This window comes from Candoia aspera, chromosome 1 (genome assembly GCF_035149785.1).
Source record: "Candoia aspera isolate rCanAsp1 chromosome 1, rCanAsp1.hap2, whole genome shotgun sequence".
Lineage (NCBI taxonomy): Eukaryota > Metazoa > Chordata > Lepidosauria > Squamata > Boidae > Candoia > Candoia aspera.
The window spans coordinates 64893478-64965566 of NC_086153.1; the positions used below are offsets into that span (position 1 = coordinate 64893478).

At 39.4% G+C, this 72089-nt stretch overlaps 1 protein-coding gene across 2 annotated transcripts; it reads right to left on the minus strand.

The window, feature by feature from the left end:
* Positions 1 to 12301: 12301 nt before the first annotated feature.
* Positions 12302 to 50160, minus strand: CDC42EP3 (CDC42 effector protein 3). Of its 2 annotated transcripts, none has more exons than XM_063305591.1 (2): positions 49561 to 50160; positions 12302 to 14589 (listed from the first exon to the last, which is right to left on the minus strand). In XM_063305591.1, the coding sequence occupies exon 2, from the start codon at positions 14273 to 14275 to the stop codon at positions 13505 to 13507; it is 771 nt and encodes a 256-aa protein (XP_063161661.1). In that variant the 5' UTR covers positions 14276 to 14589; positions 49561 to 50160; the 3' UTR covers positions 12302 to 13504. The 2 variants fall into 2 exon arrangements, with proteins under 2 accessions (XP_063161661.1, XP_063161653.1); XM_063305583.1 differs by having other exon boundaries at positions 49260 to 50160.
* Positions 50161 to 72089: the final 21929 nt, after the last annotated feature.

Sequence of the window (72089 nt, forward strand, 5' to 3'; positions counted from 1 at the left end):
CATGATTGAAACCAACTGGAAGTGGCTGTTCAGGTGTTAGGCTTGAGACTTTCTTGCTGTACTTGGAAATGCCAAGAGCTGAACCTGCAACCTTCTGCATGTGCTATCCCAACCAGATTAGTCCTTCCTGATATGGGCAAAAATCAACCAGAACTACAGCATGCAACACTTTCCAAAATTAAAATACCAATGATGCTACCATTTCATATTGTGGAATGAGATAAGCAAGTTATTTACCTACAAGGACCCTTGGATTGCCCCCTAAGGTCCTTCAGTGCAGTGAGATAAACCAGTAACCCCAAAGGAGAGGGCTTTTTCAGCAGCAGTGCCCATCTATGGAACAAATGCCTGAGAGAGTCACCTGGCACCCGTATGATGATCTTTGGGGCACTAGATAAAATTACAAACTCATTTTTCCAGGCATTTTAAGAACCAGATTTTGCATTTACAGTGTCTATTGTCATGCTTTCATTATTGTGACTTTATGCTGCATGTATAACTGCTGACCTGATTTTTATCTATTTGTTGTGCTGTTCTTTGGGGATGTTTTTATACTATTTATATACTGCCTTGTTTTATACAGTTTATATTTTGACATGTATACCATGGATTGGAAGATTTTTGCTGGATTATATAAAAGCACAATGAATAAAACAGAGATACAGTTTTGCCATTCCTACAATGTTTATTTCTTAGGAAGATTGCCATTGCTGTTTAACAAAAGTGACTCGTGTTTGTGTTATGCCATATTCTTTAATTTTCCCACTATCTGCTCAGCTCACAACCAGCAGTGACAACTAGCATTTCATCTAGCATTCTTCCACCATGAATACCTGCCAGATCTGTAGCAACAGCAGCTCTCTCAGGATTTCCAGCCATCACAGAAAGTTGGTCTAAAAAGCCCCATATTCAGGGATGCTGCCTTCTACTATCACTCATCTCATTTCATGAGTTAGCTTAGCATTTCTGTTCCCACTTGAGAAGCACAACTAGGGTACTAAAGAGTCTTCAGGCACCTCCCCACAGTATTCTGTGCCAGTTCAAGATCTGTGGCAGACGTCACACAATGCCGGCAGTGTTCAACTGCTGAGCTGATTTCCTTCCAAGTTTGGGGCAATATAGTTGAAATTGTAGCAAAGTGAGTGCCTTGTAGAGAATAATTGGCAATGCTGAGTTTGTTGGTGGTATGGTGTCCCCATTGGCAGGAACTCTTGCACCCTGCTTCTCGGCTCCTGAACTTAAGGCAAACATTATGTTCTCCAGCCCACCATACAGCTTCAGTTTGGAATGTCTCTCAAGGGAGTTTCCATTTCAAGGCCATTTTTCAAACACACACACACACCTCACACAAACCTATACACGCACAATAACCAAGCACAACACTGATGCTTTGCAGCCAGCTGGTCCCCTGCCAAAGAGCAAAGGAAAACAGATAGAACTCATGTCAATTTCATTCCTGTTTGCTTTGCCTGGATTGCTGCGCTCAGGGATCTGCAAACAGTTACAACAGCCCTGATCAATCCTGATTGTGTTTCTCCATTCCTGACGCCACAGCAACAAGTAACCATGGTTAGGGCCAATGTGAAAAGTGGCTAGTTGCAAAAACGCCAACTTACTAGGCTTTTGGCTTGAAGTTTGCAGTGGCTTTTACAGAGAAAAGGAATGAGGTCTCTGCTGCCAGGTAGTTCTTCTCGTAGCTGTTTTGCTAGACAGATGCATACCATATGTCCTGGAAATGTCTGTGGGTGCACACATGAGACTAGCAAGTTATTTTCTATGTGCTTTGTGTGGAGTAAGGGTGAGGGCATTGTGGTTATTTCAGAATTTTTGACAGTTCAGAGAGGAGGGCATTGACCAAATGCTCATTTTTGTACTTTTCTATTGGCCATCTGGAGGGAGCATTGACCAGTTCTTGGTGTTCTCGGCTGATAATCAAGGATTGGCTTAATTTGCTCATCAAAGATTGAGAACAGCCTTGGGAACTAGTGATAGCTGTGCTCTTTGCCAACCCAGTCTTTTGGACAGCAGCAGAATAGATGAAGCAAGTTTAAGGGTTCTCCAGTCATGGTTGCAAACAGTGTCAGATGCAGCAACTTACCCTATTAACTGTCTGACAGGCCAAAGAATGGAAACATAGCTTGTAACAGTTGGAAGGGAAGAATACTAGACTCCACCTTTCCTGTATAATCTCAACTCAGGTATAGAGGAGTATAGAGATAGCCTTGAAGAAGGAATTCAGTGACTGATGTAAATATCCACTAATCCCAGATAGATAGGAAGGGGTAAGGAAAAAAACTAAAGATTGCCCAAACTCAATTCGCTTTAGTAGAAGAGGTGAGAGAAAGACACTGTCAGGCTTTCAGGATTCTGTTATTATACCCTATAACAATAAAGTAGATTTCAGTAGTTCATGTGGTGTCTGTTTCCTGACTTAGTCTACCTCAAAGGCTGACATCAGGGGCTCCTGGGTTGGTATGTGTTTGAACAAGCTCAGAGTAATGCACACTCCTCCTTTCCTAGCTAAAGCTCATGCTAAGTGAGAGCCTAAATAGAACCCTCCCATGAACATTCATGAGCACCAAGATTCATTCCAAAACAGCATGCCTTCCCCCAAGAAAGTTTCAAAGAGAGTGAAACTGAGGTTTCCTCAAACTTTAGATTTTCTAATTCTCGTGGTGGTTGAAGACCTCTGGATCAGATGGGAAAGACTGCCCAGATCCTGCCTAACCAGGCAATGTATTTCATGGTGGTCTGGAGGCACCTGTTCACACTTAATTGAATTGCCCTAAATTTGACCTTCCCCGACATCTGCTTTTGTGTGACAGCCAAGTCAAGTAAGACAGCGCTTCAGATAGACCAGTGCCTGGCACCTGTTATTTTATTATTGATCACAGAGATTGCGTCAGTGTTCACTTCCTTGTACTCACTGCTGTCCAAACATGGAAAGATGATCTGCTCTTCTCCAACCCCTCCATCCCCTGCAGCAGATTATCCGAGAAAAGAAACAAAGGAAGGAATATGCATACTTTGGAAAACTCACAAATGTTTAGCCATAGTTTAAGAAAATAGTCACTTTCTCCAAGCTCAACATGCTCACCTTGTCTGATGGGATTTAAAAGCAAAATTAGCTCTGAAAAAGGTTATTGTGGAGATGCTGGCCATGATCCAAAACATCCTTATCCCAAGCAAGAGAGTCTGCACTCAGGGTGTGTGCATCCTTTCCAATTCAGCAGCCTCCTCATTTCCTGACTTCCAAACTGGGTTTATATTCAGGGGGATTTATAGGGTAAAAAAGGGAAGAAATGAGGGGAGACCAGAGGTTATAGCCCAGAGCTGTTTGATCTATAGCGTGACTGTAGTCACTCTGGGGGGCTGTTGAAAAGTAGGATGGTTGTCTTAAAATGAATCAAATCAAGTAAATAAGTTGCTTTACAGTAAAGTTAAATAGTCAAAAGGTGGGATATTTAAAGAATGATATTGGGGCTCGTGGCTGCCTAAAATACGTTTACTTGCAGGTGTCCAGGGGAGAGTCAAAAAAGTCAAGAAGGCAGCTGCAACCTCACACTCAAAGTTCTGCCTCCTTTTTATGTGTCACGTGTAATGGCACATCCACCTGCCCCTTAATAATAATAGCATGTGAGCATTAATAGAACACATTTTTTTTCAGTATTTACTAACTGCTTCCCATCATGGATAGATTCTGAGCTGTAGTTCCAACACATCTGGAAGGCACAAAGTGTATCCACTTACCAAGGAGTAAACTTCATTGAACTCCATGTCTATATTCATACAACACATTTGACCAGTTCAGCTGCAAAACATGAGCCTACGACAGGCCAGTGGAAAACTAACCCCCCTCGTCACATCATGCTTTGATAATTTTGCTGTGTGAACTGAAGCAAGCTTAGTGCAAAACGTGCAGACTCTGCAATCATGCAGGACAAATGCTAGGAAGAACGACCGCTGAACAACATGCTAAAATGTGTTGCATTGTTAACCTTGGCCTGTTTTATTTTTTCTTTTAGATTTGAGGAGATGGGCTAAACCTGTTGCCCAAACTCATCCTGTTTGGCTACTTTATCATTCAATGCTCTGTGATATATTTTTTTAAAAAGTTATTCCAATAGCAAAGTTAAACATGTGTGAATGCAGCTATTTGGATTTACTAACCAAGACTTAGGTAGGATTGCATTATAAGGATGGATCCAGATGGATGTCTGAAAAATCCCATGCAGCTCTTCTATTTTCTCTTCATTCAAGAGGAAAAAAGAGGGAAGAATGGTTGGTAGACCTTCCCAGCCATAAAGTGCTATGAATGAAATAGGGTTTAATAAATGCCTTAGTTAAAAGCATCCTAAAAATGAGATGTGAGTTGGCCTTTCATGTATGTTTGTAACAGTGAAACACCTCTAAATTATGGTGGGAAAATTTAGGTGCAGCTGGGATTGGAGAGATGGTCTTCAAGACAGAAGCTACATGAATGGCCATGTACATGCAACTGTAGTTCTATGAACTGTACATGCAGTGGTACACAAAGCAGTTGTAAGTTACATTTCCAGAGTACTTCAGCTGTGCAACTTCTGTGTACATAACTCTCAGATTTATCAGAGCTTGTGGACTGTCTGGTTACTTTGGATGGGCCCCAGGCTGTTTAGATAAGTGAGGATACACTACACACAAATTTGATTCATGAATGAGAAAAGCACTATTCATTTCAGCAGAGCTCTGCAGCTAGTTTTAAACAACCGTCTCCCTGGACCCCATGCCGGCAGTTCCTTCCAGTGTTCACAGCTGCAGACCATTTCACAAACGTTTGGGTTTGATCTGTATTAGGGTTGTTGACTGTTGATAGCCCCAGTGGCACCACTGCAACAAAAGTGCTTCTCTTTAAAATTTGTGGTGGAGGAGCAATTACATGAGAATTACCCTTGATATTAAAGCAAATTACACTTCTAAAAGAACATATTTATTGATTTATTTAGATCAATTTTTTTACCCTGCTCTTTAGCCCCCAAAGCTTGCAGAATGACCAACAAAGATCAATAATAAAACAATTCTGGCACTGAGGCTTTCAGCTGAAAAGATATGGACACTACACATGTAGGGTCTCTGGTCCTTCATGATCAAGATTCTCAATCAGGCTGTAGGGGAGTTTATTGGTATAAACCAGTGTTTCTCAACCCTGGCAAGTTTAAGATGTGTGGACTTTGACTCCCAGAATGCCAGCTGGGGAATTCTGGAAGTTGATGTCCACATATCTTAAACTTGCCAAGGCTGAGAAACACTGGTATAAACCATGTTTTCTTTTGTGCACATTTCTTTGGGATTAAATCTCAATAAATTCACTTCTTTGTTCTTTCAAATAAGATGGGCATCCCGGAAATGTCTACTTCTCCCCATAAGCTTTCCTGAAGTGCAGCACAGAGAATGAGGTCTACAAGATTTTGGAACAATGTTGGAATTTAATGCAATGGTAATATCCCTGTACAACTTAGTTTGGAAACTAAACTAGCCTTTCTCAACCTGGTGCCCTTCAGATATGTTAGACTATAAGTATGGGTAGGCTGGGGTTGAAGAGAGAATTTTAGACCAAGAGATCTGGAGGGCACCATGTAGGGAAGAATGGTTTAAGTCTTTTTCCTAATGAATTCCTTGGCTTGTCATTCCTAGTCTTCCTTAAGAAGAGATAAGTTTGCAGTCCAAAGTGATCATTCATCATCTTGTCTCAAGGGATTTGCTACAAAGCCTGTGGCCATAAAATGATGGAAAGTGGTGTCATGAATATTGTCCAATTAACTGTCTAATGAAAACCATGCACCCTTCTCTACCTTTGTGTGTCAGCAAAACTAAAGTCAGCATAACTGCATGTAGCATAATCATTTTTGTTTTCTTCTGGAGGGTTTATGCAATGAAACAAAGGATTGCTTCCTATTTAAGTAATTTTCACCTTAGAATAAAAAGTCATCTGATTATTACAGCTTACTCTTCACTACATATTCACTGAAATTGATAATTTTTTTGCACAGCCCAGTTCAGCTGGGAATCAATGTGAGAGTTTCTGTGATAAATCTTATGATCCTTAAGTATATTAATATTTATATTAGTACATTTATATTCATATATAATTTCTATGTCATATATTTATATATGAATAATATCATTATTCATCAATCATGTGAGTAAATGCATATTTATTAACTAGCTTACCAAAGTTTAATATAAAATGGCCTGTACAAAGTCATGGGCCTTAAGCTGGTAGGTAAAACACATTTTGGTTTTGATTGTTTCATATTTTGACATGCAAGACTTACAATTTGTCCCACAACTGTGTTATATCAAGGATCCTGAAGTGTTTTTAATCAGGGGTAGGCAAGGAAAGCCAGTATTAAATTATTAAAGTTGAAAGAAAAGCCAGTCGCACTGAAAAAAAGGATAATGAATAGTATGAAAAGATCTTTTGCAGTACTTTTCAGCACCAGCTCTTTGTCTCCTTCTCTTTATCCACACTTTACATATGAGCTCAGCTTGCTTGGGCACCTCCCTTCTCAGCAGAGTTCTGTTCTCAAGGTACTAAAAACCAGTATTCAGTTTTAGAAAAGGTATTGAACCTCTATCAGTTAACTTAAGGGCCTTTCTCATGGTCAGTTAATACTATCCACCTGTTAATATGTTTTCTACTACAGATTAAGGTTACTATGGTAACTAATCATTTTGGCTGGGTGAAGAGGTTGAATTTAATTGTCCTCTTTTCGGATGTTAATTTTTGCACCTGGGGAGAAGAACTTGCCTGGACTTGTTTTAGTTTCAGTTTCCCTTCTGTGTAGGCTTGCAGAGAATACGCAGCTGAGAGAAATCTCTCCTCTCAGCAAACAGCCTTTAAATATGTTTGTTTTCTGTAAATAACATTTTTATAGAAATGCCTGGTGTGTGACTTTTCTGATCTCTCCTGGGCCAAATGCTTTCCTAGCACTCTGCCAACACCACCAGGTCTTGAGCCAGCAGAAAACTACTAGCATAAAATCTGTTGTTCCCACCAGTGACCTTTATCTGTCACAGATGCAAGTACATTATATTACAAACACTTACAGTGAACAAGACACATTAAGGACAGGGTTGGGTGGACTTCCCCAGCTTTGTTTCCCTGCCCTCCCACCAAATAGCAACAGTCAGCTCGAAAACATCTACTAATCACTCTCTTACATGTGAGGTGCAACTGTGCTTGGGGAGGGAGACGAGTTTTGACAGATGACTAGACTGGCTGGTTTAATAATCTTTCAAAACTTGTTCTGGTTTTGCAGCATTTTTTGTTGATGCATTCAGAGGAAGTTCCATTATCAGATAATTGGGCTCCTTTTAAATATAGGCTTAACACTGCTCCAGAAAAGGACCAAAATCATGTTCAAAAGCAGTCAAAAAAATATCTGACAGGCACAGGTAGGGCTCACCATGAAGGAGAAGGGAGAGAATCTGCACTTTTTCTCCTGCTTCATCATGCAACTGCTGCCTCTGCTCAGCTGCTCTTTAGGCTAATCCTGGATTCCAACCTGGCAGGGAGGAATCAAAGGGAGACCTGAGTTTGGGAGAATAATGCCCAGGGACTGGATGGGAGGGGTATGCCTGCACCAATCTAAAATGGCCAATGGAAGCCATGCTGATCTCACCCCAAGGGTCACCTGACTGGGTAACCAAGAGAATGGCTGGTGCAGTGCATCTGATTGTATCCAAAGGAAAAGCCTGTGTTGGAATAAGGAAAAAACACTAACAGTGGTAGAACTTGTGAGGGTTCTTTGTTTTCCAGGGACTGGACATACCACAGCAGAGTAAATCTATACACAATGCTTTATTGCAACACATACCTTCCCCAACAACAGGCTAGTACTATGGGTGAACTCTACCCATCTAGGACTTGCAAGGTGCTGTTGCCACATACATACGTCTTTAATACTCAGTCCTTTATACACAGTTCAAACAAAAATCTTGAAGTCTGTAAAATGGCATACAACTTTTGCCTTTTCCAAAAGTTCTTTCACTAGTTTGGTTGAGGTGCTGTATCAGTGTGGTTGCTCCATTTCTAGTTACTACTGAGCTCCCAGCCAAGCTCCAGGCAGGACTCCCACCAGGATATGCTGCTCACCGCAACCTGTGGTCATGGCAGTTGAACGACGGTCCTCTTGCCTGCTTATAATAGCAACCTTCAGACGTTGCCTCCGCTTCCTTGTCTGTATGCGGTTTGCTTATCAGCTTGCCTCCTACACACACACTTCCCATTGTCTTAGTATTTGTTTTTGTAAGATAAGAGCCTGGGTGGGGTGAGGCTGCCTCTGGATGTCCTCATGTCCTTGAAATTGCTAGGGTGTGACTTAATTATCACAGGCAGCTGGAATGCTGGTTTGGATGCTTGTTAGTAACACTGTAGGTTAGTGAATGAATATATGAGGGAAATGGGTTGAGAAGTGTTTCTACTTGGCTGCAGCTACCTTTCCCAACTTCACTCCCTCACAGAGCTAAAGATGATTTAAGGCTGCCTCAAGTATGGGTTGGAGATCAGGTGAAGGAAATGTCATGAGGATATAGCAGCAGCAGCAAGTTGATAAAGGATGTCTGTACCACAGTACAAATATACTGTGGTACAAATACTGAAAATACTGACTGTCCCTCACTTCTTTAAACATTATATCATCTGCAAAAAATCCAAACCACCATATTATATTTTTAAAGAAATTATATTTACATTATTTATATAAGAATATAAAACAGATGCTTTAACTAAAATCACTTCCCAAATATCACATATAGCCTTATCTATAATGTCTCTTGATCCAATTAGAGTTAAAATGGGAACTATAAGTGGAAAGAGAAAGAGAAAGACATGAAAGTGAGGCAAGAATTGAAAAGAACACAGAGAACTGTGACAGACTGTGCTAGCTAGCAGCAGTGTTATTTATTTTTTGAGTGCAAGTTCTAAAAGATCCTTATTCAAAGACCATTGGATCAATGCTTCTTTCACTAAGGAACAATTCATCTTAACTCCCATTGCAGTCCATAAACCTGTCATTTTGAGTATGTTGTTGTAACCTCCTGTTTTTGATGGAATGTGCAGAGGATCAAATTGAGGGCTGACCATTTTTAAGGCTGTGTCAAGGACAAAGATAATTTATTGCTTTACTTCTTGCCAGAATAGGGTAAGGACAGGACAAAACCGTAACATATCAATTAAAGGTACTCCAGGTGCAGTCCATCTCCAGCAAGATCTGTAAATCCAAGTTGATGATATCAGTCAAAGGTCCAGTGAACATGCAAGGCAATTATTTCAAATTATGCATAATCTAGGTCCAATGAGAATTAACTATTAGATCAACATAGAATTCCACTGCCATGAAGAATGTATAGTCCAGCTTCAGCCCTTTTTTACTTAAACTGTAGAAAGATTTATGCAGCACTCTGTATGGGCCTGGGTAAGCTTATTTATTAATTTCAAGATGGAGAAAGCATCAGGAATTTCCAATGCAACCAGAGCCTCAGGACCAAGTTTAGCCCTGAAGTTGAAATATTGCCAGAATGCTAAAGAAGGTAACTTAAATTCCAATTTAAAATTGACAGTTGTATTTCAGGCAATTGCTTCTGATTATATGTTTGGACAACATTTCTCCAAACTGGTGTGCTTCAATTGGTTGGGTACTACAACTCCCTGAATTCGCAATTAGCAGTTACAATTTCTTATACTGAAATAGTACAGTTCATATGATAGGTAAATATAACACTCTAGAACAGCCTTTCTCAACTTTTTGACTCTGGAGGAACTCCTGAAATCTTTTCCAGGCCTTGGGGAACCCCTGTACATTCAGGCTCAAATATAGGCCAGAAGTTACAAAATTATTACATTTGTTTCATGGGTAGGCCTGTATATAGCCATTAACAGTGTTCTTTAACCAAAAGTAAACAATGAAATTTACCACTTTAATGTGAAGTTGCCTGAATTTGAAATAATTTTTTTAAATAAATTGTGATCTCCCAGGGAACCCTGGTTGAAAAACTGCTCTGCAGAACTTGTGCTCTTGCTCATAATTTTATGATGTGACGGTTTGGCCTAATAAGGCAGTGTTTCTCAACCTTGGGAACTTTATGATGTGTAGACTTCAACTCCCAGAATTCTCCAGCCAGCATATGTATTAGAAAAGAAGCCACATCAGTGACTAAATGGCTTGATGTGAAAGGAACAATATTAATATGGTCTAACTGCGGGTGGGAGATGACATCTCAAATTGTGTTTGCGCTTGCATGGGAGAAGTCAGAAACCATTTTTAGTTTCTTCACTCTTATAGTCTCTTCTTTGTTCTATGGCTATCTTTTCTTGCTTTTCTATATTTTTTTACATTGTATGGTTATATATATGTTGAAACTGAATAATGTTCTCTCTCTCTCTCTCTATATATATATATAAATAAAAAGAAAGCTTGCCTTTGTCATATATTTCAGAACGGCCTCTCTCCTTTCTTTTGCATGCTGTCTCCCAAGCGGTCTACTGCTGTGCAAATAGCCAGGTTCTCACAAAGTCAGCTTTCTGATTGGATGAGTTCAGGCAGAAGCAGTTGCTATTTAAACAAAAAGTCTTCCCTGTCCAGCAAAGTAGCAAGGGGAATAATCAAAGAACACAAAATACAGAAAGGTATTATCTTAATTGCAAGATCACCTGATACATTTCCCTTGTGGGAGATTCCTTTCCAAAAAATAGCACTTTCTTAAAGGTAATGTAAGAGATTGCCTCATACTTGCAAGTTTTGTGCAGCCAAAAATATCAGTGCAGGTCAGCGCAGGTCCTGGAAAATTGTATTTTCTGATTCCACTACAGCTACTCTAAGTAAAGAATATCTGGTCCTGCCAAAGATGAAACCATTCCCACAGACCCCCCCACCCCCGCAACACTTCTAGTATGTATTTGCTGACTTGACAGAAAGGCAGAAAGTTCACACTTATTGACTTCATCTGGGCTTTCAGATTGTTTGGGCTTTGCTTTCTTCTCCTTGGAAATCAGATCCATTGTCTGTGTTCATACAACATGCTTAACCTGGTTAAAGTCATAATTGCTATACAGTAATATAATATACTACCTTTTGTTACTTTCAAAATCTGTTTTTCTGCAGCTTGGCTTTCTGGGTGAACCTGTTGGCTATATTCATGCAAAACACTTAACCTCATACTTAATTAACTCATTTTCTGGGTTTACACAGTAAACTAACCAAATGGATTTGATTCACTCAGGATCCTAAGACACAAAAAAGTCAAGTCCAACCAAACTTAGCATGTGGAGTATAGGGTCCTGCTATATCTTTTAACTGATCCAGCTAAATATATTGTGTGAATGTAGCCACTAAATAGAAGAAAACATATCTAGATATACACCAGATGCAATGTATCTTTTTAAAGTGATGTTCTGTCCTTTAATATCATCAGATTGTGAAAGGAGCCTGTTGTGAGATTTAGAAGCTTGATAATGTTCCAGGTCAAACAAGGGGTGTTATTTTTAGGCTGGGAATTATGGGGAGTCAAAGCTAATCACATCTGCAGGGCACTAGGTTCTGGAAAGTTACAATTATATAATGTAAAAGCTCCACTATTGTTCTTTATTTGATGCCCAGTATCATTGCATTCATCTATCACATGCATCAGAAATCTCATTAGGTAGAATTCCTTAATTGCTCCAACTTTGGCAAAAACGTAATGGCTAACACTGCAGATGTTACACAAGTGTTATAGGAAAATGGGCCACTCCATCTTTGTTAAAGCAGCATGAAAATCTAGCTTTGTGAAGATAAGTAATTAAGGCAGATAACTTTATAGCAGGTTTTTAAGAAATAAAATATATTCTTACTTAATACCTTAAATGAGAAAAAAATTACAAGTATGTGAGCATTAGGTCTTAGAAGAGATATCTCATGCAGTTCAACAGAGGAATCAGATTTATGCATCCACTTCTACATATATACAGATCTGTGTACTGTATAGTTGATATACCAGGATGACACAAGAACTCCATACGCTAATTGAAACACTCAAGGGAGTGGGGAGATCTGAACTGCAATAAAAAAAATGCAGGTTCTGTTTTATTTTAATTATAACACTAGTATATGCAGCTTATGACACAGAGATAACATACTTAACCTGGTTCAAGTCATAGCAGTTGTTGTACAGCAATACTACTACTACTAATAGCTAGAAATATGTAATGGGAACATGTTAAATGATATTCAGTCACATTTTGAAATAATCCACTCCTTCACAACATACAAAGCAGTCACAAACATGATTTTACACATTTATTCTTTGCTGTATTGCACAAAATATCTATGCAATTCAGGGACATCACAATATTCCCTGAACACCAGTTGCTCTAGCACAACCTCTTCTGAGCCTTGTAACTAGTCGGTGCTACCTTCTAAAATGTAAAAGAATCCATCACAAAATCTTAAACACTTGTCAATATTAATAACTGAAAGAACAAGGTTAAAAGATCAAAATATGGATTTTATGCAAATGCGCACAAATATACAGTTTATACTCAGATTCTCAAAAAAAAAAACACAGTTCTCTGGTGCAATCACAAGTATTTCTGTTTGTAGAAGTTGTTAAAAGTGTAATGTGCACAGAAATAGATTTCAGCTCATAAAATAATGCAGCTTTTACTTCAGTTTATTTTTTCAGATTGTCTAGAACTGAAAATATATTGGCATAAGAGCTTGCACAGGAAGTGCCCTTAACTGCGGTGGCACCAGTGTGTATTGGCTACACATAATTCTCTTAACAGTTGAACAGAAAAAGCCATTCCCATTTCAGCTTAGAACTATGCATTAACACTAAACAATAACAGTGCAGCCAGAATGAAAAACATTGCTAATAACAACAACAACAGTAATAGTAGTACTAGTAAAAAGGGTATCATCATTCTGGGGAGATACAAATAATTTTGAACTAATTATTATTACTTTACTTCATAAATCTTCTGCATCGCATACCTGGGATCTTTCAGAATCAAACACTTTCTGATTTGCAGAGTCAGTTCAAATATTACATTGATATCTCTTGTTTTACAGAAATATTTTAATACAGCTGAAAATTGTGTCATTAAAATATGTACTCATTTGAAGACATTTGCCATGCTAAAAAATATGTAAAAAAATAGTTTAAAGTCATTTGTTTTTAGAAAACATGTCAATTGCAAAAAGAACCAATGTTTATATACACACAAAAGGCACAATCCATCCAGGGTTAAGCATATTTCTTTTCCATGCATTCTCAATAGGTGAGGTTTAAATATTCGCTTCATTTTCTCAGTGAAATCAGCAGAGGTTTGACACCCTTTCATTAATGAGCAAAGACCTCTGTAAGACTATTGCCAAAACAGTGTGCATTGATTGCAACTTTACTTGCTTAACTTTGGATGGATGGTGTCTACACATTTCAAATGTACTTATATGAATAAAACTGAGATGGCAGAAAGCAGCAAGTTCTATGATTTGTTTTTGTCCATTACACTGAGTACTTCATCCAAAAGTGAGGGCCCAAGGTCAAGCTGCAAAGAAAGGAGCGGTTCTGCCAGGTCTGAAAAAGGGTCGTCTGATTTAGGCTGCATCTTGGTTTGATCACATGAAAGATGGGGGCTGTCAAGGAACTCCTCTGTTTGCCATTTGGCATATTGTTCTGAATGACTGGATGAATGGCTATCTGTTCCATTAGTATAATATGATGCTGGGGCTTTCTGCTTCCATGTGATGTCATCTTTGTATATTTTCCCATTCTCCAAGTGTTTGCTCTTCTCCTGCAACTTTTCTTCCATTACAGGCTCACAACTATGCCTGGGATTCCTCAGTGGCCCCAACGAGTCCCGCTTTGAATTAAATGTCACCGGTGACAACAAGGGCAACATAAGGGCTTGAGAACCACCGATGGCAGGAAGCGATATGGCATTTTTAAGGACGGGAGAAGGGGTTTCAATAAACACTGAGTCAGAAGTGCTATTTGCCCTTAGGAACTCATTGCGTCCTTCATATTGGCTGGCTGCTGTTTCTCCCTCGTTCCCAGGTAGAAGCTCATAATTTCCTTTCAAAAAAGAAATGTCTCCAAACACATCATGTTGTCCTTCTTTCCCAATGTGAATTGTGTGACGGAAGTCACCCAAAGGTGGGCTGATCATATCAGGAGACAAAATGTCCCTCAGCTTGAATTTCTTTCCTTTCTTGTTGTTGTCAGCTTTCAAGTAGATGGGTGTCTTGGCTGGCATCTTTGGGCAATATATGGGAAGAGAAGACTTTGTCTTTGTTAAAAAAAAAAAAAAGTGGGGGGGAGGAAAGATTCAAAGTACTCTAGATGTCCAAATTATTTTCCTCCAGCAACCCTTTTGTCTCCAGCCAACCCTTTTGTGTACAGCATGAAGCTATGTCACATTTTTGACTGCAGCATCATTCATAAAAACATTCATAAAACCACCACTGATTTTGTCTCACAGACAAAATTTTGGAAGCTGGGTTGCTTTTATGTATGTTTCTTCAAGGTGGCTGAGGCTGCTGGAATGCTCCGTTGTTTTCTCTCAGAACTCTGTAAAAGAAAAAAATATAGCTTAGTATCAACTTATTCTCTATAATGCATTTAACCTCATATTCCAGAAACAATGAATAGTACTTTTAGTAGTTCTAGCGTGATTAGCTCTGTGAAGTAGCTTTTCTTCATTAAGCAAGATTAAAAAAAATAATCTAACTAAGAGCAAACTAGCCTTTTTTTCTGACGTGGCTCCTTGGACACAGTCGCCAAACACAACTCTCTTAATAAATTCACTATTTTGATTTCTCATTTTTCTTGTTCAATCAGGAATTCTTACTTTCAGTACAAAGCTCACACCTGAGGACATTCCATTTTTAAACCTCTATGCCAAAAAGGACCTTCAATTTTGCTAGTCTTTGAAACTCAGAGTTGGAATACATTTGTATTTGTAGTTTTAAAGGTCAAAGCCAAAATTGCTTTAACAAATGCTTACAAATCTTTTGACTTATCCAGGTGATTAGTTCAAATACTGGTCTCACTTCCCATTTGGTCTCACTTACTGTAGTTGTATAATCTGGCAAATTCTGTTTCAGATAATAGCATATTTTATGCCTAGGGTTTAATAGGTTGGGTATGTGTGTGGTGTGTTTGTGGTGTGTGTGTAAACAGACCAACATACATATGCATAAACCTCAGTTTGCAAGTGGAAATCATATACAAAAGTTGTAATCATAATCTTGGCATTAAAACTGTAGTTTCAAACCTTGTTGCCATTTTCTGTTCCTGTACAAATCTGCTTTTAGCAAGCTGGCTTCCAGTTTTAGGGCAAAAGAGTTTATCAAAATGAAACCATGATTAAATTATCAATTAAGAGCCACCCGTTGAAATCTAGCCTTGTTACAGTAACCAGTTAGAATACTCACTTGCTCAGCAAATGTATAGATTTTAAACTGTGAAAGTAGGTTTCGATCAAGGATTCAAATTAACTTTCCCATTCTGAATTTCACGTATTTCATAAGGAGGGACACACACTAAGTAATAGTTACACTAATTAATACAAAAGTAAAAGTGACTTTCCCCTAATAAATAGAAAGGTAAAAGGAGACATTTTTTTTAAAAAAATTGAAGTAAAAATTACTAGAAATATACAAAAATGTATTCAAATTATATAATGATGGGAAAAAATACTATCAAGTGAAATCAGCTGACTGTTCTAAACCAGAAGACCTTAAACTCTGCAATACCACAACCCTCCAGAATGATAAAAGAACCACCCAAAGTCACTGGGAGTTGGGTGGCATATAAATTTAAATAATAATAATAATAACAACAACAACAACAACAACAACAACAATTTTGTATGATTCCAATGAATAAACTGAATGATTTCACTGGAGCTCAGGCTGTCAAGAAATATGCACACCACTTACTTTGAATAATTAATTTTTAATCTAGGTATCACTAGAATTCTCAGTATGGCAACTCTCCGCTGGGGCTTGTGCAGACAGACCCAGACATGAAGCCCTGAGCAAGTCTGGACAAAGCACTCAGTCGACTTGTGCAAGGCTCATCATGTTTAAGAAAACCAGTGACCTCCCTCTAAATTTCTGATGGGCCCCTGAAGGAATCAACCCACAGTTTGAGAACCCTGTCCTAGATCATTGCAATAAAAGTTGATTCTTCAAAATTCTCAGTTAGAATGTTGCCATTAACCAAATATAAAGAACTCATTTTAAAATATTAAGAGCATAATGAAGAAAAATATGCTGAAGCTAAGAGTAATATACCATGGGGATGAGGACAGATGAAGCTTTGCAGGACCGAGCAAAGCCAACTGCCTACAAGAAGGAACTGTATTGTGAAAACCAAGGCAGAAGAAAATATTCCCAACATTTAAATGAGGAAAAGATCCAAGTGGCTTTCACAACAAGCTATTATGATAACCAGAGAGAGAAGATGAAAGGCTTGGGCAATGAGATGGAAGCATGCACAATGACTGAATACAGACTTTTAACTTCAAGCAAGAAAGGACAAGGAAAGATATGTAAATCAAGAATGTCAATAAACAGAGGAATATAACCAGAAAAGGGAAATGAGAACTCTTTTAAGAGAAATCACAGGAAAATATAGGTAAAGTAGGAATGCTTTCAAGAGTAATTATGATCTGATAGAGCAAATGAGATTAAAGAAAAGGAGAAGTTGGAGCTCAAGAATAGATAAATTTGTACATGTACTGAAGATGCAAATAGGAGATTAGGGAGGAATGCATCAAAAAACTTAGATAAGATCATGGAGGATAAGGTTATTTCTGTAACAGCAAAGACTGGAACAGTTAAGCAATGGTCTTTCTAGTGCTAATATGAGGCTCTGAAAGATGGACATGAGAAAAACAAGAGAAGGAACACAGATGTCTTTAAATTATGGATTTGGAGTCAGATTCTGAAAATAACAAACTGTAAGAAGAATCAACCAATCAATCATGCAAAGGACCCTCAAGATACTTTTTTTTTTAAAAGAAAGATTAAGATTGTTTGGGCTGGTTTGTTAAGATTTGGTATGTGCCTGCATGCTTCATGTTCTCAGATCTGATTATAATATTATTACTGCAGTTAGAAAGCGCTAAAGGCTTTTTTCCGTACACCGGCAGCCAACCAGCAAGCATCATCAAAAAACAATACTTTATACCTCCTACAAGTGCAAATTTAGCATCTTTCTGTTATTAAAGAAACCACCTGATCATGCAATTCTTAAAAGACCATCCTTTTTTTTTTTCAGGCTTGCACAGAAGCCTAGAAAAAGTCAGCCTTCTTTACCGAACAGGAGAGGTGCTGAACCCACATACAGTCTGAAGAACTTCTGAATCATTTTTGAAGTGTGTACAGCCCTACAAAATATTTTTTTGAGCTTTATTTTGTTAGAACTTGGAACACTCAAGATGTTTCAAGTTTTGTTGAACACAGCCAACCATTTTGAGCAGTGCTCTTTGTTCCAGGATTGAAACAAAAGTGTTTCAACATTTTAGTGCTTCTTATCTCAGGTTTTCCAGAAAACAAATAGTTGATCAAAAATACCTAAATCATATTCTCATTTAAGGGACAACAGTTTAGTATCAAAATCATGTCCTTATTCTAATAATTTTGATTTTGATAAATCATATATAGGTTAAAGAAATAGACATCTGCAGTTTCTGGAGAGATTTGCAATATAAATCATTATAATAAAATGCATAAATGTGTTTAGAAGCAGTAAACCTGTATTATCCTGGTTCTACCTGTAAATGCTCCAAATCTGAATCTAACAGCTTAAAAGCATAACATAAGCCACAAGATATCTCCTGTTCTCCTGAAGGTGCCTCTCTGTGCCCTCAGAATCAGTGATTGGAAAAAGTACGTGTGTATTTAATAAGTTTTAATTTATTGAATAAACAGTTTATGACAGACTGTCTTATGAGAAAAGCTCACCTTTTGTTACCTTTATAATGTCGTGGAAGCTTCTCTGCCATGTAGTCCAAATATGTCAGACTGGAGAGTGTATCAATAAATAAAATGTATGAATTATAAATAACCTAGTTTATACTGGGATTTTCTCTTGCAAGAGTCCACCTGTATGAATTGTGAGCAGCTATTCAACCTACTGTGGGAAATTTACAGGTTTGTTGATGGATTTAAGATAAACATGAGCAGAAATTGATATAAATGTTATGAAGCTGGAATGATGAGAGCTGAATTCTTTCAGTGGACTTGTGAGTTTTTCATTTACCCATTACAAATCAGATAAGCCTGGTGTTGTAGAGTTTCCTTGCCCAATAGCAATAGTTATTCCTCAAATGTTATACTTATGAGATCAGTGTAAATGTTTGTGTAACAGTTGCCAAGGAAAGGAAACTAGTACTGTAAAACTATTGTGGAAAATCTATTTGTATATAAATCTCAGAAACTTGGGCAATAATGGCTGGTGTAGATAGCATGAAGCCCATTTTGTATCTTCAAAAAAAGATCAACAACAGAAGAAATAAAAAGACAGTAGATTCAAAATATTGTTTATGTCTGCTCAGAGAAAACTAAAAGTTGGTTAATGTTGATTAACATAACAATTTATCAAAATTGACTTCTAGTCTTACTGCTATGAAAGCTATTCAGCTGAGTTATATTTCTACAGATTTTGATGGAAAATGCAATTGTCAGCTGCAGTCAGATTGTATGAAGTTTTGTTTTTGTATGAAAACCATGAAGCTACTTATTCATCTTAATATTCTATGCTAACATTTCTATAATGAGAAGAAACAAAATAGGAGAAAATAGACTTCCTTGTTTAGTAACCCAATTTATTTTTTTAAAAGCATCTGCTCTATTAGTCTTGTCTAGTGCTTATGCCAATGTTTATGTAAAGTTTCATTTAGCAATAAAATTATGTCTGAATTTCCAGTCATAACATTTTAAGAAGCTTTTCTGAAGAAACAACACAATATACATATAACACAATATACACAAACAATTATTTTTTAGTCATTGTTATTGCTGACTCTTACACATGTTGGAAAATTTCTGTGGGTAATTTCCAGTTTACTTTGCCCCCAGCACACTCCCAGTCAATCCCCACATCCAGATCAGAGCACGCACATGTTATTCAGTATGGTTAGCAAAAATATAGCTTGATGTGTATTTATTAAACCTCAGCAAACACCAAATACTGTATGGTTAACTGGGCAAAAGGCAGAATAGCTAGATACCAAAAAGAACAGAACTTTTGAGAGCCACTGGAAACAATACTGTGGGAATTAGCATCAACAATCCCAAATGGAGTGGCCTTTGGTAATTCCAGTTTAAGCCCTTTTATGTACATAACAGCAGCAGAATAGAGATGGGAAGTAGAGCAGCAGGTATTCCTCCTCTATTATGCCCCATTAAAAAATACGATTTGGTGGTGGGTGGGGATGATGTATCCAACAATAGGTTGTATGGATGAATTTCAGAAGGGCTGATTCAACATCCTCATGGTTGGGTGCCACTTAGCAACTCTACTTATCCATGCTAGTCTTTTATATAGTTAAACGTTTATACCCTAAATATCCCAAGTAAATAGTTTCTTCTGATTTCCACACTTCTAATGAGCACTGCCACAAAGCTCACTCTTTTTTGCCCAACTGTGAAAAGAGTTGCCCAGATCACAAACTTCTATGCAAAGACAGTGCATCCATAAAAATATAAGGCATTTGACTCTCTTTTCCATGAATGATAACTTTTCACATAGGCAGATGGGGGTGGGGGGAAGAAACAGTTTTTATAAGGAGCAGTCAAAATAGAACGAAAGATATGCCAGCTTTCAGATTTTCCAAAGCTCTTCATCAGGTTATATACAAACTAAGGAAAAAGAACAAAAATGTTTTGTAAAAATAGGTACACTGACTGAGCTTTGAGGTCTGACATCTAATCAGTCTGGAGTGTATAAGTATTCATTAGTGGTAGGTGTGTTGTTGGAGGTGTCAGTCACACCTAGGATTCAAAGGGAGACAATAGTAGCTAATCTCCTTACTTCCCACCCTCTGCTCATTCTGAAAACACAATGGCTGTGGCTCTGGGTGAAATAGATAAGCTCCTAGCCTAACAGAAAGCAGAAATAAACTTTATACTAGATAATTTCCACATGTACGCTTTCAAAAAGGGATGCTTATGGAGATTTTATCATGATTTATCATTTGGGAAGGGCAGGTCAAAAAAGCAGAATTCCAGTTCAAGCATGATTAGAAATATAATCAGGAAATATCTAGTGACCTTGAATGAGTTCAAATATCCAGGACCAGATGGACTGCACTTAGGTTATGGATGGCTGAAAGTCTGGCAGAATCTTTATGTATTATCTTTGAGAAATTTTGCAGAATAGGAGAAAAAGCAGATGATTTGGAAAAGGGCAAATGTTCGTATCTTGAAAAGGGAGGGAAAGGAGAATCTGGGGAACTACTGGATTTGTCCAGGGCCAATCTTATCAGATTAAACCTTGATTTTTTAAATATTTCCAATAGAGATTATGGAAATGCTCTGGACATGCTATTTCTTGATTTTTGACAAAGTACATGTCAGCCCTCCAAGGTAGACCAAACTTGGAAATCAAAGACACACAAGCTAATACTACTTTTATTATAAGGCTATAGTAACACAATTTTGCAAATCTAAATGCGCTTCCCCCTCTCTCCCTTTATCTTCTTGCGCTAGGAAGGGTCTTGTCTGAGATGCTTTCTCAAACTACATTCTGCTATGGACTCAGATTTCTTTTATCTGACCGTTGCTTTGTTTCAGCTCTTCCCCTTCTTCCTCAAGGTTATTCCTTCTGCCCATTACAGTACCCTATGGCTTTGTGTTCAATGCTATTGAAATACAGGGGCTGGATAGCATGTCCATACTATTTGCCAACAGTTTCTCATCAGACTGGAATATAATATTAACTGCAGGACTGAAATAGTTCAAGAACTTATTAACGATTTGGACAAACAGGTGGAGGAAATGCTTATCATATTTGCAGATGACACAAATGTAGGTGGGATAGCTAATGCTCTAGAACAGGGTTTCTTAAACTTTTTTCTCTCAGGACCTCTTCCCACTTATAAAAAGTATGGAGGGACCCATAAGAGCTTTTGTTTGTATGAATTAAATTTATCAATATTCACCATAAAAATTAAAATTGAAACAATTGCTGCTGCTACCACTTCTTATGATTATTTGAAGGGATTTTCATATTGTATTATTTTTCAACATAGGCTGGCAAATAATTTTGATTTTGTGGACCCCTGAGAGTCTTGGGGGACCCCCAGTGGTCCTGGGAACACACTTTAAAAAACACTGCTCTAGAAAAATGTTTCTCAACCTTGGCAAGTTTAAGGTACGTGGACTTCAATGCTTGCTAGGGAATTCTGGGAGTTGAAGCTCACATATCTTAAAGTTACCAAGGCTGAGAAACACTGTTCTAGAAGACAGAAAATTCAAAATTATATTGATAACTTAAAGAAGTGGGCTGGAATGCAATGTTCTTTTCTGAAGAAAAAAGAAATTAAATGCATAGGTACTGTATATGCTAGCATAACTGACTAGATAGACATTGTGGGAGAAGAGCCAGGGTCTACAGTAGCCAAAAATCAGGAGGAGTTTGGTAGCACTTTTTCAGACTCACACATTTTATTAAAAGCTCTATGAAAGCTTACATTTTTTAAAAAACAATGTGTAAGTCTGAAAACTATCAGACTCGTCCTAATTTCAGGCTAAAGAATTTTGGAACTGTATTTGATCACAAGTTGAATATGAATCAGGATATGACCTGGATGACCCCTTCCTCCCGAAGTAAAATAAATTATACACAATCAACAGAAGTATAATGCTAATTATGAGACTTAATAATATATTATGTCCTGTTCTGGACACTACACTTTAAGAAACTGAAACAAGCAGAGAGAGGGCCAATGAGAATGATAAACAGACTAGAAACTAATTCTAGTAAAGATGACTATGGTCAGTGATTTAAAAAAGACGTGACAGTACTCATCAAATATCTGTGGGTATGGTGGGGCCATAGAGAAAATGGCCACATTCTGTTTTATATCTTCTCAGAGTAAAGAACACATAATAATGGTATTAAATTTCAGGAATGCTAAGAAAATCTTCCTACCAGTAAGTGAAATTCCATAATGGAATTGCTGATTTTAACTATATTGATTTTCATTTGATTTTCCTTGTACTGCCTTTTCTTCCTGACATTTGTTTTATTGCTGTAAGCTACTGACAGCTTCTATACGCAGAACAGATGGGGCAGAAAACAAACAAAATAAATATCCTAGAGTAAAGAGGTGATGCATTCCCTTTTGCCTGAAGTATTGAAGCACAGGTTGGGTTTGCCAAAGATGCTGCAGCTGAGACCGCCCCCCCCCCCAATGAAGTGGGGGACTGGACTCTGTAGCCCAAACGGCCCCTTCCAACTACAATCAAGCAACAGGAAGGTTTAGTGGGTAAAAAAGTAAATGCATTACACTTTAGTCAAATGAAGCTCAGTCTTTTAAGTTTGCTTCATTGTCACTTTTTACAGTTATGTTTACTGTCGCTGAACAATTCCTCAATGATGTAATTAGAACTGTTTTATTTTCTACTGACATTTTCCTATCACTATGTGAAAGGCAAGTCCTAAGTGGCAGTGACATTCTACAGCCTTATGTCTAGCTTTTACCTTTGGCTAGGGTGAGACACAAAGAATGGCTAGAATCACTTCTAGAATCCTCCTCCTCCTTTAATTTTCCTTGAGGTCATCTGAGCATTGTGCATGGTAAGCTGTTACCTTGGATTCTGCCTATTATAATAGAAAAAGATTGACTACATGCCATGTAGGATTGTGCATGGCTTTAGTTAGGAGAATCCAAGGAATTGACAAGGCTCATAAATCTACAAGGCAACATTCATTCTGTATTTAATTGTTTTTTAATACAGTCCAAACATCTGTTAATCTTTGGGATCAACATGGGAATCTCCAGCTGTTATTCTGAAGTCCTATCCTCTGTGGTTGTCCTTTTTAAGTCAATTTTAAAATGAGTTATATTAGGAGTTGTATTTATTTGAACATTAGTTTCTCAATAATAGCCAGTGATTTGCTGTTAGAGGAAATAAATCAATTCTGTGTATAAACAGGGTAGGCTCCTATCTGTGAAATTGGTGAATGTTAGCAAAATTTATAGTGCTGATTTATGTACTGTTATTTGTATGAAAAGCAGCGTAAGAGCTGAGGAGCTCTTAAATATCAATACTCTTCTTAAAAATATGGATCACAAACACTTTTATTTACAATCACATCACATCACACTGAATTCAATAGAATATATTTTCAAGTAAGTGGGCTTAGAATTTATTGCAAATAAACCTACAAAAGTTTTTTTCTCTCTCTCCCCCTCTCTTTCCACACAATCACAACCCACCATACTGACTACCAAAATTATACCTTCCTATCAACTTTTCTCCAAGTGATACAATTACTGTGGTAGAATAATATTATTAGTTGCAATAGAGAATCAAGTGAGTGGTTATTTACAAGTCAGAGTTTAGCCAGTTATTCACCTTGGCATTTGATGATCTATGTTTGTTGTATCACTAAACATTTTAAGTCATGTTTATTGATCACGTCACATCATTACGTTTGTTTCCATATTTATTATTTATATTGTTTTGACATACATTGCCTGGATATTTGTATAAGACCTATTACCTGGAAATATTTAGAAAATCAATACACAAACACACCTCCGAATTTACATGTCCTTTAATTATGTATTTCATACATGAGAACAAGTATTGGGATGACTTTAAAAAATTAATTTAATCTTTAAAATGGTAAACTGGTGTCTATGTTAAGAGAATTATTTTAAAATACAAGAGCCATACTGATCCAACTGATCTAAAAACATGGCATTAGCCTTATTAATGTTGCTGTGCCCAGGGAAGAGCTTTCCCCATGATTGTCAATATTGACAATATTGACTTCCACTGCCCATCATGGCTTTGGTCAATCAAAGCTTTCACATACTGTTTTTTTTAACAAGATAGAGAAGGTATAGACCTTCAAGAAGGTGCCAGTCTTGCTATCTATGTGTAATATGTGGCAGTCCTGATCCAGTTCTACCTCAAACAGGCTTACCAGTCTGATGTAGAAATGTGCTAAATACAAAAGCTATGCTAAGGTTGGAGCCTTCTAGGAGGGAGTGTTCTTTTGTTTTTGGTTTTTTAAACATATCTTTCCTTTTCAAAGAGGATTAATCATGCCTGGAGGACATGCAGAAATATGCAAGGGTCTGACTGTCTGATCTGATGCTCCCTCTACAGAGGGAATTATGAAGGAGGGGAGCCTGCAGCAAAGAGGAAATTACAAAAGGTGGGGAAGGGGATTTACAAGTCCCAAGAAGGCTGAGAGAGGGAAGAGAAGATGAACTGTGGTTGTTACCTCAGTGCAGCTTCATGGCAGACAGGGTGCCAAAAGAAACTGACAGCCTGCTCATGTTTTGCAAGCCGCGGCATTTTAAGAGAAGGTGATTTAAAGCAGGGAACTGCCTCTTCCGCTTTTCCCCTGACTAGTAAATAAGAGACGAGGTCTTCAAAATCAAACTTTCTGAAATCAGGCAAGTAAGCAAACCCATACTTCCCATTAAAATATAGTTTTAAATGTTACTGGAGGATTGCTTATTTTATAAAATTGCTTTTCTTTATTTTATAAAGTTATAAGACACTATCATTGTATTATTTGCTTTATAGATTAAATTTTAATTATTAAAAGTGGTCTATTTTGTGCCCAGCCCTAACCCCAGTTACATCATTTGTTTTATTCATTGCACAAATTTGTGTTATTTTAAGGAGTCTTGATATTGCAGTTTGAGAACTCCATCCTCATGTATGTGAATAACTTTTCTTTTTCTTACCAAAAGACCTTGATTCCTTCTGAGAATGATAACACCAAGTTTTATTCCCCTGACTTTTCCTGCAGGCAGAGAAATCTGTTAGGAGAGCTGTGGAAGAATTAAAATGAGGTATGTCTCAAAGATCTGCCTTGAGCTCCTGAACAAAAGGTGAATAGAAATCTAAAACAAACACACAAATAAATGCTCTCTCCTAAAACACAGCACTGTAAAAGAATAAATTTAAGCTAACTTAGAACTCTAATTTCTAGCATAATTTTAACTATTTGTCCTCAAGATTATTTTTTAGAGGTTAAATAGGACATTTATTACGGTTTGGCTGGTAATGCAAATTTGGCTGGAATGCTACAACCACACGGGATTGTAAACTGCTCAGAGTTACCCCCTGAGTAAGATGGGTGGTGATTAAATTGGAAGTATAAATAAAATTAAAAAAAATAAATAAGTCCCCCTCGGTCAGTGCTGTCATAACTTTGAACAAGAGGTTGCTGAATGAGGACTACCTGTAAAGACAAAATGTAATGACAAATGCTAAAATCATCTAACAATTAAAAGCTTAGCCAAAGATAAGCTTCTTTACAATTTTCCTAAACACAGAAAGTAAAGGGATCAATGAAACATGTGTTATGCCTGGGAGCAATACAGCAGAAAGATGGGCCAGAAAAAAGGGCATCTTCTAAACATCAGATCTTAACAGCCAAATAAGGACCTAACAGAAAAGGTGTCCCTTCATTAGTCAGGCCCTAAGCTGTTTAGGGCTTTAACACTCAGTACAAACAACTTAAATTGTCTCTGGTAAGTGATTAACAACCTCTACGAGCATCATATGATCGGAGGAAGTGGGGCAAGGGGAGGCAAATGACAAAATGAGCATTGTGGCATTGTGACACAAGCTCTGCCTCTTTTATATGTGCACTGTGACACTGCATGCATATACGTAAGGGTGGGGCTGGCATTGTGACATCACAGCTCTTGTTTTGTCATTCTGAAAAAATGCTTGGATTCTGCAGATGCCTCTACATATGACCCCTATGTTTGTACTGATTGGCAGCTTAGCTACTGCATTTTTTTTACCAACTGCAACTTCTGGACACCTTTGAAGGGTAACCCCATATAGTGCGTGTCATAGTGAAAGCAGGCCATAGTCAAGGTGTAGATAACTAATCTACAGCTCAGTCTTACCAGCTCAGAAACAGTTGTAGCTGGTGCACTTGGCACAATTGTGCAAAAGTACTCCTTGCCATAGCTGCTACAGCTGTGAATCTAGTGAAAGCTGAGGATCGGTAAATACTCCCAGGCTGCAAACCTGCTCCTTCAGGGGAAGGCAACCCCATCTAAAACAGGATGAACTTTAATCCCTAAATGTCATTTCCCTTTTTTTAAATAAGAATTTTATTAAGTTTGAAACAAAGATAAATACTACAAAAAGCAAAAAAAAAAGTACAAAAAGAAAAAAACTAAGAGTGTGAAACACAAGAAAAAAGAATTTTAAAGATTATATAAAGAGGTAACTTAACGACTTTCAGCAACAAGAATATACAGCAATTTCCATAATCAATCCCTGACTCTATATCAAACCAAGATCACATTATTTCTATAAATCATTCCATTCGCACATTATAAAAATCACCAAACACAATTGCTTCTTCCCCTATCTATCTATCTATCTATCTATCTATCTATCTATCTCTCCAAATCAACTCCCCCCCAAAACATTTATTTATTTCCTTCCTACCACTATTCTATGTATTTCTGCCCACTATAATAAAAATCAAATTATTACAACATTTAAATTGTCTACTTTTATAATCAATACTATAACGATCTTAACCTTATTAAACCTAAAACCAAGCAATTATTATTATATCTTATAAATCTTAAGAAACAAACCTTAAAAGCAATCCAGAAATCTTAATCCAAATCATTAAGGAAAAATGGAAACATACAAACCTTAATATCAATCCAAATAAACATTCTTAATTTTTTACCCCACCTCAAAATATACCAAAACATTTGCATATCTCCGTATCACACACAAGGAAATTTTCATACAGAAATCAAACAGCCCAACTGCCCCCCTTAGAAACTCTGATTTCTTCTCAGCAAAAACCTCCCACCGAACAGAGCCTCTTCTTTCCCATAACATTCCCTCTGAAAAACAACTCACTTTGTAATTTGCAAGTCAGACTGTCTGTTTAACCCCTTCAACACCAGAATGTACTCATTGCCTGGCATTTCAACAAAAGCTTCAATCTGTCAGTAGAAACATCTCTATCTTCGTTAAAATCCCCATCTTCTTCCATGACGTCCTCAGCTAGATGACACATTTTGAAGCTGATACTTTCTGCAATGTCCCAAATATCTTGCAAAATAGCTTGACAGGTATCATAAAAGATCTGTTTAAACTCACAGTGAAGCTCACAATGGAATTTTGAGAATGTCTCCTTGAGATCCTCCAAATTTCAGACAGTAGATTATGGCACCCCCTAGTTATTTGACTAGCGAGAGTAGGAGCTAATGCATTAATGGGAAATCTCTGAAAGTTGTTGACATAAGAGAAAGTATGCTAACAAGAAGCTCCAGGGAAAGTGAACTGAGAGCTGAAGATTCAAAACAGCAGATTCAACATGTAGGAAAATATTAAATCCTTCAAATTCAATACAAAAATAATAACAGGGAGACAATTATTTATTCTCTATCCTCCTCAATATCCAAATGGGAAAACAAGCCAAAGCTTAAACTTTTTTTTTTGAAAATTAATCCCAAAAATAATGATAAGCACCAAGAGATATAGTTTCTCCTTGCTGCAGAAAGTCTCTCTTGGGATACATCACTTAAAATATATATATATAAATTGGGTGATTTAGAAATGGGGTGGCTTGACCTAATGTCCCTTTAAGGCTACAGCATGGCTTGGAGTGATAACGTCCTGGCCTTCCGGTGGCTCTTACCTGATCAGCGTGAATGCTGTTTGCAATTCTCGGGCTACAAGTTGCCGTTCCAAAGGGCAGATGGGATGATTCCCAGCATTTTCTTTGTCCGTGAAAACATTCTTGGGCTTCGAGAATAAACCTGCCCATGCCACCCCCAAAAAACCTGCCACTGTCAGTTCTGCCCGCAGAGCTCGCAGACACAGCTGTTCAGGTGGCCATGTCCCCCACCGGACATGTCATTTCCTGTTCACCAATAGCTTCTCTGTCTTGTCTGGATTTAATCAATCCACTGACAATGAATATATTGCCATTGCTTTTTAAGCATTTATTTATTTTTATCAAATTTGTCACCTCCCATCTCCTCCCACCAGGGGGACTCTGGGCAGTTTATAACAATAATCAATAAAACAATAAATATACAATAAAATTGAAAAGTGAAAGGTCCCCTGTGCAACCAAGTCATGTCTGACCCTTTGGGAGGACGCTGCTTTTGTGACATTTTCTTCAAATAAAATTACCATATACAATATCTAAAAACAGTTACAAGTAAACAATATAGATAAAAATCCAAATGGCAGAAATAACTCAGTCCTTGTATGCAGCGAGCACTCCAGGGAACTAGCCATCCCCAAACATGATGACTCCCCTCCCCACCCCAAGCCAGGTGGCAGAGCCAGGTCTTCAAATTCCTCCAGAAGGCCAGGAGTGATGGGGCTAGCATCACCTCCCGGGGCAAGATGTTCCATAGGGTGGGAGCTACTGCAGAGAAGACCTGCCTCCTAGACCCCACCAGACAGAATTCTCTTACCAACGGGGTCCGCAACATGCCCTCTCTGCATGATCGGGTGAACGGATTGACGTAACAGGGAAGAGGCAGTCCCTCAGGTAGCCTGGCCCCATGCTGTGTAGGGCTTTAAAGGTGATAACCAACACCTTGAATTGGACCCGGAAGCAAACTGGTACCCAATGCAGCTTGCGGAGCAGAGATGTTACATGTGCCCTTCTAGGGGCACCAAAGATAGCCCGCACGGCTGCATTCTGGACCAGCTGTAGCTTCTGGATACTCTTCAAGGTAGCCCCATGTAGAGGGCATTGCAATAGTCTATATGGGAGATAACAAGGGTGTGAGTGAACATTCGAAGAGCCTCCCAATCCAGGAAGGAGTGTAACTGGTGCACAACAGGAACTTACGCAAAGGCCCTCCTGGCCACAGCTTTGAGCAGGAGCCGTGAGTCCAGGAAGAGCCCCAGATTCCACACTGGGTCTGTCTGGGGCAGTGCAACCCCATCCAGAACTAAAGAGGACAAAGTCCTGGATATGGAAGAGCCATTAACTCACAGCCACTCCGTCTTACCAGGGTTCAGCTGAAGCCTGTTGTTCCCCATCCAGACCCCTACAGCCCCCAGGCACCAAGAGGGGGTGGACACAGCATCACTTACCTCACCTGGGATGGAGATATACAATTGAGTATCATCAGCACATTGATGATACCTCATCGCATGGTGATGGATGATCTCACCCAGTGGTTTCATGTAGATATTAAAAAGGAGCGGCGAAAGAACCGAACCCTGTGGCACCTCACAAAGGAGGGGCCGAGGGTCAGACCTCTCGCTCCCTATCACCACCGCCCTGGAGGAAGGAGGCGAACCAGCGAAAAACCACGCTGCCCACCCCCAACTCCCTGAGCTGCCCCAAAAGGATACCATGGTCGATGGAATTGAAAGAGCCGCTGAGAGGTCAAGAAGAGCAAGGATGGATGCACTGCCACCATCTCACTCCCACCAGAGAACATCCATAAGTGTGACCAATGCCATTTCCATCCTATATCTGGGCATGAAACCTGACTGAAAGGGGTCTAGATAATCCGTTTCATCCAGAACCCTCTGGAGCTGCAATGCCACCATTTCTCAACCGCTTTCCCCAAAAAGGGGAGATGGGAGACTGGATGAAAATTGTCTAGTATGATAGGGTCCAGTGATGATTTCTTGAGGAGGGGTGTAGCAGCGCCTCTTTAAAGGCAGTTGGAAAGACCCCCTCCCACAAGGATGTATTAACCATGGCCTGGACCCCAACCACATGTCACTTCCCAAGCTGCTTTCACCAGCCAGAAGGGACATAGGTCTAGATGACAAGTGGTGGCATTCACAGTCTGGAGGATCCTGTCCACTTCCTCAGGTTCAACAGGATCGAACTGTTCCCAGATAACTAGGCAAGAACGCTCCCTTGGTATCTCCATGGACCATGCTTCATGCTTGGAGTCTAACTTGGAATGAATCTGAGCTATTTTATCCTGCAGATGCTCAGAAAACTCCTCTGCATGGCCCTGTAGGTGGGTCAATGGGCCCACCTTCCCAAGAAGGGAATGAGTGATTTTAAACAGGGCCATCAGGCAGCATTCTGCAGACATGATAAGAGCAGAGAAGTATTGATGCTTCGCTGCTCTTATCGCCACAAGGTAGGCTTTAATAGTGGCTCTAACCTGTGTTTGGTCGGATTCAGTCTTTGTCTTCCTCCAGTGGTGCTCTAGACATCTCTTAACCCCCTTCAGAACCCTCAGTTCCTCCGTAAACCACGGGGATTGTCGGGTTCGATGGGATAAGAGAGGTCGCACAGGTGCAATTCTGTCCAAGGCCCTGGCTGCCTCCCTATTCCAGGCAGCAGCCAGGACCTCCACTGGACCATGCAGCAGATCCTCGGGAATAACCCCCAGCTCCTTCTGAAACCCTGCCAGGTCCATCAGTCACCAGGAGTGGACCAATTGAATGGGTCCTGCCTCCCTGTGGAGGCGGATGTCACAAGAGAATCTCAGGGCCACCAGGGCATGATCTGACCATGACAATGGGGACAGCTGTAATGCTTCCCTCAGGTCACATTGCCACTGCTCTGACAAGAAAACCAAATCCGGGGTGAGGCCACTGTCTTGAGTTGGGTCCTGAACAATCTGGAGCAGGCCCATGGCTGCCATGGTAGCCATGAACTCCCGAGCTGCCTCTGAGGCCCGCCCCAGGGACAGCAGATTGAATTCCCCCAGAACCATAAGTCTGGGGAACTCCACTGCCAACCCCGAGATGGTCTCCAGCAGCTCAGGCAGGGAGGTTGCTACGCAGCAGAGAGGCTGGTACAGTAGCAACAATCCCAACTGTTCTTGGGAACCCAACTTGAAAAACAGGGTCTCACAACCAGCTACTTGCGGAGCAGTGCCCCTGAAGGCCACTAGAGACTCGCGGATGACAAGAGTCTTTTGTACCCTTCTAAAGTACAAAAGCACACATTTTTTCTAAAAATAATACGCAGTTGGTAATGTTTAGTAACAATATTTTATTTATTATGTTTATTTTCTTCCAAGAAACTCAGGCATACATGAATTTCTTTTCCCATTTTCTTCCGTAGAGTATTTGATCTTCCCCAAAGCCTAATGCAACGCATTAGACTAAAAAAGAGTAACTGGTCCCAGCGGACTTTTGTGAATGAGTAATTGCTCATAATAATGTACAGTATTTGGCTTAAAACCATTGCTTGAATTATATGGAACAAGATGATAATTTTGAGCACTGTCTTAAAGAATTGCTTCTTTCCCTCAAAAATATCACATTGTTACATCTTTGAAAGACTGAAATTTGCCTCTTTAAAGATGAAATACTCATTAAAACTTGTAAAACATTTTAAAACTGTGTTGGATATCTTTAACCACTGGACTTTATCTTATCCTATTGACCTAGGCTGGTAAAAAGAGACACAAATGGAGCAGACATTTTAATTATACATATTTATGTTTTTAGTATCAATTAATGGGAATATGTTCCCATGAACATAGGGGCTATTTCCATTCATGGAAGGTTCTGAGATCCATTAAAACATCTAATGGGAGAAAAGAAATGATCTGCAACCATTTTTTCTTTTCTATTATTCCCTTCCACATAGAAGTCAACCAAAGGAGTACAAGCAAGGATGCGCTGGAGGGGGCTCAGGGAAGGAGACCTTTATTACATTTTTGCTAGTTGGAGCTGTAACTGACGAAGTAACCAAATAAAATAGAGTGAAAATGGTTATTCAGACACTGACAAATATTTGTTTTGGAAAAAACAAATCAGTTGGTTGAAAGACATATTTTAATGTCATGCTTTTGCAAATCAGATTATTTTATAAGGACAGTTATGAAATAAGCTTTCAAAAACCTTTGGGATAGCCTAAAGTAGTACTAGTAAAGCTTTTCTAAACCCGGTGGCCACCATATATGTTGGATTACATTTCCTAACATCCCCAGCCAATATGGCCATTTGGGGGGACCACAGTCCTCCAAATGTGTGCAATTTCAAGTTTGAAGTATCAGTATTTACAGTTCTTAGAAAATAAATGTCAGTCATCTATTCTACATCTTGGAAGACCAAGGTACTGATGTACCAAATTACCTCTCTGAGGTAGTGCTACCAGATCTGGTTTGCAAAAAATTCAGACACCACTAGATGGCAGCAAAAAAATAGTTTTCTGTATCACTTTACTGCCATCTCCTGACCACCAAGATTTTTGCATCCCAAATCTGGTAGCCACACTCTGAGGTGTTAATTCTGTCTTTTCAGTAACACATATCTGCTCCTGTCATGGGAAATATATAACGATTACTAAGATACACCATTTCACAAGTCTCCTAGATTTAAACAAATATGACTAGACAAACACATCACGTTAAGACATGGCTTGCTTAATCCTGATTTCTCGAACCCAAAGTGGCTGGGTTCATATAACATTCTAAACCAAAACAAGCCAAATATTTTATTCCTCATGCTGCTTTTCAGTCACACCATATAAAATTATTTTAACTTATAAAACAATACAGAGAAATTATGTTCAGCGAGGATTTATTCATTGTTAGTCTCCGATTGTGACGTATGAAGCAGTTTGCTCACATTGACTGGAATCCCAGGCAGACAGGTTGTTCACTTGACCTCCTCCAGGCGCACTTCAAATATGTGGGGGAGGCAATAGCAGAACTATGTTTCTTACCCCATCCCAAATCCTGTAAGCTCTGCCTTGTGTTTTGTGTAATATTTCCAAGTAGAGCCTTTATGCTTATAGCTGAAATCCCGATCATACATATCGCGCATATCACATGTGGTTAAAAAGATAAAATTACAAACTACTGATCTCAGTTCCCAAAAAGCGTTGCTGTTGCTGGGGAGAGAAGAGCCCTGTCTACTTTCCCCACTGTACAGCTAGTGGTGTTCACAAGAACCAACATTTAGTGATGGGTTTCGGGGGGTGGGTGGGTAGAGAGGATGAGATGTGTCTGTGAAACAGAATGAGTATAAAGGGGTACATGTGCATGGATGCACATGTGAGTGATACCCCCAACCTTGTAGCCTATTTAGCTATCAAAGCCAAAAATACATCCAAACCTTGTAAATTAAGTCAAGGCTTCCCAAACTGTGGGCCGTGACTGCTGGGAGATTATGAGCAAATTGGGGGGGGGGATTGCAGCTGCCAGAGCCAATAGTTGAATATGCTTCATCATTGCTCAGCTGTTGGCTCAGCTGTCCTTCCACCCACACAGAGGATACTGGGTGATTCTTGCCTCTTCCCCAGTTAAGCTGGGCTAAAAACAACATCAGCAACATCACCCAGAAAAGGTTAGCAGGGAGGCTAAGCCGGCCTCAGTCCAAGGATGAGATTGTATGTGCTTGTGTCCCACAAGCCCACGTTGTCATGCACTCACCCACACACACACACACCCATGTTGCTTGGATTTTCTGGTCATACAGTATCCCAGGGATATAATGGGCTGAGTGGCAAAAGCTAAATCTAAGAAGGGGGGTGGGGGTGGTTAACGAAGAGGCCCTCTGGGGTTTATGCATTTCTTTGCTATAGTAATTTCTCCACCTCTCATGCAACAGAATGCCAGAAAGGATGAGGATGAGGATGAGATGACACGCAGATTACTAACAAGACGATGAGGTTGTAAGAGCCAGGCTAAAAAGAAACAGAGATGGCACTGAAAAGTTTCCCTTTTCTGTCCCCCGCCCTCCCACCTTTTAACTGGGTTCTGCAGAGGGATCATTGGTGGAAACATCGAAGGGGGGTGAGGAAAGGTGTCTCCCCTGCCATAGTTTGTATGAACATTTGAAGAGAATGAGATTAATTTGCACTTTTGTTTTTTTCCTCCATCATCCCCATTGTACCATTATTATTTACTTATTATTTTATTAGTACTAATGCTATAATTGTTGTTGCTATTGTTAGCATACTTTCCAACATGGCACTGATGAAAACATTATGCATTTTAAACATTTGTCTAAACGCTTTAGCCCATCTCTGCTGGCCCACTCCAGGCCATTCATCCTTTGGCACAGCTCTCACATTACTGTCCCCAATGGACAGCCAAGTTGATTTTCTTCCAACTTCTCCATCCCTAAACAGAGAAACTTTTCATGTTGTTATCTCAGTTACTCCAGATGGGAGGAATGGCAGTCCTGACTTTGCCCTTTTTTTGCAGAATGGATTCTGTAAATACGCACCCAATTTTTGGGAAGGAATATCTCCAGTACTGGTTGCAGCTAGAGTTAGGGAAAATGGATGTTGCACAGGACTTTTCTCTGTGATCTTCCTTCCCCCATAAATTCTTCCCTTTGGGGAGGAATCACCTTAAATTTACTAGTGCTGTGCTGATTGCTGATGTCCTGTGTGGCATCTAGTATATTGGTAAATTATATTCATGAGGGAAGAGGGTTCCACACAAATTCAATTATTATTTCAGATGGTCAGGGCACCACACAATTTGAGAACCCCTTGGTTAAGTGAACAGAATAAAATCAGACATCATAAAACATTCCATTCCCACCAGAAGATTGTGGTTTAAGAACTGTACTACAGTTTTGAGTACAATTACTGTGAATAGGTGCCATGAACATAGTGAGATTAAGTTGTAAGCAAACATGCATTTGATTGGCCTGTATGTCAGTGTTAAAAGCTGATTAAACAAAAGATACCATGGCAAATGGGAATTTTCCCAGGCATTTTAATGAAGTGACAATGCAGACAAATGTGAGAAATACTTTTCAGGAACTTTTTTTTAGAAAGAAAGATGTTTTTCTTTTTCTAATCCCATACCATTTTCCTAGTAATTCACTTCATTTTTTTATATTCAGCGCAAACAGAGTAATATTTGATTTCTAATACTGACAATACTTGTTTTTCAGACAAACATTAAGGTACTTCCAATTAAGTAAATATTTGATCTTGAATATATCAGATCAGGCAATTAGATATAACTAGCTAATTTTGGTAGATTCCCAAATGCAAAAAGACTTTCCTTTAGTTTCAAGCCAAAATAAACTAGGAGGCAAAAAATACTGAATATTTTCAGGCACAGACACTGTCAATTGATGAAGCACCACACTGCTTTGTCATGTAATTCCCATAGCTAATATTTCAGGACTAGATTTATGCTATTTAACAGGGTCAGTTTACAATGGTAAACTAAGAAAAAGTTCCTCCCATCTTTTTTTGTTTTGTTTTTGTGTGCTTCTTTTGTTGTTGTTGTTGTTTATTCGTTTAATCGCTTCCGACTCTTCGTGACTTCGTGAACCAGCCCATGCCAGAGCGTCCTGTCGGTCGTCAACACACCCAGCTCCCCCAGGGACAAGTCCGTCACCTCTAGAATATCATCCATCCACCTTGCCCTTGGTCGGCCCCTCTTCCTTTTGCCTTCCACTCTCCCTAGCATCAACATCTTCTCCAGGCTGTCCTGTCTTCTCATTATGTGGCCAAAGTATTTCAGTTTTGCCTTTAATATCATTCCCTCAAGTGAGCAGTCTGGCTTTATTTCCTGGAGGATGGACTGGTTTGATCTTCTTGCAGTCCAAGGCACTCTCAAAATTTTCCTCCAACACCACAGTTCAAAAGCATCGATCTTCCTTCTCTCAGCCTTCCTTATGGTCCAGCTCTTGCAGCCATATGTTACTACTGAGAATACCATTGCTTTAACTATGCGGACCTTTGTTGTCAGTGTGATGTCTCTGCTCTTAACTATTTTATCGAGATTTGTCATTGCTCTTCTCCCAAGGATTAAGCTTCTTCTGATTTCCTGACTGCAGTCAGCATCTGCAGTAACCTTCACACCTAGAAATACAAAGTCTTTCACTGCTTCTACATTTTCTCCCTCTATTTGCCAGTTCTCAATCAAGCTGGTTGCCATAATCTTGGTTTTTTTGAGGTTTAGCTGCAAGCCAGCTTTTGCACTTTCTTCTTTCACCTTCATCATAAGGTTCCTCAGTTCCTCTTCACTTTCAGCCATCAAAGTGGTATCATCTGCATATCTGAGATTGTTAATGTTTCTTCCAGCGATTTTAACTCCAGCCTTGGATTCCTCAAGCCCAGCATGTCGCATGATGTGTTCTGCGTACAAGTTGAATAGGTAGGGTGAGAGTATACAGCCCTGCCGTACTCCTTTCCCAATCTTAAACCAGTCCGTTGTTCCGTGGTCTGTTCTTACTGTTGCTACTTGGTCGTTATACAGATTCTTCAGGAGGCATACAAGATGACTTGGTATCCCCATACCACTAAGAACTTGCCACAATTTGTTATGGTCCACACAGTCAAAGGCTTTAGAATAGTCAATAAAACAGAAATAGATGTTTTTCTGAAACTCCCTGGCTTTTTCTATTATCCATCGGATATTGGCAATTTGGTCTCTAGTTCCTCTGCCTTTTCTAAACCCAGCTTGTACATCTGGCAATTCTCGCTCCATGAATTGCTGAGGTCTACCTTGCAGGATCTTGAGCATTACCTTACTGGCATGTGAAATGAGTGCCACTGTTCGATAGTTTGAGCATTCTTTAGTGTTTCCCTTTTTTGGTATGGGGATGTAAGTTGATGTTTTCCAGTCTGATGGCCATTCTTGTGTTTTCCAAATTTGCTGGCATATAGCATGCATTACCTTGACAGCATCATCTCGCAAGATTTTGAACAGTTCAGCTGGGATGCCATCGTCTCCTGCTGCCTTGTTATTAGCAATGCTTCTTAAGGCCCATTCAACCTCACTCTTCAGGATGTCTGGCTCTAGCTCACTGACCACACCGTCAAAGCTATCCTCGATATTGTTATCCTTCCTATACAGGTCTTCCGTATATTCTTGCCACCTTTTCTTGATCTCTTCTTCTTCTGGTCTCTTGTCCTTCCTATTCTATTGTCTTCTTCCACTTCCACGCATTGCTTGTTTAAAAATAATTCCTTATCTCTTCTGGCTAACCTCTGGAATTTTGCATTTAATTGGGCATATCTCCCCCTATCACTGTTGCCTTTTGCTTTCCTTCTTTCCTGGGCTACTTCTAGTGTCTCAGCAGACAGCCATTTTGCCTTCTTGCTTTTCTCTTTCTTTGGGATGTATTTTGTTGCCGCCTCCTGAACAATGTTGCGAACTTCTGTCCAGAGTTCTTCCGGGACCCTATCTACTAAGTCCAGTCCCTTAAATCGATTCTTCACCTCCACTGCATATTCCTTAGGAATATTAGTGAGCTCATATCTAGCTGATCTGTGGGTCTTCCCTAATCTCTTTAGTCTGATCCTAAATTGTGCAAGAAGAAGTTCGTGATCGGAACTACAGTCAGCTCCCGGTCTTGTTTTTATCGACTGTATAGATGTCCGCCACCTTTGGCTGCAAAGGATGTAGTCAATCTGATTTCGGTGTTGTCCATCTGGTGAAGTCCATGTATAAAGCTGTCTCTTAGGTTGTTGGAGCTTCTTTTGTTGATTACACACTAGGACTGCTGGAAACAGGCTGAATGAAAGCATATGATTTAAACATTTTTAATGCATTTTAAATTAGCTGAGGTTAAGTGAGTTGAAATTAAATCTCTTCCAGTGACCTCTGTGGATCTGTCATTTTTCTTAATGCCAACTTTCCCATATATTTAGCTCAAAAAACATATTTACATTTTTCAAGTATTTAAGACTCATTAATTTCACCAGATACTATTAGATTTTGAGACACAATAAACTGACAAACAACCAAACTACCCATCAGGAATTTCTTCTTCAAAGGCACCTAGAAGTAAACCACAGAGCACTGCAAGAACATTATTCATGTGTTGGATTTCATAATACCTTGGGATTTACTTGCCTTAGCCATCATGAAATAGGAAGGTGGGATATGAGTTTAATAAAATAAGCAAAAGTTCAATAAGATACATTTGTGCTAATTTATCTATTCTCTTGTAGCTATGCTCAGGTTAGTTAGGGTTAAGATTTGCCTATCAGTTTAGCTCAACTTTGGCAAATAACGTTATAAAAATAAATCTTTGTCTCTTTTACAAACTGTTTAACCATTTATTTGAAGAGTTCATTTGCGCATTTGGCATCAGACAAATCTTTCTGTGAACACCATTCCTCAGACAGAGCACTACAATTCAAGAACTAGTTTTTTTTTTTATTAACACCATGTGCAATAATCTAGAAAGAAGAATCACTGGATAAAAGACTTAGAAAATGACCTTGGTGTTTGGGCACATTTATGAAAGAACAGGCTGCCCTTCTGTGTGTTGCATCACACATTGGTAGTATGGCAATATGAATATTTGCCATATAAACAAGCTTCCATTTTATATTCTACTTCCTGGGAAAAGTTCTGCCTTCCAGAAGCCTATGAAAAGAAATAGGCTATTTGTTTTAGCAGATCCCAACCCTGCCTTATTATAACATTTTCTATAGTTCTAAATAGAGAGCCAGTTTGGTGTAGCCGTTAAGGCATCAGGCTAGAAACCGAGAGACCGTGAGTTAAAGTCCCACCTTAGGCACAAAGTCAGCTGGGTGACCTTGGGCCAGTTACTTTCTCTCAGCCCTAGGAAGGAGGCAATGGCAGACCACTTCTGAAAAACCTGGCCAAGAAAACTGCAGGGACCTGTCCAGGCAGTCTCCAAGAACCGGACACAATTGAACCGATTTTTTTTTTTAAGTCCTAAATAGAATAACGGCCTAACTACTTTCTGAATTGCATTTCATATCCTAAAACAAGTTGAAATACACTAGGATTATTTAATTCTGTGAATTATTCAACTCAATGAGGCAGAAGTATCCAAAGAATAATTCAAAGCATTCAGAAGAATTATTCAGAAGAATTATTATTCAAAGCATTCAGAAGAATTATTCAAAGAGGCAGACGTACTTCCAGGAATATATGTTTGCATGGTACAGAAAATTATCTGCCACAATTAGATTTTATATTTGACACTGCAGTATATTATTTTTAGTTTTATTATCCAGTGTGTATTCCAGCTATATACTGCAATGTCAACGTAAACATTATTAACTTCTGCAATTACAGGAATGCTCTAAAGACAAAACAAGATACTCCAGTGCTATAGTTAATAAAACAAGATGACTTCGCTTTGTACTATAAAATCAGAAAACATTTTCCTAACACTTTATTAATCACTTACGTTTAAAACATGTCACATGTTAACATGTTTATGTTACTACAGGACAGAGCAGCACAGAAATATTAGCAATTATTTAATTGTTCAAATGCTTTCTCAATATCTGGACTATTGTTTCCAAGGAATATTTTCCAATATTTAAGTTCTTAATAGGTGGAGAATCTGTGTATTCATCTATGTATTCATGAACATAAATACATGTGTGTATCTCTGGAGCTCCATGTATTCATTAACATCTCTGTAGAAGCGTAAGCCACAGCTACCTGTGGGCCAATAGCCACAGCACACCCTAGCTTCCACAGCAGCCCATGAGCCAAAGGCCAATACTATGCACCTAGTAACTGTAGTTTCTTCAAACACTACTCTGAGCCTTTGGAAAGCCATGTTAGCAGGAAGTGTTAATGCACACTCAGTGTCCGAGGAGGAAGCTATGATTGCCTTACGCATGAGCAGCACTGTGCATGAAAAGCAGCTTTTGCACATTTCATATGTGTTGGAACTGCAACCCTCAGAATTCCTGGCCGACATGGTCAACACTTGGCACTTCCGAGAGTTATAGACCCAGCGCATTTAGCTGCAGCAGGGTTGATGGATGAGATGCTTGAAATAATGATGAGAATCGTATAATTACTAACTAAAAAATTAACAATAGAATTAAATAAAAGTTCATTGGAAAGAAGAATATTCTTATCAAAGTACTACACTGTTTCCCAATGGAAAACTTCCTATTAGTATGATAACCTGAATTTATGAACAGTAAATTGATAGCAAAAACTGTTTCCTACTGGGAATTTAATTTACCTTTACTAGTACTGGCAGCAAGCCGTATAGTCATCCTATTGCCTAGTTCCTGGGTATCTCTAAGTGAAAACAGACACTTCACAGAGTGTATTGAATGTGTATCCTCAAAACTGTAGACAAAATAATAGTATATGTCTCTGTCTTCTACAACATCCCACCTCTAAGTTGTTCACCCAGAGAATAAATTGAATTAAAGGGAGTTGGAATTGAAGTTAAACCACATGATCTATTGAACTTAATTTGATTTAATGGCAAAGCTAGGGGGTTTACATCAAATGCAAAATGATAATTAACTAACTGTGATAAGAATTTAAAAACATTTTAGTCTAAACTAGACAATCCTGTGACCCACTGGGTCATCCTTTGAAAGAAAGGTAGTGTACTCTGATGTGACCAGAATGAACATTAAATTTTAGGCTGACCATATTTTTTTTACTCCAATGCTGGATGGTCCCATGATCATCTAAGAAGAGAATATATCATAAATAGAAAAATAATTGTAGTGACAAACGAACTTCAATAAGTCAATATTTAGTAAAGGTAAAGGTTTCCCTTGACATTAAGTCCAGTCGTGTCCGACTCTAGGGGGCGGTGCTCATCTCCATTTCAAAGCCGAAGAGCCGGCGTTTGTCCGTAGACACTTCCGTGGTCATGTGGCTGGCATGACTACACGGAACGCTGTTACCTGCCCGCCAAAGCGGTACCTATTAATCTACTCACATTTGCATGTTTTCGAACTGCTAGGTTGGCAGGAGCTGGCACTAGCAACGGGAGCTCACCCCATCACGCGGATTCGAACCGCCGACCTTCCGATCGGCAAGCTCAGCAGCTCAGCGGTTTAACCCGCAGCGCCACCGCGTCCCTTAAGTCAATATTTACTTACCTAAAAAGAAAAACAAAATGACCATGGGTGGGTAAAACAGCAGTGGGAGTGGGAGCGACTTCTGACTTCCTGCTGGCTTCCCTGGATTTTGCTTGTGGGAAGCTGGCAAGGAGCATCGGAAATCATGATCATGTGACTGTGGGGACACTGCAATGGCCACAACTTTGCAAATAAAACTGGTCTGAACATCGTGGAAATTTCAATTCCACAGGAGTAACAGATCCCGGATTTTTTATGCATTCTTTAAGTTAGCGGATTTTAGGTACTTTGATTCAAAAATTGTTGCAGTATAATGCACTATTTGGCTTAACTTGAGGGTACAGACAAACAGATAAACACAATGAGAATTTTAGTAGTATATACTGTAGATTAACTCTGTCCTAGACAAGATCAGTTCCAAAGTCAGAAAGTCAGTGCTGGTTTGGTTCTGAAATTCAGACAGCATAACTCACTAAACTGAAGTGCATTCTTCCATGCTTACCAGCAAAAGTGGGGGGAAGCATATTGTGCCACAGCTGAAGTGTTTTCTATATGCATAAAAACTGCTCTAGGGCTCAATGTAGGAATATGTTTTTAATAGTGGACAAGCAATGTCTGAGGTACATATGGAGTACACGATAGGCATGTACCAAATGCTTTCCCTTATCATCACACAACCAGATTCTGCACATATATAATAATTAAGAAAAAGGGCTTCCATAGTAGATGACATAATAAAGATCCCACCTAGTTTTCTTTTTGAAATTATACATAGCTCTGTACCAAGAAGGGGGTTGGAGAACAATTTACTTCTTGCTTTTTTAGTTGCCTCTCTTAATCCCAGTAGAAGGACTTCCCAATAAGCCATTATTTCAATGATTTCACCTGAAATGTGACAGATCATCATGGAAACAGAATCCCATAACTGTAGAGCAGCCACTTACAATGCCTCTTACACTGCTCTTCCTGACTTAAATTAGCACATAGATGATGGTACAATAAAAAAGTGGTACTGGTTGGCCTGAAAAGCCCACAACGCAGTAAAGAAACAAATAATGAGTTAAGCTACTAATGATTTACAGCATCTTCTAGAATAGCGTTTCTCAAACTCGGCAACTTTAAGATGTGTGGACTTCAACTCCCAGAATTTCCCAGCCAGACCCTTCTGCAGACTAGCCTGGTACAAGCCACCAATCCATTTGCTCAGCTACCACTGCTACCACTAATACCCTGAACAATATCCTATACTACTCTCACTATCCTTCCTATCCTACTATTCCCTATAAACTACCTCCCAGGGGCTTTCAAGCCACCCAGAACCACCACCAACCAAAGTCTCCCATCCTCATCCCCACCATCATTCTCTTACCCCAAAGGGAGAAGACAGAGAGCTCCCATCAGCACTTTCTGAATCTCACCCAGAAAACACTTTCTAGCAGCTCCCCATTTCTTCAATCTAACCTTGTCCGGTCTGCTTGTTTTTCCTGGTCAGTTATCCTGTAACTTCTGATCCAGCTTGTGCATGGAATTTATTCACCATGTCTTTGATGGTGACTCCCAGTTCTTCCCTGCTCAGTTGTTCACATCAACCATTTCCTTCAGTGTGCACCAACTCTGCCACAATCCATTTCACCTATTTTACCTGGGCTAGTCCACCATAGTCCAAAAAGCTGTCTAGCAGTCTCTTATCCCTGCCTCTAACACTGCTCTTCTTGCCACAAGTCAGCTGACAATGATGATGGCAATAAGTTTCCTTTGCTGTTCCCTAACCATTCTTGCCAGAGCTAAGCAGCCTCCCTCTGGCCACTCCATTGGTCAACAACAGGGGCTTGCAGTTCACACTACAGCAGCTCACAGAGGAATCTGTCAGCAAAAACTAGAGTGGTCCTCTCCAAAATAGATCATGTATAGCCTCTCTTCTTTCAAGAAAACCTTGATACATAAATTATTTAAGATTCCTTAGAAGCCTTTTAAAGAGATCCTTAAACTAGTGGTCTGAAGTTTTCAGAGTAGATTAAATTCATGGCATGGAATGAGTAATTAGATTCCACTTTGGACAAGAGTATGGTAACAATTTCACACATTGAGATTAAGAGCTTATAATTGCTATTGCCTCTCTAATTATAGGGAATAATATATGAAATTATGTTTGGCATGAATGTAAATCTATGCTCCCAAGAGAGACCCTTTCTTGGCAACACAACACTGCCATACCTTTTCATATTCTCCCTGTTACTAATATCTCTCAGTCTTCTCTTGCAGTAACAGTGAGAATATCCTGAAGTTCTTAGCAAAGAACAGCTTGGTCATTTATATCATATTACCCTGCAGTACAGTTTTACTAACCCTTAAATGCTAATGAATGTTAAAATAGCCATTTCCTAAATATTGGGATACCCGCAAATCTAAGTAGGGCAATACAGAATTTCTACTATAATTAAAGAGGTTCACATTTTATAAATATGATTATGATTAGCATAACAAAATCTAGAGAGCCAATTTGGTGTAATAGTTAAGGCTAGAAATGAGGAAATGATGAGTTCCAGTCCTACCTTAGGCATGAAACCAGCTGAGTGACCTTGGGCCGAACAGATTTTCTCAGCCCTGGGAAGAAGGCAATGGCAAACTACTTCAAAACCCTGCCAGGAAAACTGCAGGGACATGTCTAGGCAGTTACCAAGTGTTAACACTGACTTGAAGACACACACACATATACACACAACAGAAACTAGTGTCAAAATCTAAAATACAAGGGCTCTGAGATCAATGGGATTTACTTGTTCCATATTAGACATGAGAGGAATTGCCGAAAACATTCCCATACCAAACAGTTTTCTAAAAACTATTGAAGGAAAACCTATGATACTATTTTCATATCCATTGCTAACTGAGATTACACTGTTACATTGTATTTCTTTATTGATTGATTAACCATGTTAAAACATATCCAGGTCTGCGATTTTGGGAACTCTTTGGCACCTTTCTTAAAACAAGCAGCCTTTTTCTAGACTCTAAAGGCCCAAAGATAGCAATTAAGAAAGTTGGTAAAGAGGTAACTTGATTCACTTTAATCATGATTAATGTGGGCACTATCCATGTTACCCTTAGTTGTGATTCCAGAAAGGGTGAAGGAATTGTTCCATGTATTGGAGCAGTTAAAGAGAGGAAGAAGAACATTTCCCAGCTGGCTCCCAATAACATGATTAAGTAAACTCTGTTCATAGAATTAACTCAACCATGGTTACTCAACTCAGTTTTCTGGATTTACATCACATATTAAACCGTAAACTAACCTCAGGGAATGGGTTTTCACAACATGTTAGGCTAAAATATGATAGGCTACTGTGTTTTATGAACACAGCAAGCAAAAAGTCAGATATAGCTTTATCAGACCTGATAAGTTTTAATTTTAGGAGGCAATACTAATTTAAATCAAGAAAGGTTTAAAAAACAAAACAAAAGTAGGAACACTTGAAACAAGAAAAAATAAGGTTGCCTCCCTAAACATACACATTTTAAAATTGGTTGATTTTAATAAGCAAGACTAGAGTTCTCAAGTTAATGTGTTTAGGGTCATTTTAATTATCTTGCTTTCATCACTGCTGTATTTGAATACTTCCCAAACTTGAAATAATTATTATAAACTGCTTTACTCTTTCATCTCCTATTGTTATATGAAAAAAGGTTGAAGAGTCATGGAAGGAATTATTGTCTCCTACCACCAAATAAGCAACTCAAAGAAGGTAGGAAAAGTATTTTCATTTTTTTCAAAGCTAATTTATTTTAGATTTTTGACATACTTTTCTGGCACAAGTATCATTTGTATGCATACTAAAGCTTTTACAGCATTTATTTATGAAATGTATACATTGCCTCAGTCCAGCTGGACTTTAGTAGAACTTGGCCCTGAGGCAGCAGCACATTGGATCTGGTAAAAGGCCCATTAGACTTAGCAAAAGGGGTTCTTTTCTTCTACTCTGATGGTGCTAGATTGGAAGTCATCCTCTTCTTCAGCTCACTGTGAACTGAGCTCCACTGTGAGTTCAACTAAGTTGGACAAGAAGCCTTTTGCTAGGGTTGAAACTGAATCAAATATCATGGAAGAATGATATGAAAGTTAGGATCACTCACTGCTCAAGATACAAGGTCCCCGAACAGCCGTCAATCCCTTTTCTTAGGCTACTCTTAGTATTTCTAGCAGGATTTCAAGGCTGTAGGGCATAACAGAGTGAGATATAAGCTGTGTTCATGGTTTGGTTAATTAGCCATAATTCACCAAACCATGGTTTACTCAATGAATCAAGTTGTACAATACAGATTAAGTTCATTCGACATATATGGGTGAAGAGTAACTGAGCTAGTAAGGATTCAGCATGAATACCATCCATATGTAGTTTATAGTGGCATTTGTGGGGGGTTGTCAAAATCTGCAAGAGGGAGGTAGATGCAGCCCCCCAACCTGGGGATTTGGAATCCCCAGGTTGGGGATTTTTGGAGGTATAGGTCTCAACCTATCCAGAGGGCCTAGGCTGAGGAAGACTACCACGAATCATTTATAATGCTTTCCTATGTTCACAGCTGCCTTTCCTTTCCTTCTAAATATTATGGCTTAACTGAACAACGCATTAATCTACTGATTTCCTTCAAACTTGTTGTATTCAGAACTGTGGCACAGTATCTTGTGACATACTTAAGCTCAGCATATAAAAGGTTTTAAATGGCTAAAAGTCAGTGAAGATGAATAATTCCAATCAGTTTAGATTACTATGGACAATGAATCCTGTACTCAACAACCATCAACTATTTTTCCAAAAGTAATGATTGAAACGTCTTATTCTTTCCATTGAACATCATATTAAAATTTGATTTCCCCTTTCTCATGAACAATGATGAATTATGGAAGAGTAGATGCAACTAATAAAGTGGATCAAGTCTTGACTTGCATACATATTGAATTGACAGATGCATTATTGTTCCTACCCTGTTTTAACTGACAGTCTCCAATTTAGAGCCATCTGTATGAATGTGTTTGCCATCTCTCTATAAATGCAAGCCTAGCTACCCAATTGTCAAGAACAGAGAGTGAATGTAGGGAAATTGCCACAGGCAATTGAATAAAATTAACCCACACTCCGACAAGATGACACTCTGACAATTTAATTGCTGCATCCCATCTATAATTAACATAGTAAAATACTGTATCTAAAAGCAGCTACAAACTTAGAAAGAAGATAGGGCTAAACCTGGTTGCAAGAAAATCACAGATAGAGCCTGTGACTCTCAGAGGTTGCTGAATTCCCGTTCTCTACAGCCACAGCTAAGGTCTAGAGCAGCAGCTCTCAAAGCATGGTCTGGGGACTCCTGGGGCTCCCCGAGATCCTTTCAGTAGGTCCACGAAGTCAAATAAATATTTTAACATTTCTCAGTTTTAGTTCCTAATACAGTACATACTGATAAATATAACACACATAAACCAAAGCTTAATCATTTTTAAGAATGTAAAGGGGTTTTGAGACCAAAATGTTCGAGAACTGCTAAAGACATGGGTATCCATTGGAAGGCAAGTGATGAAATAAACATTGCAACATTGTGATGCCAGCTCAGCCTCTTTTGTATATGCATTGTCACTAATGTTCATAAGGAATAGAGCTTGAGGCGCAACACTAGTTTGGTCATTCTGATGAAACCATTGGATTCTGTGGATGCCTCTGTCTGGAGGGCCACAAGTCCCTACCCTTAATGTTCAAAGCCCAGCATTCCTGTATAACAGAGATAAGAAACCTGTGGTCTTCTAAATATTACTGAATTAGAAATCCAGGTTTCCTTCATTAGTGCCCAAGTTACCTCCAGGTTTCTGCACCTGTTGTAAGACCATCTTCATTCTTCTACCAGTCCAATTATGGGGTTCAAATGCATCCGTTATTTACCAAACGGAGCCTACAAGGATCCCACTGAAGCATCTTTAATGCTCAAGCCTCACCTGTGGGATTATCTTTCTCAGGAAAATTGCCAAAGTTTGAAATCAGATGTCTTCTGGAAGTAGCACAAATGCCTTGGCCGATAGGCTTCTTAACAGCTATACTGTAATGCATGATCACTAAGCGGAACCTCTGTGTCTAGAAGCAGATTAGCTATCTATTCCAGAGCTTTCCAGGAATATCTGGCTGACTAAAGTTGAAGAGAGAATGATGGGCATCCGATGTGATCCAAAAAGACACTTCTGTTTCCTGAGTCCCTCTTGACCATTGTTCCACTTGCAAATATTGTTAATGCAGGATAGAGTGCAAAAGATAAATAAAACCTTCATTTGAGCTCATGCAGGTTTTACATTGATATTTAAGGACAAGCGAATTCAAGCTTCGCATTTTAAAATCCCCATAAGTAACAGCTGAAAGTAGAAACAGGGAAAAAATACATTAACTAGGAAGCCCATAAAAACGGCAGTGAGCAGAGCTGAACTAAGGCAATACCCCTTTTCATTTCAAACTTCCTTTCAAATTAATATCCACCTTCACAGCATGGTTGGAAAAAGATATGGCAGCTCCTTTAGCTGAATAAATATGGTATCTCTCTAAGTTTATGAGCTCTGAGTTTTATCTTACAGGATTTGGACCATGTGTCCACTCTCAATTTTCTGTGCTCTCTGTCCTTTCCTTTGAGGCAGTTAAGGTCACAGCTGCTTGACTATACAATAATCCAGTGTTTGAGCAGACATTTATTTTTAAACTTGTCCATCCAAAAATCCAGAGTTAAAAAAGAAAGAGGGCAAAAAGAACACTCTGCCAAAAAGTACAGTGTGGATTTTTAAAAACGCAATAAAAATTTTTTGAAAGAAAGAAAGAATTGTAATTTATATTTGCAAGGAATATTTAGTTGGCAAGTGAGGTCAGGAGACAAAGCTAAATCTGTCTTTTTCCCCTTCAAATTGTTAAACAATGAGAGTTCCACATCAGTTCAGCAGATACGCTATGGCAGTAAAACAAACCTAAAGAAAAAGTATGTTGTATATATTCTAAGAAACTGCAGCACTGGTAAAGCAATGGCCTCATGCCTGATATCTTTCAAAGGGCATCAACAGCTTTGTCCATTTGAAGATGATTAAAATATCCAAAATGGGGGATGGAGCTGTTCACTGAGGTTTCTAGTAAACTTCATTATATTATTCTCTCATATTTGTTTTATACAGAAAAGCAGTTCTGGTATGCTGTAGTGGGCGCTGTCATCCATAGTAAGCATGTTCGTAAAGTATAAATGCTGGTCTCCAGCACTTCACAGCATAGCAGACTGGTGGCTGGTAACTAATTTACAGATATATTACAAAGCTAGGTTTCTTTCCCCAGCCATGGTTTTTTGAACTATTCATGTGACATAGAATTCTAACCAAAAAATAATATGTTGTCCAACATTACTGAGTTCATGCATCATGGTAAGCAAAAATGAAACTCATCACATTATGGCTTAATGTAATATATCCTTTCCCAAATGAAAGTCACCCTAAAAGATTTTAATCAGCCTCTCTTTCAGATTAAATTCTTAACTAAGATCTTGGAATTTTCAAAAAAGGTAGAGTGGACAATGCACATTACCTCCAGCTCCTTCCCTCCTAGTTAGCTACTGACTTTGTTTTTTTCTGGATACGATCAGCTGTCACAATTCATTATAAAACTGGATGTGAAAACTGCACATTCGCACTACATAAGGAAGAGAAGTGTGCAGTGTTTCTCAACCTTGGCAACTTATGATGTGTGGACTTCAACTCATGCTGGCTGGGGAATTCTGGGAGTTGAAGTCCACACATCTTAAAGTTGCCAAGGTTGAGAGATGCTGGAAGTGTGGTTTGAGAAACTAAGCATATATACACATAAGCACACAATGTCAGGATCTCTCCCTCAGACTGTGAACAGGTTGTGAAGACTAGCCATCCCCAACCACGTGCCCTCCAGATGAAGTCCAATACAGCTAAAGGACACCAGGTGAGGAAGCACATTCTGTCAATACAGATGTCCATAGCTATCTATGCAAAATTCGTGCTTATCCTGCTACAGTCACTCTCTTTCCACAGCTACCCTTCCCCCTTGCTCGACTGTCTCCTCAGCCAATGACTAACTCGGTCCTCCACCCCACCTGCCAGGTCCTCCCGTTATCCCCAACGCCGGGATCCACTGACATCGCACACAAAGCAACCGCCATCCTACAGCGCTGGGCGGCTCCCCGCGCAGTTCTCTTTCTCGACAGCACGCGCCAAGAAATGTTGTGTTGTCAAAATCATATCCTACCAGGCCGGATGGGGGTGAGGGGCGGGAGAGAGAGCCCGTCTGGTCCTCGTCCCTCCCGGCCAGTCATTCAGTGTCTTGCCATGGCTTTGAACCCGTTTGCAGTGGGCTCCCGTCCTCTCCCACCCGTCCTCTCTCTGCCGGTTGAGCGACAGCCGTGCGGCAACAGCAAAGCGGCGAAAAAAAAATACATCCAAGGGACAGCCACGCCTTGCAAAAAGAGCCAGTTGCAGCGAAGCCGCTGCTGGTCCAGCAAAAGCAGCAGTTCCAGCAGCGGCAGCGGCGGGAGTACCAAGCAACTTACAGGCTCCGCCGCGGCGCAAGGCTTTCGCTCGGTCGCCCTCTCTCTCTGTCTCTCTCTCGAGCGCGCGCGCGCGCGCAGCGGCTAGGCTCGCGCTACACTTCTGCGCGCGCCGCCTCCGAGAGCTGTCGGCTGAGGCGGCGGCAGCGGCAACAGCAGCAGCGGCGGCAGCAGCAGCAGCAGCAGCCGCCACCCGGAGGGAGGCAGAGACGGCGGCGGCGGCAGCTGGTTGGGGCGCGAAGGCGCCTCTCCTGTGATTCAGAGGCGGCCGCAGCACCTGTGACCGCTTGTCACCCAGGAGCGCCCGCCTTCGGTCCCTCTTCCTCCTCCTCTTTCTCCTCCTCTCCTCCTTTCGCTCTCTAGTGGGTGCGTCGCCCCCTGACGGAGAAACTGTTCGCTCTCGACGCCAGCCTGGCCAGAAAAGGGAACGGGAGACAAGGCGGCGGCGGCGGCGGCGGCAGGCTTGCGAAGGCGGTTGGCTCTTCTCGCCTGCCTCGTCAGCAGGAGCAGCGCCGCTGAAAGATGCTGAAGGGACCGAGAGAAGGCACAACGGGATCCCGGCCGCCCTTAGAGGCAGCTCGGCTCAGGTGGCAGCAGTCAAGGGGCTGCCTCCGCTGCCCGGTGGGTGAGCAGCGTTTGCTGAGGGTTGCGGAGGCAGCGGGCGGACGGCCCGGGACTGCTACTGAGCGGCCAGAGGTGGAGTGACGTCACTGGGTTCTGGGCTAGTGAAGTCATTCCTCTGGGCAAACTGGGCGGAAGGAGGGTTTGAGGACCCTGCGGGGAGAGGACAGCCCTTGGCGTTTTCGGTGGGTAGCTGGGATCTTGCAGGCATATGCCTTCCTCCCTCGGTATTTGACATGCAATGGAATGTAGTATTTGCCAACTCCTCCTTATTTTAACAGTTCTCTTCAACTCAGTACCAGTTGGAGGCTGGTGTAATGTTCTTGAGTTGCTTTGTCTTGCCTTCTTTTGGGGAAAGTAGATCCAGACCTAAATGATACTTAAAAGTAGGGGGAGGAATTTCAAACACATTTCATGAACATAAAATAGTTCTAGCTGGATTCTGATGCATGCAATTATCATTGCATAGTGATAGAGGGGTGCTTATAACAGTAGAATTGCTAGGTTTAATCACATTCACATAACCACACTGCTCTCCATCTTACGTCCTGTTTCAATGCATAAATAAAAACCTCAATGCATAAATAAATATTGGCATGATTCTGATGCAAGCATCTGGTTAAAGGCACTCTCAGAATTTTCCTCCAACACCACAGTTCAAAAGCATCGATCTTCCTTCTCTCAGCCTTCCTTATGGTCCAGCTCTCGCAGCCATATGTTACTACAGGGAACACCATTGCTTTAACTATGTGGACCTTTGTTGTCAGTGTGATGTCTCTGCTCTTAACTATTTTATCGAGATTTGTCATTGCTCTTCTTCCAAGGATTAAGCGTCTTCTGATTTCCTGACTGAAGTCAGCATCTGCAGTAACCTTCGCACCTAGAAATACAAAGTCTTTCACTGCTTCTACATTTTCTCCCTCTATTTGCCAGTTATCGATCAAGCTGGTTGCCATAATCTTGGTTTTTTTGAGGTTTAGCTGCAAGCCAGCTTTTGCACTTTCTTCTTTCACCTTCATCATAAGGCTCCTCAGTTCCTCTTCGCTTTCAGCCATCAAAGTGGTATCATCTGCATATCTGAGATTGTTAATGTTTCTTCCAGCGATTTTAACTCCAGCCTTGGATTCCTCAAGCCCAGCATGTCGCATGATGTGTTCTGCGTACAAGTTGAATAGGTAGGGTGAGAGTATACAGCCCTGCCGTACTCCTTTCCCAATCTTAAACCAGTCCGTTGTTCTGTGGTCTGTTCTTACTGTTGCTACTTGGTCGTTATACAGATTCTTCAGGAGGCAGACAAGATGACTTGGTAAAGAAAACACATAGTTTCACATTTTTGAACCAATTCACAAAATGAAACTTGAATATTATTTGAAATTCTCAATTGCTCAAATTTTGTAATGCAAATTCACCAACGATTATTTATTTTTAGATTAAGGGAAAACCGATATACAGAAATACATATATTCATGAAAATAACATAGAAAATACATTGTATTCTTTATTTATAAAACACAATTCTTGGGCTGCCTGACTTCAGAACTACTCTGGGCACCTTACAGATTAAAAAAAGAAGAAACCTTATAACATCAAGAGTCATCCAGAGGGAACAATAAACACCTTCTTTCCCATTTAACACCCAACTTAAAGGGGTCTGACAACCACCCTAGCCCAAGAATTGGAGAAAGAGCCACATTTTCAAGGCTCATTTAAAGGCAGGCACAGTAGGGGCAGTTCGAATCTCTGGTGGGTTGCTGTTGCAGAAGGCAGGTGCTGCAACAGAGAAGGCACATTTCCTGGATCCTGCTAGATGACACTATTTAATCAATGGGACCCAGAGCATGCAACTCTCTGGTTGTACATAGTGGAGAGAAGCCATGGGAAATAGATAGTCTCTCAGATATTTAGGCCCTATGCCATATAATGCTGAATAAATGATAATCAGCACCTTGAACTGCACCTATAGGTAACCAGTGCAGCTTGCACTTGACAAAACCTGAAGGAGATGAACGTAACAGTATCTTGCATTGCCACAACTGCAGCTTCCAAGGGATCTTCAAGGGCAGCCCCATGTAGAGTGCTTTGCAATAGTCTACAGATGAGGTGACCAAGGCATGAATGACCATAAAGAGGGTCTCCTGGTTCAGAAATGGACACAACTGGCACACAAGATGGATCTGTGCAAAGTTGTCCCTAGCCATAACTGCCACCTGCTCCTTAAGCAGGAGCTGAGAGGCTAGGAAACCCCCCACATTGGGCACTAGCCCTTAATGGAGAAGTGCAGTCCCATTCAGCCCCAAAGGTAAGAAGCCCCCAAGCAGAGTAGCCCAAGAACTCCCCAGTCTTCCTAGGGTTGAGCCTGTGCCTGTTCCTCCCCATCCAGGCCCCCACAGTCTCCAGCCCCTAATAGCCTCCGGGCACTTGACAACATTGCTTGGCTGGTCAGGGGTTGAGATACATAATTGGGTCATAATTTTCACAGACAGGATATTGATATTAATTTCACTTTGTATGAAACAAAAGCATGCACAATATCCAAGAATATTTTGGTGTTCGTTTGCTTCATAATTCATTTTGTTTTGTATTAAGTAGTTGAAGCTGTTCAATAAATAATGATACTCCTGATGGTTGTAGAGGGTTTTGTTGCACAGTTTGAAAATTCTGTTGTTTATGACTCTTTTTTGAAAGTCACAAACACACTAGCAAGCATTTCATGAATATGAACTCCTGTTGGGTAACTATTTTGTGGGGAAGCCTGTAATATGTTCTCAAAATTCCAGATGTGCCACTCTGTCCAAAATGCTGCCTACTCCCAGTGTAAATGACATTGAAAAAAATAACATTTCAATCCTGTGTTCTCTCTCTGTAATTTTTGTTGTTACCATTCTGCAGTTCTCCAGTTCTATTCTCATAGTCACCCAGTGAGTTTTCATAGTTGAGGGTAAACCTGAATCTTGTTGTCCTGGTCCCAATCCAGTACCTTGATCTCACTGGCTTTAATAGAAGGGCCTTCTGGAAAGAAGACTTCTGGATTCGTATAGGAATTGAATGACACCTATAGCACCCTAAAGATCTTTTCTGCAACTCAGTAAAGGAAGGTATACAGTTTGGTGCTAAAACAATTCTCTGAGAAGGCCCTACAAATACCTTTTTACTCTGGAATACATAAACTAGAAATGTTGTTGAATATGATATAGAAAGTAGAAGAAAATCAATTCTAAATTAGATAGTCATTCTAGTCAATATGAGTTGGATTCATCTCATATGTTAGTCACACATAGATCCCACTTAGGGTATTGGATTTGAAATATAACATCTTTAACGTCATTGCTTTCAATGGGAACCAAGTGCAACTAACAGTCTGGAGCCAACCTATATAGTTTTTTATTCAGTTTATAGGTATTGCTGAAGACCAATATTCCATTGTTACATTTTGGATTCCCTTACCAAAAATTAACTCAAAATATTACATTAAAAAAAACACCAGGCAGATCGGCTGAAAAAAAAGCAAGAGTGAAGGGCATTTGATTCATTTCATTGAAACCATCCATTGACATGATCATGGGAATGCCAACACTTTATATACTGGGATGGGATCATCTTAAATGGTTAGGGTTCAGTCTTGTCTCCATCTAATTAAACAACTATTATTATTGCTAATGAAGTTTTCCAATGTCCTCAACAAGAAGTCCTTCAATTCCACCTTCCTTCTTTTAGGAGAAGCAAAACAACCACTCTTCTTTTGTTCATCAAGACTATCCCACTCTTTTGGGAGTGTTTTGCAGTAGGTGTATAACTACTTCAGAATCCACAAATTCTGGCTTTTTTGCACTCCCAGTTCCAGTAGTCCCGGTCTTCTAGGTTTAGTGTAATGTTAAGGCTCTTCCATACCCTCCTGATTCTGGCAGGTGCACATACTGTATATCCTCCAAGGAAGTAAATCAACTCTTACATACAATTTTTTTTCTACATGTTTTCTTTAAAATGTTGTGTATTTTAGCCTTACATTATGGATAGTTTTGGCTCCCTGAATGGTATGTCTGGAAAACATTCAGCAACAGTTGGGAGTTTTAAAAAACATTCTTTGTATTTATTGGAGGCACACTTCATGGAGAAACAATCACCACAGTTAATGCTGAATCAAGCTTTTGACACATGCAATTTTATAAACGTTGGAATTCATATGGATTTGTTTTAGGGATGGCCAAGTCATTTTTGAAATGGCAAACAAATGAAATAGGCTGCCAATTTAAGAGGAATGACAATAACTTGACCAGAACGCAAAAAAGAAAAAAATGGGAATATCTAGCAGTTTACAGGAAATGCTTAAATAATGTTAGAATTTTTTTATAAATACTGTGAATACTTCTAAACCCAACATTGCTTAATTTATTCCAATGACACACTCTTAGAAGTTTCTGTTGGCAGTCACCTAGATTTAACACTACACTTTGACAGTTTTATTAAAGTTTCATTTTTTCAAAATATGTTACCTTTGGCATTGGCAATCCAGTGCCAAATGGGAATGGACTGAAAATATAAAATATGTTGCAAGCCTTATTTAGACTAAGAAATATATATATATATATATATATATATATATATATATATATATATATTCCACATAATATATTCATGCCAAGTGCAAGCATCAGGGATAAAAGCACACATGAACCCTTTCCACTTCAAACATGAAACGGTGTTTTACCACATACAGATAAAGAAATTTTCACTCTATCTTTACTTGACTGATATGTCAGAACTATAGTTCATTCCCCTCACTGCAAAAACTTTAAGGTAAATTAAAATAATTAAAATGTTTTTTAAATTGTGTCAAGGCAATACAAATAAGATATAATAGATTCAGAGACACTGGTATGATCTAATGTTAGTTGGTTTCCCAATTTGAAGGTAGAGCTGAATTTTGCATCACTCTAAACTTGCAAACAATCTGTGCAAATAAAAATTCCCTAATTTTCAACTAAACATTGTGTTTCTATGGGAGGATCTCTTAACAAAGAATTTTAATATCAGCTTTGGCATTTACTAGAATATCAATAAGCAGACACATGAGAAACTTCAACGTTACATACTTTTGCCGTCTCAAGAGAAATATGCAAACTTCATACACTTTCTGTCTTGTGAAAGATCTTTTACAGAAATTATGGTAGTGATAAAATGAAAAACTGAGTCAGTCACAAATTAGTTTCTTGGTATTTCTAATAACATCTAAAGCCACCTCTGTATATGGCATTCTCAAAATGCTTTCCATTCTATTAGAAACATAATGCAAATGGATCTCATCAATAGACACACTTAATACTCTAATACCGTTTTGTGACACTAAAGAAATGTTCCAAGCAGTACATTACATTGCAATGCATTATAGATATGTCTTATAAAGCATATTGCAATAAAAGTTGAAAGTAAAAATCAAGTCTTCTTCAGGTTAAGCTTGGCTTCTGGTGACTTCATGGATATGGTCACGAAATTTTCTTGTCAAAAAGAAGTGGATTGGTATTGGCTTGCTCCCGAGTGTAAGGCAGGGACAGGCAATATTTTATTTTTTGGCCCTTGAAGATGACAGAGTGTGTGTCCAGTGACATCATGACATCTATGGGCAAGGTGTAAGATTTTCTCCCCTCCCCTCCCCTCCCCTCCCTTCCCTCCAAATTGAAATTACAGTTCACAATGTTCTTGCACACTTGTGGGCAAAAAAGACAGAAACTGCATGGTCCAGATCAATGAGTTTGTTACTGAATTTTGGCAACACAATATGGGAGGTGTTCTGGGAGCTGCAAAAAAGAAGATTGGGTAGCTGTATGTACCCATGAGCTGCTGGGTGACCAACCTGCATTAGGATAACAAGGCAATGGTTACAATCACTGAAAGATTTTTCAATAGGTGAAATTATGGTTTAATTTTGGGAGATCCTTAGAAGTGATCCAGTTTAATATTTTGCAACAAGACCAAGACATCTGTCCAGATCACACAAAAATAGAGAGATGAATACCAAAATATGCTGTGGAAACTGCTCACAGAGGAAATAGGAAATGACTTCTGACTACGTATTGCATTCCAAATTCTTCATCAGCTTTCATAACGTTTTTCCAATTAACAGTTTCATAGCACTTAACTTTTTGGTATCTGCTTCCATCCGCTTTGAGTCAGCTATCCATCATTTTTCCTCCTTCAGTTTATGCAGCCAAGAACATAGCATTTCACAAGCAAAGAACATGTGTACTGCATAAAGCTGCTTTTTATCAAATAAGCTTGGCTTTTGAGCCAAGGGCAAGATAAGAAATAGCCAAGGTGCCTTTTTGTTTGATGTTGGCGTCTTGGAATGGGGCAAGTTTCTTCATTGTGTTAACTTTGCTCCTAAAGCACAGCATAAAAGCATGTTGCAGGAAAGGGCAAATCAGCTTCTAGAGATTCAGCTATGCTGATTTGGCCTGGTGAAAAAGCCTGCTTGTCCCAGCTATAAATAACTTGAGCATGAGGAAGATCTGAGCTTCCCAAGGAAATTGTATTAGGATATGACAAACAGAAAATAACATCTATCTAGAGAATGTGTCAAACTTCCGCTGACAAACAAACCACTCGCACATTTTTCATTTGAGTATAACGTTTTTTGTATTTCTCTAGGCTGATGTATATCTTCTTGTGCCTTTTTAAAAAGAGAAAACCCTAATCAGGATTTCATTTTCATTCTTTTTATATCTATTAAAACTATTAAAGATAATACAGTATAAAGTTTATATAATGTGGTTGGTTCTGATTATTTAAAAGAAACCCCTCTCTGAAAGATATTAAATTGGATGCCTGGCACAGTTTGAAAACTATCTGGAAGGCTGCAAACTATTTTTTAGAATCTTATATTACCATTAATCTCCTAGCAGTTTCTTATTTTAAGTTATATTATCTTCCTTGTGTTATTGGAAAAATGGGGAAATTTCTAGCTTGACTAAAAGGAAGCTGCTTTTTTCATTGTTCATAATTTACTTACCTTCCCTAACCTGGTGCCCTCAAGATGTGTTGTGACTGCAACTTCCAAATAACTAGCTGATGTGGCCTTCAAATGTTTGGGTCATTTAGACTTCAGTCCTCATTGTTTACATATTTGTGGATCATGGTGCAAGTTAGTATTCTTAAAGACCCTCTTCCCATTTCAGGATGAATGGATGCTGGATGGTTTGGCATATCCTCAATTGCAGTAAAACTGGTTCTGCAGTAGAAATAATCATAGGCTGAGGGCATCCCACAATTCCCTACTGGAATGCATGATTTTTGGACAGCATGAATGCCATAAGAATTCTCAGTATCCAGTGGGCTAGGCAATTCTTCCTGCTGCTTTTATAGGAACTGTATTTCCAGAGCTGTTTCGTTGTATAGTGAGTACCAAATGACAACTTGCATTTGCTTTACTTTGAAATGGTATTTATCACTCAGTGTCTCGAGCTCCAAGGGCAGCTTCATGCACATTTTTCCCTTCGTGGAGACCATGGGATACACTGTCTTCATATAAAAGTAGCAGGAGTTTTTATTTTCCCACAAGAACACTGAAGCCAATGCACACTAGACTGCTTAAGTGATGACTTGGATTTGTGTTAAAGCCCCTACCAGGTTGTTTCCTAGGGTAACAGAATACATTAAAAATATTTATGTGTGGGTACTGTATGATTATCATCTTCTGAACTCAAAATAAAGCTCCTTCAGGACAGATTGGCTGATTGTCCCAATTCTCAGTAGCAGTAGGAAGCATTTTGTCTCTTATTTATTTATTTATTTATTTATTTATTTATTTAATCCAATTTATCACTGCCCATCTCCCCCCAAAGGAGGGACCCTGGGCGGTTTACAACGAGGTCTGCCAACATATGGCTTGCTTTGCCTCCATCATCCATTTAATCCTTCAGTAGTAAGTGCTGGTTTTAGTTGAGGTCAAGGGGATACTTACAAAGAAACAGCAGAGAACCCCAAACAGCAAGCACATGGGAAAAGCCTGCAAATTATTTTTTTTTCCTGAGGCTTAGCTAATTGCTAAAATTGTATGTCCCAGCATGGCAATGAAAGAACCATGTGGCTGTGAAGCAGGGCAATAGCAGCCCAAAAGTCAAGGAATTGTTTGAACCAGGCTGGGCTACAATATATCCTTTAGCCAGAAAAATTTAGGAAGGCCAAAAGAGGCATTCACTCAGGCCTCTCCTAGCTATTGGTTTTCTTGAAGCTGATTTAAATTGGGAGGAAAAAGTAAGCCTAAAGCCATAACTTGCCCTCTGTTCCAGCAACCTACATCCCAGACCTAACCCAAGACTCTATCAAGGAAGGCAGGTTTACCACTCCCTTAAGCCCTTTCTAAAGGAAACATCTTGGCCTTAATTTACCAGCATGCAGAGTTCCATTTGGGACCTGGGTTGCACAAGAGTGGTTTCCTACACAAAGAACTCAGATTTCTCTATGGACTGAAAGCTGCTGAATGGACATCTCCCCCACTGATCTTAAAAACTGATTTTTTTAAAAAAGAGGCAGTTTTAAAGCCAAGACAAACAAGCAAGCATGGCAGCTATGATAGGATCCTCTCTCTCTCCTTGGGCCCTTTTAGTTTGACTCAATTCATTTGCATATTTACCATGCTAGTTTCAACAAAGCCAACAGTTGAGTCTCTGCCATAGCTGGGACACTAAAGACTTGGCTGTATCCGTTTGCCTTGAAGAAAAGGAAACTCTTTGTACAACCTACTTGATTATGATGTATGACCTGCTAATTTCTTGGATTTCCCCATTGAGTAATAACAGTAGGCAAAAATAACTGTAAACCACAGTTTTTACACAGTTTGTTTGTCCATAGCTACTGTGATTTTCTTTCGAAGTGCTAAACCTATAACAAATGTTTATAGTTCTTATAATTCTTAAGAGGCTGTCACTGGATCCAACAGATCTGGACAATTTTTATCCAGTTTCTAACCTTCCCTTTTTGGGGAAGGTTGTGGAGAAGGAGATCAGTTTACACCTCCACAAGGCTCTGGAACAAGATTATCTGGATTCCTTTCAGTCAGGATTCAGGCCTGATTATAGTACTGAGTACTGAGATGGCACTGATTGCACTTGCTGATTACCTTTGGTGGGCTCAGGGTGATTTGGATAGTATAGCCATCCTGGCCCTCCCTGATCTCTCAGGAGCCTTCACTATAATCAATCACAGTATCCAGCTGAGGGAATTCAGAGTGGGAGGCGCTGTTCTTCAGGAGTTCTCCTCCTTTCTCTGAGGCCAGTTCCAGTAAGTGTTGATAGGGGGAGAGAGATCAAGTCCCTGCTATTTGGGTGCCCTAGGACTCCACCCTCTCCCCATTTCAATTTAACATAAAGCCACTGCGGGAGGTCACCTGTCAGCACAGGATGTATCATTAGTACACTGATGACACCCAGCTGTCCATCTGGGTCCTGGGCAACTGGGTGATGCTGCTGAGGTTCTCTCCCAGTGCCTGGAAGCTGTTGGAGTTTGGATGGAGGAGAACAGGCTTCAGCAAAACCCTGGCAAGATCAAGTGGTTGTGGGTTTTACAGCCTCCCTGGATGTGGAGATTTCCCATCTTTAACTATAACCTTAAGTTGCTAAAATCTACATGGTTTCTAGATTACAGCTTCTCCAAAATATATATTATCTAAGTAGATATGATGTATTAAAAAGGCGGGGGGAAGCCCATAAAAAAAAACATAATAAACCAACAAAAGTTAAAACTGGCAAGGGCACTCAGAGCATGACCTGAGAAGATCTCAGCATATAGGGATAGGGGCACCCATAGGGGCAGGGGGGAGAAGTCAAAAAAGTTAAGATGGCATCCACATCTGCATGCTTGAAGTCCCACTCCCTTTTTATGTGCATCAATGGCATGGCTCCCATCTTGACTTTTTTAACCCTCTCCCCAGATGACCCTGTTTAGGGAAATATAAAAGAGAAAGTATGATGCAACAGTTCTATCAGGATGGGCACTGCATAGTTATTAATTTCTTTAAGTACTGTTGGGGAAACAAGTGCCTAGGACAGATTATTTTCCTCTGATTAACCTTAAAAAGGCTTTTTTTTTTTTTATAAGACAGGAGCCCAGGTATACAGGGTATTAAGAAGTACTTTAAGTATCTGGAGATTTTTCTTCCTTGTTAACCGAAAGCACTCTGCATCTGGAATGAATAATGGGGCCCTTGTGCTGTCTTTAATTTGAATTAAAATATAAGAATTTTGCTGGCAATTATTTATATTAGAACATTTTTTTTCTTTTGTTACAAAAATGCAGACTTCCAAGTTTATAATGTGGCAGGCAATTCCAGCTCTTGGTTGCCAGAACTTGTCAAATGGTACTTGAAGCTCATTGCAGAATTAATATAAAGGATTTGATATCATCTTCATCACCATCATCAATTATCTGCTTGTAAGGTAGACAATGACATGGTCACATCCAGTGTATAAAAAGCCGTTTTATTAATCAGTTTCTCTTTCATTGTTCTCAGTCTGACCCTGGAAAGCAGCTTCTGTCCTACATTCCTGGGAAGTGAATAATATTAGTGAAGATTACCCTCTAGTACCACATCTATTACTAACAGGCCATTATAAAGATTGAATGTAACCTAATTAGGAAATGCTGTAGTCAGCTGGGTGGGGATGTGGGCTGGTAAAGAATTGTTTTACATGAGCTTTGCTTATAAAAAGGCTGTTTGTAGTGAAGGATTTATGAAAGGTATTCAATGTGGTTCTCAGTGTTGAGTTTAGATTTCACAATCAGGTCTCACATTCCTCATATGAGTAAGAGCCAGGCCTGACATCTTCTCATACCTGATGCTCAAGGTTGTAAACATTGCAGAAACAGAGTTTGTGTAAATCAAATTTAGTTATCTGCTTATTTGTGTTTAATTATGGGGTATTAATGGGTAGATTCCAAAGTTTTGAGTACTCAATGGCCCCATTGGGGCCTCTCTCTATCATCTACAATTCCATTTGGATTGCCTAAGAGAATCTGGGCTGGAGTTAAGGTTTATTATGACTGCAAAAAGTGAAAAGTTGTCAATTTTCCCATCTTTTTTGCTAGATGGGCAGTACCATGGTTAAGGTACTTGGTTATATAGTGATGATAATAATTAGACTTCTTGATCAAGTAGCTGTCAAAGATATGGATTTCGAGGAATAAAATTGAGGATTTCTAGCTCATAGGTACCATCACTTGGCTTCTCTCCAGCGTATATTGCATTAAAACCATTATCCAATTTCATCTAACAAATTCCTACATGATCTTGCATATGTTTTGCAGATTCTATTTGATCTCTCTTGGGCTGTCTCAAAATACAGTGTATTATTCTTTTCCGACACAAATATCTTGCTAATTCTGCTTTTAGATGGCAGGGAATTGTATCTTATGATGATCATCATCTTATGATGATCAACTAGTCCATACAACTTTTATGCTTTATACATTTGTTAATCTTTAGGTGCTACAAGACTCTTTGTTGTTTTCACTGCAACAATTAACATGTCTATTCATTTGGGAATTAGAATGGTATCATGTCTGAAATGCTGACTAGGATAAATGGGGATTGGGTGGAGGGAAGAAGAGAAAAAGCTGGTCTCACATCCCATCTTAAGACTGTTCTGTAGTCAACTTAAGAAAAATACTTACCCAACTACAGATGGTGAAATGTTCCTATTCTAAAATCCATGTATTCTACGCTCAGCAGCAAAATGCATGCCATTGGCACAGTGCATGAAAAACTTAACATACTCATTGCCTGTGTTTGGAAGCAGATCCCAGAAGGTAACATAAGCTTTAAAAGGGGAAGGTGCTTGTCTAGAAAGTTTGACTTCTATAATTGTTATCTGTTGCATGACCTCTGAATATGTAGATCTCTGAATGGATAAGCTATAAAATTAAAAGATGGTGATCCTCATCCTATTGGACTCCATTATGTTATGAGAGACGGTTTGTTCTAGTGGTTAAGGTGCTGGCCTAGAAATCAGGAGGCTGTGAGTTTTAGTCCTGCCTTAGGCATGAAGCCAGCTGAGTGATTTTGGGCCAGTCACTCCCCCTCAGCCCAACTCACCTCACAGGGCTGTTATTGTGGGGAAAATAGGAGGAGGAAGGAGTATTAGGTACGTCTGCCACCTTGAGTTATTTATAAAAATAATAAAGGTGGCATAAAGAAATAAATAGATGAAATAGATTATGTTAGGCCATTTTTTGGTGTGTTGTGTCTCTTTATAGCTCTATGTCATGCTTTTCCTGGGCAGGCTGAGCTGAAACCAAGTAAATAGGCACGCAAGAATGCAAGAACTTCTGGCAAATAATTCATTGTAGAAAAGCTAAGAAGTCATTACCAAAGAATTCCAGCAACTGCAGTGTATCAAATGCAAATTCTATTTACACTGATAACAAAGTTTATAGTCTTGTGCTCTTTCTCACACCTGAACTATGCAAGAAGCTAGATGGCCCTCTCTTTGGGGCAGCAGACCCAGTTTCCATCTACAGTATTTCTTATTTTAGCAACAGACAGGTCTAATATCAAGTTGTTTCCCCCTGACTGTGAAAGAACTAATTCTTACACCTTATTTCTTGGCTGCCCTTACTGATTATTCAGTATCCTCTTTTCTACTGAGAACAGCAGTAGATGCCGAAAATACTCAAATCTTCCAGGTATTTATCAATCCTCATGCAGAGAGATTCTCAGGCAGAGCATCTTTGAATGGCTTCAATGGGTTAGAAAAAATGGGTACAATTTTGTATTTAGGGAAGAGGGGAATGAATGCACAGTGCCATCCACTAGCCTGGGCAGGCTGAGCTGCAGATAGATTTCCCTGCGGGCAGAGGTGGGACAGAGGAACCACAAAAAGGAAAGGTGGTGCGGTTGAGCTATGGGTCTTAAGGTAGAGAAGGCCTCATCTAGGCTTTGGAAGTGTTGGTGTTTCCTTACAAGTCCATAAAAAGAGCTCTGATGAATCAGCTTAAACTCCATCTCTGCCAACTTTCTGTTTCTAAAAGAGGCCAGCCAAGTGCCCTTGAAACCCTTACAAGCACCACAGAGTTAAAACATTTTTTATTTATTTTTGTCCTCATATTAGGAGGCACGTTTGGCCCTGGGGCAACCACTTAGCTCTTTTGTTGAAACTACAGGTCTACACTGACCCTCCATGAATCTGCCAAAATGTCTGCCAGAGAGAAAGGAAAGCTTGTAGCCCTCAATGTATCTTGTAGGGTCAGTTTTTATATGCTCTATTTTCTTCTGCTAGCAAAAGAAGTTTTCTTACTGTAGGATGTGATATGCTGATTCTGGTGAGAGATACATCCTCAAACTTATGACATTAAAGTGGCAATTCAGAGGTGGATGTTAAGAGGCTGAGATGGCAGAAAACCTTTCAGTGATTTCGACAGCAACCTGCTAATTAGCAGGGTGTACCGTCTAAAGAGTGCCAGGCATGAAATTTTTAGAGGAGGCACCTGCCAAACAAGGTGGGACTCCCTGTGGCAAGCAGGCCACAAAGAGAACACAGATTGCCTGTTCCTCCTCAGTTCTCGTAATAGATGTTTTGATTATAGGTGGCCTTTCTGAAGGCAGTCAGAAACAGAAATGCTTTTCTACACCAGCAAAGCCCTGTTGTCTATCACTCCCTCCCCACCGCTACCCTGCGCTCAATTCCAGTCAGGTTCTCTGATAGCAGTAGAAGTAAACTACTGTTCTGTATGTCTTGATCGCTGTGCAGAAAGCTCTCTGCCCAGGTGTGCAATGGAAAGAAAACAAGCAGCTTGGGCCTCTACCTTTGCCAGCAGGCAACAGAATCTGCAGAAGCACTCTGGAGGGCCTTAAGGGCCTTCCCAGCCTATTAGAAAAGCCTCTTTAATTGGTTTTGAGCACTATCCATGCATTAGCTGCCAGCTGAGCTTTAGAAGGCCAATTTCTCCCTGCTGAATAATGAGTGGAGGAAAGTAGTTTTGTCAGGAGGAGAAAAGCCTAAAAACTCTAGATGTTTGCAAAGGTGTAGACACCAAGATGCAAAATGCAATCAGATATCAGGAAAAGCTCTGGTGGTGGTAAGGTGGGCTGAAAAGAGAGGTTAAGCCTGACAGCTTTATTTCAGGTTTCCTTTTAGCACAACGATAGGCTGGGCTAGCACCTTAGCATTGTTACAGAGATCCAGTAGCTTATATATTCTTACTTATTTGTGTGTTTGACTGATTTATATCCTGCCTGTCCTCCAAGAACTCAAAGAGCTATATACGAAAGTCTTCCCAGTCCTAGTCTAACACTTTAACCACCACCCCACGCCACTTTACAAGGATCAACAACCCAGCACTTGTGGGTGCCAGAGTGATTTTCAACATCTCAAATGGTAGCAACACTCCCCCCATCAAATACAATGTTGTTTTTTTTAATTCTGAATTTAAAAATTCAGTGAACATAGCATGCCATGAGGCAACCTATCCCACTGGGTAGCAGCTCTTATCATCAGGATATTCCTTGAGATGCCTAACCAGAATATATCTTCTTGTAGTTTCAACCCACTGGTTTTGGTTCTACCCTCCGGGATAAAAGAGAACAAGTCCACTCCCTCTTCTGTATGTCTCCTTAGATATCTGAAGTTCATTACCATAATAATGGGACAATTATTTCTCATTATCTAGACTCTGTTCTTTTTAATACATTCTCAAATAGCATATGCTTTGTTGGCAGATACATCACACTGTTGTACTACAACACCCAGATCCTCCAAGCTAGGTCTCCCCCACCTCTTACTTATACCTTTCGTATGTTTTCTCTCCAGCTGCAAGACTTTATATTTTCCCCTGTAAATCTGTTTGTTTCAGCCCACTGTTAAAGGCTGTCTAAACCTTCATTAATCCTTTCTTTCTCTTCTGAAGTATTAGTCACTCCTCCTAATTCTGTGTCATCTGTAAATTTGATAATTATCCTCTCAACCTCTTCATCTACATCATTAATAAAAGTGTTGAACTGCATATGGCCCAGGAGGGAGCTGTGGCATTCCACCCTATACTGCTCTCCAAGCTGGTGTGGAGCCATTTGTGAATACTCTCTAAGGGTGGTCATTCAGCCAGTTATAAAGCCACCTAACAGTTGTATTTTCAGCCCTTATTTTACCATTTTATTAAAATGGGTATTGTGAGAAATTTTGTTGAATGTTTTGCTAAGGTCAGGTGCTTTGCTGAGGTCAACTTTTCCCCAATCCATTAAGTTAGTAACTCTGTCAAAAAAGGAGATGAGATTAGCGTGGCATGACTTATTTGTGGTAAATGCATGCTGGCTCATGTTAATTACTGCCTTCTTAATCGAGTGCTCACAAACATGCTGTTTAAAAATCTGCTTGCAGACCATGCCCAGTACAGATATCAAACTGACAGGTATATAATTTTCTGGATCCTCCTTCTTCCCTTTTTTTGAAGACAAGGCTTCTATCGCTTTCCTCCAGTCTTCTGGAACCTTACCAATTCTCAGAGATTACAATTAGCAGTTCTGCGATGACCTCCTTTAATTCCTTCAATATCCAAGGAGGTAATTCCTGGAGACTGAATTCATTTAAATTAGCTAAGTACTCTTTTACTCTCTGCTTGTCTGTCCTGAACCAAAGTTCCTCCCTTCCACCAGTGGCCAACTAGGGCTTTGTTTCCTTTCATAGAGAAGAGAGATGTAAAATACAAGTTAAGACATTCTCTCCTCTCACTATCACCCATTAACCAATTCATCCTTTTCTCCTGAGGGAGCTTTTAAAGGTTAATAAAAGAACTCCAAGCAGCTAACAGCAATCTTGCAGAGTAGAAGCGTGAACCAAAAGAAAACTTGCACATTAAGCTTAATCACGTTCAGAAATAAATTCAGTCTTCACACTGTAGTTAGATGAAGAAAAATAGAGATAGCTTACTTGTGTTCAGTAGATCTGGATACAGGTAGGTTCATAGTAGAAAGCACTTAGTCATCACTGGTTCTTTGGTGACACTTTCTTTGTGGAATAGAAAGGGCGAGGAGCTGCATTCTGCAACCCCACTGCTTGCATGTCTGCCCATGAGGTAATGGAGACTGTTAATCCCCAAGCCCAGGAAGAAGGAGGAAGTGGAAATCAGGTGACCCATGTGACATCCCACAAGCAAAATAGAGATGCGATTTGCTAGAGCGACCCCCTTATGCTTATGAGACAATGCTGAGTTGATCCCTGATAATTCCAACATCCCTGATAATTTCCACATCTCCTTGGGGAATGTTTGCAAGCCTCAGCTCATTCTGAGCTTTTGTCTTTCTTCCACAATCCTTCTGGCAACTGCCTTGCATCTTTCTTTGAACATATGCCCCTCCTTCCACTTCCCACACACATCCCTTTTTCTTTCCAGCATTTTAGAAAGCTCTGTGTGTATCTATACCCAATCTCTTTGCATGTCTCCTACTTCTCCTTGCAGTAGTAATTGTTTGAGACTGCTCATTTCACAAGATTTCCTATTTGTCCCAGACACTTTTCATCTGCATTTAAAATAATTGGATCTGACCTACCTTCTGAGTTCATCAAAATCTACTCTTCTGAAATTCATTATACAAGCCTGACTCTTCTCTGTTCCCCTTGCCCTTGATATCATGAGCTCAGAGATCATGTGGTCACTTCCTCCAAAGGTTCCATTCACATTCATTTTCAGCCAAGTTCGCTCTATAGATAAGGAATAAGCCCAGGGTATCAGATCCCAATATTCCTTCTTCCACTTTTGACAAATGAAGCTGTCAGCAAGAGAGGTAAGGAATTTGTTGGCAATTCAACTTGGCAGAATCAGATTTTCAACAGATGTCAGGGATTTGAATATCCCATTGTCACTGTAACATGCCTCTTTAAAAGTCTGGTCAACTGACACAAAAAGATCTCATCCATATTTTCTGCCCATCCAAGGAGTCTATAAACTCCTACTACAGTATAACTTTTGTCTTCTCTCTTTTTATTCTTACTCAAACACTTTCAATAAGTTTTACATGTTCCAATGAGAGTAAAGAAAGAATACTAAGCAATGAAGATAAACCTTCTGGGTTCTGCTAAGAAGAGGATGTTAACATTCTTTAACAGCCAGGCTGCTACTGAGTAGTAGTAAAGACTACTATTTGTTATTACATCTTTCTTATCCATTGAAAGATCAGAATATTTCAAGAATGGGCTATTTTTTGGAGGTAGAGGGGGATTTCTATATTTCTGTTATGGGTCTATTCTGTGGCATCCTTGATTAATTAAACAGGCATGCTCAAGTTCAAATACTTCTATGAAAACACCTCCCTTAATTTAATTAATACGGGAGTCTTGTATATTTCATTATTTCAATAAATGGAGAAGACCCAATGATATCATAACGATGTAGTCTTCCTCCATCCAATCCATTTGGTTTCTTTACAAAACAAAAGGGAAGTTGCCTGGGTTGTCCACAGAGCAAAACCAATTACTATTTTTCATCATTCTCATAGCATTTATACTACCTTTTCATCATTGTTTCCCTTGGAACTAACATTTATAGCGTTCATTTCAATTTCACTTTTCAATGTATTACTATCACTATCATTTCCAAGCAGATCTCTGAAATACTCCTTCCAGCATTCCCTCAATTCAGTTTCATCCCAAATCATTTCATTACTCTTATTTTTAATTCCGCTTGCTCTGCTAGAGATCCCTTATATAGTGTTTTTCACCCATTTCCAAAACAGCTTTTTATTTCTGTCGAATCGCTCTGCATTTTCTTTTCCTCTTTTACCCTTAACCATTCACAGCACTCTTGAAATACCTGAATGCACGTCACATAGAAGGCCAAGACCTGTTCTGTATCATCTCAGAAGGGAGGAAACAGAATGATGAGTGCATGTTAGAGAAAGCCAAATTCCACCCAAATGTTAGGAAAAACTTTCTAATGCAAGAGAAGTTTATCAGTGTAAACAATGACCTAAAAGAGGTGGCCTCCCCTTCATTGGATGTCTTCAGGCAGAGGCTAGACAGTCATCTGTCTGAGATGCTTTTGTTGGATTTTCGCACTGAATGTGGGTGATGAAGTTAGACTCTGCTGTGATTCTATAAAATGGAATGGTAACTCAGTGCATGCTGAAGTACTGGATAACAAACATAAAGGCACAGATCAGCTCTTATTTCCAGTAAAATACATGTAAATATTTTGACAGTGATAGACTTTTGTCCATAAATAATCATTAATTCATGCATGCAATATATATTGGTGGAGCCCTTTGTTATATTCTTTTAATTTAAGTTGTACTTGTTTCTTTTTTAGGGAGAATCAGGATACTGGTCAAGTTCTACATATATATGGCTAAGGAGACAGTGTCCAGATTCACACACCACATTAAGCCATACTCTGATTTGGCTTTGGCTAACATGATGCAATGGATTCACTTGCCATGGTGAAGTAGTGTGTGCAAACCAGCCATTTGGCTTCCTCAAAAGCTATGGTTTGAAATTCTGACTTAACACTATGAGTAAACTCAGACACGATGTTAACAAGCACGTACAGTAACAACTGAACAAAGGAGAATAGAGTATATACTAGATGTTCATCTTTATAGGCAAATACATCTCTCAACCATATTACAGTATACCCACTTCCTATGTGTGGAAGACTGCCCATGTAAAGGTAGTTATAGAACAAGCAATTTTGTGAATATCACCCGACCAGGTGAGACAGTAGTAAAAAGCTAATGGGCCCTTTTTCATATTCTTCCTTCTATAACTGATGATAGTTCCTAAGGCATTTCAGTTTCTGTAGTCTGTTGGAGTCTGGAGCATGTCTTTGACAAGAAAATTATTTAGAAACTCATCCAAATGGAACTCATGGAATTTCCTGTTACTCTTAATGAGTTTTCCCATCTTGGGTATAAAAATATTGTATATTAAGGTAAAATGTCTTTGGCCCACATAACTGCTCAGGTAAATATGAGCATTCTGCCCTACCCATCACCAGGAAAAAATAAATAAAACAAGCAATGCAATACGTGCAGATGAAAAGGAGGAAGTGAGTAGTGTTTTGTGTGTTTTTTTTTAGAATTTGACTCAGTAGCTCACTAATACTATAATAGCATCTGATGCTAATAACAGATTTCAAAAGGCAAACAAATTAAAGCTGAATTCAGACAAAAAGAGGTGTTCCTAGTCAGTCAAAGGACTAATAAGAAAACAGATTTTATCTACCTTGGCTGGGGTTATTGTCCCCTTGAAAAAGTAGGTGATGTGGATGTAATCCTGGATTCAGCCCTGGACTTGGATATCTCTGGTATCTGATCTTTACACTGACCAGATCTCAACCAAACTCAACCAATTTCTGGAGGCATGAGATAGGCAATATATGTCTAAATCAGTATTTCTCAACCTTGGCAACTTTAAGATATGTGGATTTCAACTCCCAGAATTCCCCAGCCAGCATTTACTTCTAAGAATTGAAGTCCAGACATCTTAAAGTTGCCAAGGTTGAGAAACACTCACCTAAATTTCACTCTGTAAGTAATCTATTTTAATTCATACCTATGGTGTTGTTTTCCAAAATAACTTCAGCTGGTCCAGAACAGGGTGGTAAGGCTATTGACCGGGACCATTTATAGGAAGCATGTGAACCTTTTACTGTAAGAGCTGCACTGGGTCATCTGCTGGCACAATCCAAATGTAGGTTACAACCTCAAAAATCCTATTAACTTGGGACCAAGTTCCTTGAAATACCACATTTTATTATAGGAGTCTACCTGGGTTTTCAATTCTCCCTTATAGGAATGAGTTGAATTTTGTTAAAAGTATCTAGGCAAATGCATCCAATGTGAAGGAAGGACATGGATGATAGGTATGAATTCCCACCCCAATTTCTCTTTGGTGTGGATTGGCAATGAAGGGATTTTAGTTATTCCAGGAACTGTGGCAGCTTGGAGTAGAGCATTGATTAAATGGCATTCTTTGCTCCCTGTTGTCAGTGCTTTGGAGTTGCTGAAGTTAAGACAATTGCTGATTCCTTTCAAACTGTTTTTGAGGGACTGAGGAATGAAAATTTGGTGTGGACATTTCTTCGCTTCACAAACATGGAAGCCAACCAGTCATAAAATGTTTAATTCCTTAACCAAACAGATTTACTCTGGAAGGAAAAAGGATTATTTTTCCATTCTGAATAGCAGGGATGTAGTGATTGAATTCTAAGAAGACCCCAAGAATCTGGAACTGAAATAAAACCAAGGCTACATTTATCTGGGTTTAATCTTAATGGACTCTGCAGGAGTTACTTTTGGATAAACATGTATAGGATTGGTTTGCATAAGGTGCAAGAATATTGAATAATGGGGGATGGGCTCCATCTTAACCATACTTAGAGGAAATCTATTGAAATCCATGGAACTGAAGTCATAGCTTATGTGATTTCAAGTTGTATCTGGTAATAGAGGTATTGGGTAACTATAATTTTTGTACAATCAAAAGGTATAAGACAGTCTATCCTCACAGTCTGTATTATGGGGGGGTAAAAACCAAGCAGAACAGCAAGGCTCTTTATTATCCACAGCTATTTAAAAAGCACAGTGTATTGAAATGAACCTCAAGACATCAAAGTCTCAACAAAGCCAAGAGTTCTACTGACTTTCTAATGCTTGCCTGTTACATTTATCTCACTGTGGTTTCCATGAGTGATATTTTCAGAACTTGAAAGCTCCATTTACTCAGCACTGCTGAGTCTAAGCAAATCACGTTAATTAACATTTGCTTTCTCTCATCTTGGATCTCTTGCTTCAGTGACGTCATAGTTTAGGCTCCTAGCTCAGCAGTAAACCACATTTAAGAGAATGCCTGACATTTGCAGTTCCAGGCCCCAAACATGAGAAGTTTTGTGGTTAATTAAAAATGTATATTATTCAGAGGCATGACTAATACTTGAGGATTAATGCAAATCCTTTCTACTCATGGCTTTCTGCTAAAATGTGAATTCCTGTTGTGGTATATTACTACAAAGAGTGTTGACAAAGACAGGCAATCTTGGGTTGAAAGCAATCCTGAGTATAAGCATTGTTTGAACTCAGTGGAACTTACTCCCAAGTAATAAGGTAGAGGGTTCATAGCTGTCTGTTCCTAACTGTATTGATGCCAAAATGTGTATTGTGACATCACAATCAAGCTCTGCCTTTTGTACTTGCATTGTGACATAAGTTTTGTCAACTTCTCCTCCCCTCTGCCCTGAATACCTATACAAAGATTGGTTATTTAGAAATATCAAGTGATTTTCCATCTCTAACTGGGAAAGAAAATGGCGTGGGAACATACCTTCTAAAAAGGAATATAAAGTTGGTTTATTTGATCAAGGTTAAAACAAGTTATGTTGTTACTTGTCTTTCTGTCCAGAGCCCAAAATATTGTTAGTGACCCCTTCCACCCCCATTATGGCTTGTTCTCCATGCTGCCCTCTGGGAAAAGGTTCTGCTGCATCTAATGTAGAACAGCTAAATTAGGCAACAGTTTGTCCCCTGGGCTATTAGACTTCTGAACTCTTAATAATCCTTTCTCACTCCATGGGAACACATTCTGGGTGTAGGACTGATATTTATTAGGATAAAGATTAGAGCAGTGGAATGGGTAAAGTATGTATATTACATATTGTAGTAATTATGATATTCTTATTTTATTGCTTGAGCCAATGCAATGAAATTTCATTTTAATGTACACTTTGGTGTACAGTGAAATGACAATAAAAGTTTATCTTGTCTGTCTGTCTATTTTATCTACTTCTAGTAACCCTTTATGGACTTTCTGCTGACACCAGGACTGAAAAGATGATGTTTTATGGATTTGTTTCTAGATATGAGATGGGATATGGGATGAAGACATTTGTAGCCTTAGAGGAGGTAAAGAGTCACTAAATTTGTTTATACTTGTGATGAAGGT

Bases quoted from the DNA above. Each gene is read 5' to 3' on its own strand.
- CDC42EP3 (XM_063305591.1), bottom strand. From the start codon at position 14,275: ATGCCAGCCAAGACACCCATCTACTTGAAAGCTGACAACAACAAGAAA.